The sequence below is a fragment of the Antechinus flavipes genome, chromosome 4 (genome assembly GCF_016432865.1).
Source record: "Antechinus flavipes isolate AdamAnt ecotype Samford, QLD, Australia chromosome 4, AdamAnt_v2, whole genome shotgun sequence".
Classification (NCBI taxonomy): Eukaryota; Metazoa; Chordata; class Mammalia; order Dasyuromorphia; family Dasyuridae; genus Antechinus; species Antechinus flavipes.
The window spans coordinates 119,749,356-119,813,096 of NC_067401.1; the positions used below are offsets into that span (position 1 = coordinate 119,749,356).

The 63,741-nt window shown below is 38.1% G+C and overlaps 2 protein-coding genes and 2 long non-coding RNA genes across 7 annotated transcripts; all 4 read left to right on the forward strand.

Annotated features, from left to right (window-relative positions):
* The first annotated feature begins 16,908 nt into the window (after positions 1-16,908).
* Positions 16,909-21,023, forward strand: SRSF1 (serine and arginine rich splicing factor 1). The gene is made up of 5 exons (XM_051994209.1): positions 16,909-17,263; positions 17,816-18,003; positions 18,497-18,669; positions 18,889-19,572; positions 20,504-21,023. The coding sequence occupies exons 1-4, from the start codon at positions 17,070-17,072 to the stop codon at positions 19,081-19,083; spliced, it is 750 nt and encodes a 249-aa protein (XP_051850169.1). The 5' UTR covers positions 16,909-17,069; the 3' UTR covers positions 19,084-19,572; positions 20,504-21,023.
* A 1,748-nt stretch (positions 21,024-22,771) lies between these two features.
* Positions 22,772-27,285, forward strand: LOC127559999 (uncharacterized). Its single transcript, XR_007953245.1, has 2 exons — positions 22,772-23,454; positions 24,359-27,285. It is a non-coding gene; the product is annotated as an uncharacterized LOC127559999 (long non-coding RNA).
* Positions 27,286-30,433: 3,148 nt separating this feature from the next.
* LOC127560007 (uncharacterized) lies at positions 30,434-39,992 on the forward strand. Its single transcript, XR_007953248.1, has 3 exons — positions 30,434-31,287; positions 31,527-31,579; positions 39,474-39,992. It is a non-coding gene; the product is annotated as an uncharacterized LOC127560007 (long non-coding RNA).
* Positions 39,993-41,212: 1,220 nt separating this feature from the next.
* Positions 41,213-56,942, forward strand: VEZF1 (vascular endothelial zinc finger 1). 4 transcript variants are annotated; one of them, XM_051994210.1, is made up of 7 exons: positions 41,213-41,360; positions 46,325-47,019; positions 47,785-47,848; positions 48,682-48,883; positions 50,476-50,601; positions 52,863-52,907; positions 53,466-56,942. In XM_051994210.1, the coding sequence occupies exons 1-7, from the start codon at positions 41,328-41,330 to the stop codon at positions 53,891-53,893; spliced, it is 1,593 nt and encodes a 530-aa protein (XP_051850170.1). In that variant the 5' UTR covers positions 41,213-41,327; the 3' UTR covers positions 53,894-56,942. The 4 variants fall into 4 exon arrangements, with proteins under 4 accessions (XP_051850170.1, XP_051850171.1, XP_051850173.1 ...); XM_051994211.1 differs by having other exon boundaries at positions 41,214-41,360; positions 48,700-48,883; XM_051994213.1 differs by lacking the exon at positions 52,863-52,907 and having other exon boundaries at positions 41,215-41,360.
* Positions 56,943-63,741: the final 6,799 nt, after the last annotated feature.

The following is a 63,741-nucleotide window of genomic DNA, read 5'->3' on the forward strand; positions in this document are numbered from 1 at the left end:
CTTGGTGAAGGAGCAGGGTTTAGTGCTCAACTCTGCTTAATTTTGAAAGTGCTTGCCCAAGTACCTAGACTAAGAGTTTGGGGAAAAGCGTCCAATCACTTAGACTGGCCTAGATTGCATTCTGCAATTAAAAACCAAGTCCATGCTCCCAGGAGAAGCTGAGCTTCACTTCAATCCGATGAGTGAAACTCCTGAGAGTTTGGGGCCTGAGGAAGCTCCCTTCACCTTTCCTTGCCTTTTTTGGGAGTTTGGCTTGCTGTGTATGCAGGGCCTGAGTCACACTTTCTCCTTTCCATATACCTTACTTGCTCTCCTTGATGACTACTGAGCTTTACTTTAAGGAGAATTACTCCTTCCCCTAAGGAAAGAGAAGAAAGAGAAGCTGCTCCTGAAGACAGATGATGTACCATGGTACCCACCTCCTAATTGAGGGATGTGGTGGTAGTTGATAATTACCGAGGAAATAACCTAAACTATAGGATTTATTGGCAAAACAGGCATAAAAAAAAAAAAAAAAAAAAAAGAATCGATGGACTCCTTAGTCAATTCAATGTGAGATAGATTTTTTATATATTAAAAATAATTATTCAAATAAAACCACTTAATTAAAAGAAAATAACAGGAATATAAAATTATATGATTTGATTTCTAATTGGAGGAAAGATTAGGGACTTTCCAAGTTGGGAGGGGGAGAGCAAACAGGTGCAATTCTCTGAAATCAGAAAAAGAAGTGTTCCACTTCCTTCCCTCCTCCCTCTACCCCACCCCTCTTTATTCAATCAAAGAAACGTGGAAACAATAACTGACTAATTTAGGATCATTTTCAGAGAATATATGGTCTGTTTGAGATGCATAATTGTGATAATACTCTTTGCATAAATCTTTGTATCTAACTGAATTTCTGATCAGTATAACTTAGGTTCTTAGTTAAGAGTCATTAAGCAACAGGTAGAGATGGTCCCATCCACAAAGAGCTAGATTCAAATAACAATAAAGTTTTCTCACAATTCCCATAATTGAATAAAATTTTCTCACAAGGAAGAAATTAGATTAGATCTATAATTGAATAGAAAGGGAAGTGAACTAGAATCAGAATTAAGTCACAAATTGAAATCAGTGTGGTTCACTCAGTTTCTACAGGGTCAATAGACTCGAAGTGCAAAAGAGACCTAGATTTTTGGTCATGGCCATCTGTAAATTTACTTTAACTATAAATCTTTTTAAAATTCCATTATACAACTTTTTTTCTCTATTTTATTAGAAAAAAAATTTTACATATCGCTAAATAAAACAATTTCTCATTGTTTTGATACTGATCATTTTTAAAAAGTGTACCTTATTCTACATTAGTTCATCATCCCTCAGCCAGGAGATGGGTAGCATGCATCATCACCAATCCTTTGAAATTATCAAAAAACATGGCTCAGAATTCTTAAATCTATCATTTCTTATTGGGAGGAATAATCCTATTGGAAGGATTCTGGGAAGATGATGGAGTAGGTTGCCAAATTTCAAGCTCTCCAAATTTTCTTCACAAATGAAATACCTATAAATCTCAGTGCAAACATGGGTGAAAAATTGAGAATATTTGGGGTGAAACAGGGGTCCCTCTGATACAACCTGAGAAGGTTTGAAGAAAGACCCCGGGCTGAGGATTAACCTGTCTGAAAGGCAAATACCTCTGGGCTAGCTTCCCAGAAACACCAAGTGGGAGCCCTGAGGCTAGTTGAATGTGCCAGGAGCTTCAGAAGGAACCCCAGAGACTTTCACACACACACCCCCAGACTGTTTGTTGAGTCTGGGTTTGAGTCCTGAGTGAACCTGGGCTGGTTGGGAACCCCAGCTGCGATGGTCCTGGGGAAGAAGGAACCAACACAGGATGAGTGCAGAAGCGGCAGGGAAGGGGCGCTGCTGGCTATGGGCACTTGCAGGAAGGTGAAGCTCTTGGTCTAGGGTTTCTGGTCAGAGTGGAGAGCTGAAGGGAAGCTTGAGACACCACCCCCTACCCCTCGATTAGAGCTGCACTAATACCTCTTATTAAAAAAAATAAACTCGCAAAGAAGAAAGAATCCCACCTTTGAAGCATACGGGAACAGGGAAGATCAGGGTTCATCTTCAGAAGAGGACACTTTAGCAAAATATCCCAAAATTGTACTCCCTGCCCAGGGAGAATTTATAGAACCTTCCCCAAAATTTAAAAATCAAATGAGAGACATTGAGGAAAAACTAAAAACAAAAACAAAACATTCAAAAACCCCAAAATTATTAGAAAAAAAATTAACTTAGTAGAAAAGGAGGTACAGCATATCAATGATGAAAATAATTCTTTGAAAATTAGTTTGGGCAAGGGGAAGTCAGTGAAACCACAAAGGATCAAGAAATAACAAAATAGATTATAAAAATGAGAAAATAGAACAGAATGTGCAACATCATAAGAAAAATGACAGATCTGGAAAACAGATCAAAAAGAGAAAATGTAATAATTGAGTTGCCAGAAAGTTGTGATCAAAAAGGGAACCTTGATACAATAATGCAGGAAATAATCTAAGAAAATTGTCCTGAAGTGATAGAACATGAGAGGAAAGTAGAAGTAAAAAAAAAGCCCACTGATGACCACTTTGAAGAGATATTTTTGTAGAAAACACACAGAAACCTCCAGATAAAAGAGAAAATTTTGCAAAAAATTAGAAAAAAAAACTGCTAATGCTACAATAATAATTGTACAAGACTTATTGCAGCTACAATAATAAACTGCAGGTCCTGGAATCATATCTACTGACAATCAAAAGAACTAGGCCTATGGCCAAAAATACCATATCTAGCAAAAGAGAAGAGGAAAAAAAACCATATGCATGAGTAATTTTTCAACATTAACCCTTGCAAAACTTTTATTTATAATTTTGAATAAGGAAAAAAATGCACATTCAATGAACTTGTGGATTTTCAGGACTTTCTATCAATCAAACTCAAACAACAGAAAATTTAACATATGAGAGCCAATATCAAACATCTTTTAAGGAACTCAAAATAGACAAACAGTTTAAACATGGACAAATTGTTTGTTTTTTTAACATGGGAAATGTATATTATATGTTTGAGATTCACATCAACAATTAGGTAGCTCAAAAGAAAGATTGTCAGTGTAAAGGTAAAAATAATAATCATGTTATGCAAATGAAGTACCGAGGAAGAATAGATACAGAGGCTTTAGAGGGGAGAGGAGGGCTTGTAGTTCTTAAAAGCTACTCACATCAGGAATGGGTTAAATAAGCAACATTAAATATATACCATGAAGAGTATACCACCTTCCAAATATTATAAAGAAACAAAGGGGAAAGGATGAGTGGATGGGGAAGCAAAGGATAAGGGAAGAAGATAGAAGAGGGATCCTTAGGTAGGAGGAGGTTAAGTAATAAGACAAATTATGGAGCAGAATTTAATTAAAGAATTAAAACACAATACCCTTTGATCCAGCAGTGTTTCTACTGGGATTATATCCCAAAGAGATCCTAACGGAGGGAAAGGGACCCATATGTGCAAAAATGTTTGTGGCAGCCCTTTCTATAGTGGCAAGAAACTGGAAACTGAGCAGATGCCCATCAGTTGGAGAATGGCTGAATAAATTATGGTATATAAATGTTATGGAATATTATTGTTCTGTAAGAAATTATTAGCAGGACGATTTCAGAGAGGCCTGGAGAGACCTACATGAACTGATGCTGAGTAAAATGAGCAGAACCAGGAGATCATTGGACATGGCAACAACAAAATTATACAATGATCAATTTTGATGAAGGTGACTCCAACAATGAGATGACTGATGTCAGTTCCAATGATCTTGTGATGAAGAGCACCATCTCCACCCAGAGAGAGGACTGTGTAAACTGAATGTGAATCACAAGATAACTTTCTCACTCTTTTTGTTGATGTTCGCTTGCATTTTTTCTTACTCATTTACTTTCCTTTTTGATCTGATTTTTCTTGTGCAGCAAGAGAATTGTATAAATATGTTTATACATATTGGATTTAACATATTTTAATATGTATAACATTTATTGGATTGCTTACCATCTAGAGGAGGGAAGGAGGGGAAAATCTGAAACACAAGGCTATGCAAGGGTCAGTGTTGAAAAATTATCTGTACATATGTTTTGAAAATAAAAAAGCCTTAAAAAAAAAAAAAAAGAATTAAAGCACAGATAGGAAAAATATGTGTATATGGGGGATGTGTGAGTGTGTATGTATGTAAGTATATATCTATATGTGTATACATAAATATATCTTCTTAATTGTAGCTTGCTTGGAGACAGTAGGGGGAATAAAAGGGGAAAAAAAGAATAAAGTAAAAAAGGTTTGCAGCAGAGAAGCAAAGAACAATTTACAAGGAAGTAAAAAATGGACATTCATGAATATAATTTTTTTTACTAATATATATACTTTCTTGATCTGGTAATTTATTGTTATATATTTTGAATCCTCTCTGATGTTCTGCTGGGCACATGACAATGTTCTCTTTTGTTTTGCTTGATTTCATTTTGTATTCCTTTTCTTTTTTTCTTACTGTTTTTTCAAATAAAGTAAGTTCTAAAAAAGTTTACCAAAACTTAATGTTAGAAATGATGAAAAATAAAATAAAATAATGCTGTTAATTTTCTCTGATTACAAGAGAACTGTTCGGTTCTGCAAACATATATTGTAGCTAGGATATACGGCAACATATCTAACATATATAGGACTGCTTGCCATCTAGGGGAGGGGGTGGAGGGAGGGAGGGGGAAAAATCGGAACAGAAACGAGTGCAAGGGATAATGTTGTCAAAAAAATTACCCTGGCATGGATTCTGTCAATATAATGTTATTATTAAATTAAAAAAAATAAATAAAATAAAATCACATGCAGAATTTTTTTTTTCTCTGATTAAGGTCTCATTTCTCAAATACATAGAAAACTGAACCAAATTTATAAAAATAAGAATCAACACCCAATTGATAAATGGTTAAAAAATATGAACATGAAGTTTTCAGAAGAAGAAATCAAAGCTATCTATGGTCATATAAAAATGCTCTAAATCACTAATAATTAGAAAAAATGCAAATTAATATAACTCTGAGGTACCATGTCACATCTGTCAGATTGAGTAAAATGACAGAAAAGGAAAAAGACAAATGTTAGAAGGGATGTGAAAAAACAGACACTAAAGTATATTGATGGAATTTGAACTAATCCAAGTGATCTGGAGAACAATTTGAAACTTTTTCCAAAAGATTATAAAATGTTCATACCTTTTAATCCAGCAATACCACTGCTAGGTCTATATCTCAAAGATATTAAATATAAAAGAAAAGGGCCCACATATTACATATAGGACCTTATCTTTCTCCTTTGATCTCTGAGGTAGAAGCCTAAAAATAGTGCAATTGGATTAAAGATTATATACATTTTAGTAATTTGGGGATCATAGCCTCAAATTGATTTTCAGAATGGTTGGACTAATTTATAGCTCCACCAAACAATGTACTTGTATCCCCTAAACTCCTCCAACATTTGTCTTCCCTTCTAGTCAACTTTACCAAACTGATGAGTATGAGATCGAACCTCAGAGTTGTTTTAATTTGTATTTCTCTAATTATTGGTGACTGAGAACACTTTTTTTCATATAGCCATAGTAGCTTGAATTTCTTGAGAACTGTGTGTTTTTGTATCCCCTTGACCTATGTTTATTTGTTATAAGAATTTCTTGGGTTTGTTTGCTTGTTTGTTTCAATTGAGGATGAGGATAGTTTAAGAGGGAAAGGCATCAGTTATAGAACTGCCAAAAAAGAAAATAGTGTTTTTTTCAAAGCATTTAAAAGGAATTACACAAAAATTCTGAAAATATCTGAAATTTGTGGTTTTGGGGTCTCTCAAAGGGCCCTACTCTCTTCTTTTCACTTCCTCATTTCTCCTGCCAGAAGGAAGTTTAGAAAGAAACACAGAACAACTTTGAAAGTAATGTGTTGTATACACTTTTTAAAAGAAAAGCAAGCTGTATGTCATAAAGATTCATAGACAATCATCTTTTTCTTTTCTATTCTTTTTTCACGTATGAAAAATATTCTCTTTATGGGGTATTAAGTAAAAAAATTTAAAATATTAAATTAAAAATGAAAAACTTCTGGGGTTTAGTAGAGGCAAATCTCATCAAGTTATCTTGTTGAAATAACCAGGATGGAGCTAGGCTGAATCTGGACCAAGGTGGAAGAAAACAGAATAGGATGGAGATCACCTATGTATAGTTGAGTGAAAGGAAGAAAAGACCTCCATTTAGCACTAGTAAGCTAAAGCAGCAGTAGGATACAAGCCGGAGATCTTTAGAGTGAAATAGAGGTGAAATCAGAAGATCCTCATCCATTATGGTCTATTCACCAAGTGCCTGGTGGACAAATTGTTCAGAAGGTTGATGAGTGGACAAGAGATGCTTGGATTTTTTGTTTGTTTACTTATTTTTGCTGTTCATTTTATTGTTGTCATTAATAAAGTTGCTATTTTTTAAAATGCTTAAAAGCCTCAGGGTTGGCAAGAGAAACAAGGAAGTGAAAAGAACTGAGTAGAGCCCTTGGAGATACCCCAAAACCACAAATTTCAGATATTTTCAAGATTTGAACCACTGGATGATAAGCCATTCATGAATTTTTACAAAGTGGCCCCAAAAATCAAATAGTTCATGGACATTGGTAAATAATATGAGTCACTTGGACTTTGGGGAAAAGAGCATGAGTTGGCAGATTAAAATTCAAAACCATGCATCCCTGAACGTGGAAGATATCTGCATACTTAAATGTTCACAATTATACTGTAATTATAATTAACCAATCATAACCTGTTATTAACCTATAATTAACCAAGTGGCAAAATAGATTTTTTTTTTTTGAGAATACATTTCTCTTTTAAATTTCCTATAGTTTCATTGGTTCTTGACCAGGCTGGACTCAGGTTCAAGATTAGAAGGAAATGAGACAGACCAGACCATTCAACATTTAACAAAAGAAGGCTTACTTAACAATGTCATAGAAATTATATTCAAGATTATATTCTGGATTTTATTATCTTCTCCTTTAATACTGGTTTATTTGATCATTTTCTAAGTTCCAGTGGGGTCAGTTACTATCTCCATGTTGGTGATTCTGAGATCTGCTTATCTAGTTCCAACCTTTCAGCTGTTCTCCAGTGTCACATTGACAATTACTTATTATTCAATTTGAAATTTTAATGTCCCATAGACATCTTAAACTCAATGTCCCCCAAACTAAACTCATTATTTTCAGTCCCCAAACTCTCCCCATTCCCATCCCATTCTAAACTTCCTTATTATGGTCAGAATATTTATCCTTCCAGTTACTCAGGCTCACAATCTAGGTGTCAGCCTTAACTCTTTACTCTGTTAATCCATTCCCTCTTCTACCATATCCAATCTATTGTCAAGGCCTGTTAATTTTACCTTTACAATAATCTTTCAGTATCTCTCAATTTGTAGTGCACATTAACCTTAAGAAGCTCTAAACATATCTTTTGTACTTAGGAATACAAGAAATTACAATATTTCAAGCCATATGGACCAATTAATTTGGTCAATAATAGTTTCATTGCCTTTTAGGGAAAAATTAATGTAGCCTATATATCAGGGATCTTAGTAGGAGTAGTTCCCATCATAATCTCACAAGACATTTGACAGTTCTCTATGTTAAGGGGAATATTTAACATTTAACAAATAATTGTTGATTAAATATTCTGTTATGAAATTGTCCTGTGTTCACCCAAGGCACTTTATCATCACTCACCGGCTTTGACTGGCTGGTTGTTAATTTGTCAATTGAATTTAATTAATCCTATAGAAAACTAAGTATTTTTTTCCCTTAGTCCTAACTTATGATTTCATCCATCTGGAGAAAATATGGAATGATATTGCCAATCTTCAGTAACTTATGGTCTTGAGAGGATTATTTGAGGGCCCTGGAATATGAAGTGAATTGTCTAAAGTAGTATGTATCAGAGTGTAGAGGGCTAGAATTCTGGAAAAAGTATACTTGAAACAAGGTGTTAACCGGAATTGATGAGCTAATGGTTCACTAGATCTCATATATACTTAGTACTTAGTATGATGATGTAATAGTTCTCTAGTTCACACATATTCGGTATACTCTAATGATATAATTGTAATAGGGTGTATAAGGGCTAAGAAGGACTGGAAAAGAGACATTCTATCTTTGACCAGACTCATGGTGGCTCTCATGCCTCCTGCACAAGATCAAGACTGGGCCAGAATAAAGAATCTAGACTCTAGGCTTGACCATTCTTGTGGTGTCTATCCTGCTGAGACCAAGGCCCTTCTGGAGGACCTCCAGAAAGCTAGCTGGGACATTATGTCAGAAGAAGGACTTGAACCCAGCTCTTTCTTATTTCAAAATCTGCCTTTATCTACTATTGTGAAGTCCAGGTTAGTACCCTGGAGGCCCCAGAATCAGCCAGAGTCAGGATAAGCAAAAGTCTTTGGTCTTTAGTGGGAGAAGTGAAGAGGATTGACAAACTGCCACACACTTTCCACCGATTGACCTCCCTTCTCGTTGTCCTCCTCCAAAGTGACTCTGGCTTGTCTTATTCCACCCCCTAATCCCTCCTACAATTCCCTGTATACACCAAAAGATCGAGCCAGCACAGAATAGTGAGAAGGGCCATTTTCCAAGCATATGCTAATAGAGTATTGGCCAATTGGTAATTAGTCTTAAGTGCTTGGTTGCACCTATTCAGAGTTTCAGCCCTTTACATCTCCCACTTTCTTTTGTTTTAGAACACAGGTGGTCACGTCATCCCTCCACTTCTCAGGATGAGAGATGAAAAGCACCAAAGGGAAGTGGGGAGTCAAGCCAGATATTGCTAGCGGGTTTCTGGGCTGAAGGGTCTTACTAGAAACAGGTATGCACAAACCCATCAGCATAGGGGGTATTACACAAGCACACAGCAATAACGCACAGCCTATTAGTGATGACTCTCCCCACAACCAGTGCAGGCTCAATGTGGTGCAACAAACATGAATTGTACATGCAAGTAGTGATATAACAAATGATATAAATCAACATGATGGTGTAAAAGATTTTCAGAAGTCCTAGAAAGAGGGTATATAAACAACAGTCACACATATGCCTCCTTCATATTATCTTCTAAAAAAGCTTATGTATTAGAATTTAGATACTTTTATATCTTTGAATAAGATAATGCTTTTTAATTTAGTTTAATAAAATAACACTTTTAATAAGCACTCAAGTTTAACCATTTCTCACTTGGTTGCACTTCTTTGGATAACTCCAACATGCTCCTGAGCAAGGTACCTTCTATTCCTACTCAACTATGTCCCTGTGCACCTTCCTTCAGTGTAATAATGTCTTCCAAGCATTAGATTCTAAAAGCCTTGAAGGTAAGAAATAGATTTCCCTCTCCCCACCCCCATATGTGTTGCCAGTACTTACAGAATTTGGCATATAGTAGGCACTTAAAATAAATGTTTGACTGGCTAGAATTGACACAAAACAGATACAGGGCTTTTTCCTTGACTCCTTTATAGTTTCAACAAAAATCTCATCTTCCACAGGAAACTTTTCCTAATTCCTCTTAATTCTAGTGTCTTTCCTCTGTTATTTCCAATTATTCTGTACACAACTTGCTTTGTTCATATTTTGTTCATATTTATTTGCATATTGTCTCTCCTATGAAACTATTAATTCCTCTAGGACATGGACATTTACTTCTTTTTGTCTTAGTGCCTGGCACAGAGTAGGTGCTTACTAAGTGCTTATTGATTAATTGGCTGAATTGAAATCAAAGTATCTAGAAAGTTTCTTCTTCTGAATGAAACTAGTCTGTAAGTAATATCAATTTCTTCATAATATATTCACCTAACTACTTGAATTTAAAGACAAAAGTAAATCTAATTGATGTTTTATTCACTCTAAAAAAACCTACCTTGCCTTCCTCTGAATAGCAATTAAAATCAGAAAATAAATTGTGATTACATCAAATTACAGTACCATGAATAAATCCAAGCAAATACTTGATTATTTTATTGGTCCTGAATGAAAATGTGCTGAAATTAAAATTACTTATGTTTAAATTACTTTAATAATCCTTGATGCAATCAACATAAGTTGTACCAGAATAGGAAAATAATTTTTGAAATAGTAAAGGATGAAGGTCATGACTTAGGAAAATGATCAAAGAAACAAGGCATCTTTTAGGTATGGAGGATTTATCTGTGGTATGGTTTAAATTTGTTAGTGATTTTTAAATCACATATGAGTAATATTAGACCTTGTTAAATATATAGCAGATGTTCAATAAATGTTAGTTTAAAGAAATCAATCATTTGATAGATATATGTTAAGCGCTGTGTACTAGACATGGGTTTTTCTTTCCTTCCTTTTTTTGGGAGAGTGGAGTGGGGGAAACAATTGGGATTAAGTGACTTGACTAGAGTCACAAATCTAGGAAGTGTTAAGCATCTGAGGTCAAATTTGAACTCAGACATCCTGACTTCAGGGCTGATACTCTATCCACTATGCCATCTAGCTGCCTCTATACATGGGTTTTTGGCAGCTAGGTAGCACAGTGGATAGAGCATAGTCCTTCAAATCAGGAAATCTTATCCTCATGAGTTCAAATTTAGTCTCAGACACTAACTGAGTGACCCTGGGCAAGCCATTTAACCCTGTGTGCCTCCGTTTCTTCAACTGTAAAATGAGCTGGAAAGGAAAATGGCAAACCACTCCAGTATCTTTACCAAGAAATTCTAAGAGTCTAAAACCACTCAACAAAATGTACAGATGCTATACATGTACACAGAGAATACAAAGAAAAGGGGGAAAATAGCTCCTGCTCTCAAGGAGCTTACAGTCTAATGGAGGAGACAACATGTATATTTATTAGGTACATAAAATCTACATACAGACTAGACAGAAGGTAATCATAAAGGGGGAAGAAAGACCCTTGAAAGGCTGCAAGATACAAGAGATAAATTGGTCAGCCTTGAAGTTAGAAAAATCCAGGTTTAAGTCCTAACTCTGACACATAAAAGCCTCATTATAACTCACTTAGTCTATCAATATCCCTAGGCAAATGCTTAACATAGTGTCTAACACACAATAGGTGCTGCATAAATGCTGACTGAGTTTTATGTATTCCATTTTCACTGTTGATCCCTTTTTCTCCTATAGCCTCACAATTAAACTCCCCATCCCTCTCCCCATCATTTCCTCTCTAATGATGTACACACCTCACCTCATCTTTCCCAGTTCTCCACATCTCCTCCCCGCCATGGAACCTTGGACTCTATTCATGGTTTTTGGGCTGTCACTATTTCTCACCCTCTCCCTCTCAATCAATCAATCAATCAATCTGTTACCAAAGCTGGTAGATTTCACCTTTGTAGCATCTCTTCTCAGATATTGCCATTACTCTAGCACAGGCCCTCGTTTGACAACTGAACTATTTGAACAGCCTGCTAGTGGGTCAGCCTGCCTCCAGTATCTCTGTCCACAGACCATTCATTCTCCATTCTGCCTAAAACACAGACAGGTCTGACCATGTCATCCCTCCAATCAATAAACTCCAGTGGTTCCTTATCACTTCCAGCATCAAGTACAAAATGCTATGTGCATTCAAAGCCCTTCATAGCCTAGCCCCCTCTTACCCTTCCAGAATTCTTGTACCTTACTGATAAGTCCCCTTATTCTTTGATTCAGTGATATAGGTTTCCTTGCCCTTTCCAGACAAGACACTCCATCTTAATCCCAGGAAGTCTCTCTGCCTGTCCCTCATGAAAGGAATGCTTTCCCAGATCCTCTCTATTACTTCCCTGGCTTCCTTAAAGTTCCTACTAAAATTCCATTTTCTACAGGAAGCTTTACCCAACCTCTCTTAATTCCAGGACCTTCCCTCTGTTTATTATTTCCTATTTATCCTATATATAGCAGGCTTTGTATATATGTCTGCATGTTGTCTTCCTCATTAGATTATAAATGTCTTGAGGACAGGATCTGTCTTTTGTTTCTTTTTATATTCCCATCACTTAGCCCAGAGTCTGGCACATTCAATGTTTTTGGATTGTCAAATTATCTTCCTATCTCTCCTCTCTTTCACAGGCAAATTTATAGAAAAAGTGGTCTACACTCATTGCTCTCATTTCTCACTTCCCTGAAGTTTGGCTTCATTCATCATTCAAATGAAACTTTGTTCTCTAGTTACCTATCATGTCTTAACTGCCTACTCAAGTGACTTTTTTTTTTTAAGTCATCATCATTCTTAATTTTTCTTTTTATTAGTCCAACTTTTCCTCTTGGACACTGTTTTGTCTATGGGTGTATCTCCATTTTCTTTTTACTTGTTAGATCCTTCTCCACTCTCCTTTGAATGATCATCATCCACATCACAAGATTATAGATATAAAGGCTGGAAGAGACCTAAGAGGATATTGACTCCAACCCCCTCATTTTACAGGTGAGAAAACCAAGTTTGAGAAATAATAATAATATTAATAAGTAACATTACATAGTGTTTTAATGTTTGCAAAGTACTTCACAAATATTATATCTTGTTTATCCCCACAACAACAGGTTAAGTACTATTATTATTCCTGTATTTCAGATGAAGAAACTGAGGCACATAGAAGTTTAGTGTATTGTCCAGGGTCACAGTGCTAGGAAGACCAATCATATTTGAAGTCTGGGCTTCCCAATTCATGATCTAGTGCTCTAGACACTGTGCCACCTAAGTGCCCAAAGCTAAATAATTTATCCACAGTTACACAGCTAGTAAGTGTGTGGAATTAAGATTTGAATTCAGGTCTTAGTAACTCCAAACTCAGTTCTCCGGTATACTATACCTTAAGGCTTTGTTCTGGGTCTTCACTGTTTCTCTTGCCATACACTTTTGGTTATCTCATTAAGCTTTCACAAGTTTAATTAAGATAATAGCTTTAAAGATAACCCTGGGCCAAGTCTTTTATTACTACTTGCTCCATACCTCCAGTAGATGCTTTACAGACTTTTCAAAAGCATGTCTAAAACAAAATCCATTTTTCTCTCCAAATCTACCCTTCTTCCAATTTTCCCTCTTTCTTTAAAGCGACTTACATCGTTCTCTCTTCTCTCTCACCTGGATTATTCAAACAGCTGCCAAAGCTTCTTGTCTCCAAAACATCTTCCACATCACTTTTTTCTTCATTCCCATGGCCACCACCTCTTGCCTGGACTACTGTAGTAGCTTCCTAATTGTTCTGTCTCAAATCTCTAAACGATCCATTCTCCACAGAACTACCCAACTGACATTCGTAATGCACAGGTCAACTCATATCACCCCCAACCTCTATAAAAAGCTCCAGCATCTCTTCATTACCTCTAGGATAAAATATAAAGCCCCCCCTTTTTTTATTTGGTGTTTTAAACCCTTTACCATCTACCTCAGGCAGCAAAATGAATAGATCACTCATTGGGTTTAGAATCAGGAAGACACATCTTTGAGTTCAAACACTTATACCTGTGTGACACTGGACATGTTACTTCACCCTATGTGCCTCAGTTTCCTCATCTGTGAAATGAGCTGGAAAAGGAAATGGCCAACAGCTCTGGAATCTTTGCCAACAAAACCCCAAATGAGTTTGAAACACTTAACAACAAAACCATCTAATTCCAGCCAAATTTTCCAGATTCATTACATCGCACAATCTGTACTCCTGTCAGTCTACTTGCTCTTTCTCATTTGTGTTAATCTATTTTCCATCTTTGTGATTTTGTGCAGGTTCTTCTCTGTGCCTAGAAAGCTATTTTTTTGTCATCTCTACCTCTAAGAAGCCCTGTTTCCTTTAAAGCACAGTCCAAATGTCTCCTTCAAAAGGAGGGTTTTTTAAAATCCAGTATCTCACCCTGCTGCTGCTTATTGGGGCTTTTCTGAAATTATTTTGTAATTACCATACATATGCACACACACACACACACACACACACACACACACACACACACTCACACCCTTTGTGTTTACTAATTTGTGCATGCTTTTTCTTCTTAGACGTTAAGGTCCTTGAGTGTGGTTATCTTGTTCTTCTTTTAAAATAAGTAAAATAGTTCTCTCTGGGGGAGAAGGTAGGTTCCTCGGGGAGGTTTTCTTGGAGGCAGTCTTAGTATCAGTTCAGATCAATAATTACCCCAAATGCAGCCAGCTGGTAAAAATACAAACGTTTATTTTCTCCTTCCAAAGTAACCTGGTTAGTTGAGGCCTCTCTCTCTGCTTGGTTCTAAGAGCTCCTCCGAATGTCTCCAAATCCAAAGGTTTGTCCTTCAGCCTCTGCCTCTACTTTCTTCAGCCTCCAGCCAGCTCCACTCTTCATGTAATTCCACTGAAATCTGTCCGAGAGCCTCTGTCTGTTTCTTTTATACGAGAGAGAGGAATTATGGATTTCTTCCCAGAGTGCTCTCTGGCCCTAAGAGCTTCAAGGGAAGTGTGAATTCACAAAGTTACAAAGTTTACTTTGTGAATCTGGCATACTTGTGAACTCTGACGAGTAAAGGTGTGAACACAAGCATTGTATCAATTAGTTCTACTTAGTACCTTGTTTCAGGTTCTGGCCCAAAACATCAACTCTAATGAGTTAGCAGTTTGTAAAGATTCCAACACTTGAGGTCCAGAACTGGTATGTTTTTGGTTGTCTATTTCTCCGTCATTCATTTACAATTCGTTTGGGACCATATTTAGGGGTTTATTTTGGCAGATATAATGCTGCAGTTAGCCAGCCCTTCCCTTCTACAACTCATTTTATAGATAAGGAAAGTGAAGCACACTGGGTTAAGTGACTTGCTCTGAGTCCGGTAGCTGGTAAATATCCGAAGCTAAATTTGAACTCAGGAAGATGAGTATTTTTGACTTCAGGCTCAGCACTCTTCTCAGGAACCTAGCTGATCTCCTTATATCTCCAACATCTAGCCAAATACCTGGCATGTTAGTTACTGCTTAAAAATTGCTTGCAAGATTGTTGAGTTGCCAAAATGCTGTAGGTTGTCTTCTCACTGGTAATTACCTATAGGGATTATATTATATAAAGAAAAATGTCCCAACAGAGTAGTAATTTTTCCCATTTAGAAATAACTTTTAAGAGGAAAGAATAGTAATGCAAGAGTAGTGTCTTCTCTCTAAGTTAATTCCAATTAAACTATGTATATTGAGTTTGTACATAGTCATTTACAAATTGTTGCCTGCCCATTAGATTGTAAACTACCCAAGGGAAAGGTCTAATTTTGTCTTTCTTTGTATCATAGTACTTAATACTTAGTACTTAATCAGTTAACATATTGATACTTTGGCTGTTAATTAACTTCTCTGAGCTTGTTCCAGTTTCTGTAATTGGGGTTTGTACTAGATTGACATCTACGGTTCTGTCCAAGCCTCATATCTTTTGTTCTAAATTTGGGAAGAAAAGTTAGAAAGGTCTAAGATGAATTTCAGTCACCAGGATAGGAAAGATGATGTGTTTCACAAATGTAAAGTCATTGCACCACCCCATTTTACAGATGGAGAAATTGAGGTCAGAGGATGGAGAGATAAAGCAACTTCAATGTTTGAATTCTTTGCACTCTAAAATCTAGTACTCTTTCTGAAAAATTTAAAGTGCTTGCTCTGTACCCAGCAGGGGGACACAAAGATGAAATACTGAATTCTACCTGGTTCCAAATCACAACCCTTTATACTGAAAGGTTTAATAGCTTTTTTTAAAATTTCTTAATTATAAATGTTTTCTAATCATAGGTGCCTTGTCACAAGCATAAGAAAATAAATGGCAATCCATTGTCAAATTAAAGATTGTTATAGCAACATATTTTCATTAGAAAGTTCTGCCACAACTAAAATCAGATAAAAATCATTTTTTATTTCTTCCATTCAATTATGTAAGATCTTTTTTACTGAAGGTCTTTGCTACTTAATCTACCTGAGTTTACTTTTTCTCAATGACATGTTAAAAATAAACTTAACTTTTTAAAAAACATTTTGAGTCACAAATTCTCTTTTCCTCCCCTCCTTTAGGAAGGCAATTTGCTATAGATCATATAGCTGCAGTCACACAAACTTGTTGATTTTTCTTGATTTAGTTCACAGAAAATAGGAAAAATAAGAGTTGATCATTGCTCTGTCTTCAAGAAACGTATGTTCGTCATCCCTTTATAGCTGGGGGAATCAACTCATTTGCGCACGTGAGTGGGGTGAGTGCAGTGCAGAGCTTGGTGGGCTCATTCAAGACCTCTCGTTGCGTACTGACATCTGCGCGAACTACGCAGAGAGATCGCAGCAAAGCCCCCTTGCTTGCTAGGGAACTGCCACGCGGCCTCCATTAAGGGCTCTATACACGCCTACGCGCGTGCAGCTTCGCCGCCTCCGCTTCCAGACTGCCGCGCCGATTTTCCAAGATCCAATCCCCGCCCCCCAGCCGCTATACTCTATTCTTGTCCCCGCCCCTCAGCATTTTCCCGCCAAAGGCCGTTACTGTCGTGCGGAATTATGGGCCGAATTGCCGGCTGCCGGGCCTATTTCAGCCCTCCCCCGAGGCGCCAAACCGCCCACGAGACGTGACTTCCTCTTTCTTAAGAGAAATGGCCTGGCCTGACGGAAACTAGTAGTCTCCAATAAATACAACTCCTTTCAGAGTTTTGATTCTATCATTGGGTTTTGTCACGCAGAAGTTCGACGACTCGATATATAATACCGGCGCGGGACTCTTTTTTAAGTTCTTCTGTCACCGCGGAGGGTGACGCCGAGCGCGCGTGCGCAACGAACCCATAGAGGCGCCCGTTACGTTCTTGCGCGTGCGCAGCGTGACCGCGAATCTACTTCAGCTTCCCCTCCCCCGTATCCGTGCGCGGAGCAGGCAGATAAGGGCGCCATTTTGGAGCAGCCGCGGGAGACGTGGTGTAGCTTGCAGGTTTCCTCCGCTGTGTGTTTGGAGGGTGGGGGAGGGAAATCCGGCTCTCTAGTCCGCGCCTCTCTTCGTCGTCGCTACCGCCATGTCGGGAGGAGGAGTGATCCGAGGCCCGGCCGGGAACAATGATTGCCGCATCTATGTGGGGAATCTACCCCCAGACATCCGCACCAAGGACATAGAGGACGTATTTTACAAGTACGGCGCCATCCGCGACATAGATCTCAAGAACCGCCGCGGAGGGCCCCCTTTCGCCTTTGTGGAGTTCGAAGATCCGCGGTGAGGAGGAGGCCCGGGACAGAGCTGGCTGGGGAGGGATGAGATGGAAGGCGGAGGAGGGCGCAGGCCCGCCCTGCAGCCTGTGAAGAGGGGGAGCCGGGGCCTGCACTGAGGAAACAAACGCATGGCTTCAGACAGGGTGAGGGGAGCAGTCGGAAAGCCCTGGGGAGAGCCGGGAGCCATGACTACTCTTGGCCGGCTTCCCTGTGTCCCCTGCGCTGGGGCCACGTGGACGCCGACGGGGTACCCGGGCTTGTAGCCCTAGGGCGGGAAGCCGAGATCACAACGGGGTGGGAAGACTCGTGGGGCAGCTTGAAGGGACGCGCCCGCGTGCAGCATGCCCGGGTGGGGGAGGGGCCACCGCGGCCGGTCCTTTTATGCGGAGCCCGTGGGTTGCTGCTCCCGAACCCCTCCTCCTAAACTCCCCCCTCGCGTATTATATTATATGCGCATGTGCGAAGCTTGGGCCGCCGCTTCTTTGAGAGGTCCCTCCGCTTGGACTCCCCAGATTTGCTCAAGTCTCTTGTATGCGCTCTATTTTCTCCAATTCAGGGACGCGGAAGATGCTGTGTACGGGCGTGACGGTTATGATTACGATGGATATCGGCTCCGTGTGGAGTTTCCCCGAAGTGGCCGGGGTACTGGCCGAGGGGGTGGCGGCGGCGGGGGCGGCGGTGGAGCCCCTCGAGGCCGCTATGGCCCCCCGTCCAGGCGATCAGAATACAGAGTGGTCGTTTCTGGTGAGTTGTAATTTTATTTTGCATCCTAAGAGGAAGAGGAGAATTTATCAGGACGATTTCCCATCTCTGTTTTCGTGCTCGGTTTTATTTAGGTGCTGAATTAGGCAGTGTCTCTATATCAAAGAAATCTCTACCAGTCCTCCTTGATAAATATGTACTGGCTCTGTTGTCCCAGTTAACTCATTACTCTGCGCCTAAGCAAGGCCGAGATGTTAGAAGAACGTCTAAATAGGGAGCACCTTACATCAATGAGAAATCTTAATGCCTGCCTCTAAATTGTTAATTGGAATGTTAGTCTGAACCAGGCTTCCTGATAGGAACATACTTAGTTTTGCAAATAATCTGATATATTTTTTTTTTTTTTACCAAGTATTTAGTTACTTTAAGTGTACATTTGTGTTTGTCACTATAGTTTAAATGGATGCTTTGTAACTGGATGGTTTAAAAGAAAAAACAAATATTTGATATTAACAGTTTTAATTCTTTGATTCAGGGCTGCCTCCAAGTGGAAGTTGGCAGGATTTAAAGGATCACATGCGTGAAGCAGGTGATGTATGTTATGCTGATGTTTACCGAGATGGAACTGGTGTCGTGGAGTTTGTTCGGAAGGAAGATATGACCTACGCAGTTCGAAAACTGGATAACACTAAGTTTAGATCTCATGAGGTAGGTTATACACTTTCTCTTTTTTTGGGCCTGAGTTGGATACAAGGGGCTTAACAATGGGACTTGAAAGGTAAGGACCCAGGCAAAAATGTTCTGTGTTTTTTATGGTTCGAGACAAATAACATTCCTGGTTCTGTCTTGATATTTTATGGCACTGTATTCAGTCAGCATGCCTTGAAGACATAGATCTTTCAATCGAAAGTTCTGTCTATTCAATAGGGAGAAACTGCCTACATCCGTGTTAAAGTTGATGGGCCAAGAAGTCCAAGTTATGGAAGATCTCGATCTCGAAGCCGTAGTCGTAGCAGAAGCCGTAGTCGAAGCAACAGCAGGAGTCGAAGTTATTCCCCAAGAAGAAGCAGAGGATCTCCACGCTACTCCCCCCGTCATAGTAGATCTCGTTCTCGCACATAAAGATCATTGGTGACACTTTTTGTAGAACCCCATGTTGTATACAGTTTTCCTTTACTCAGTACAATCTTTCATTTTTTAATTCAAACTGTTTTATTCAAAATGGGCTGGTGTTGAATTGCATTCTTGTGTAATATCCCTTTGCTCCTAACATCAACATTCCCCTCATGTCTTTGGTAAATTGTATTTTAAGTGATGTCGTAGGCAGGATTGTTTAAATTTAATTACCCATGCTCTTCAGACTGTGATATTGCTGTGTAAATGTCTGTTCCTATGGTGTGTATGAACTGGGATGTTGGGAATGTTTGGTTATCTTGTCTTATCTGGGGGAATTCTTATGTTTTATCTTGCCTTTTCATGTGTCTTTCTGTAGACATATCTGAAGAGATGGATTAAGAATGCTTTGGATTAAGGATTGTGGAGCACATTTCAATCATTTTAGGATTGTCAAAAGGAGGATTGAGGAGGATCAGATCAATAATGGAGGCAATGGTATGACTCCAAGTGCTATTGTCACAGATGAAATTGGCAGTATTGACCTTATACTAGAAGACAGTGGTTAAAACTTGAGTATTTACATCTACCATAAGACATCTGCAAACGTTTTATATTGTAGTTACCTTGAGCTACAATTGCTCTGCTCCTTAAAACCTTGGCAATTGTGGCAAAGATTACATTGCCCATTTATAGCAATTTTGACTCGTTTTGCTCCCCCCCTTTTTTGTTTTTTTTGTTTTTAGTAGGGACTAATGTGGGAAGGACCGACTAATTTGTCACTATGCTTAGTTACAACTGTTAATGTAACCTGCTGTTGGTGTACATGTGGGTACAGGGTATCTTAATTCCAAACAGATAGAGTATAATATCAATACTGCTAAATCTGCATGTCCTCTGTGTGACTGATATAGCGTTGCTATTTCATTTTTAAGCATCGAAATGAAAGCAAATATAGAACTCCGAAATGTTGGTGTAGATAACTAGTTGGGAATAATATCTTAAGTCTCACCTCACCCTTCCCCAGATATGTTTTAAAACAGAGAATTTATTTTAATTTACAGATTAAATTGCAGATGGGAGCATAGCTTTAGTTTAGAACTAGGTGGGTAGTTATAGCAGTAAACTTTTTCAACTACATAACTTTTTGCAACCACAAAACCTGTAATACACTGTACAGTAACAAATGTTGGCATTATCAGTTGACCTGTAAATATACAATGCTTCTTCCAATTAGTCTCTATGATAATTAAGTTTCTAAAATTTATCTGAACTTCACCATTCAAAAGCTTGTTTTGGGGAATTGATAGTTATTGATGTACATCTATTAAATTGATGACAGACATAACTCATCATTCCCCAGAAACCTTTTTTTGATTACAGTATCTAACATTTTGCCTCCTCTTTTTTGGTTTTGCTGGTTATAAAGGTTTGGATTGGAGAGGGCTCACTGGATCCCAATCCTTGGAGCTGGATCATTGGATTCAAATCATAATGTGGATAGGATAGGGAGGATGAATTACAAGGATTCATGGAGCGGGATCAGATTACCAGGAACATAGGAGTGGATTCCTGCCCCAACCAAACCGCATTCGTGTGGATTTTTTTTATTCAACTTAATTGGCTATTCCAAAGGTTTTTTTCCTATTTTTGACGATTGGAGCCCTTAAGATGCACGATGGAATTGTGTTTTGCATTTTTTGGTAAAAGGAGCAAAGCGAGGACCTGGAGAGGTACGCTGGAGCAATCTCCTTGGAAGGATTCAGCACGAGTAGATGGTAAACATATAAAGGGGAAAAGGGGGGGTTTGTTTAAAGTAAAATAGTAAATCAGTAAGTCACTTCTCTAAATTTAAAAAAAAAAAACAAATTCGGAGTTGAAGAATAAGTAGGTTTCCAATTGGCTATTGCCATTTTTCTTTGAAAAATAAAACATTTTTTAAAAAACTATGCATGGTTGTCCTTTTTCATCTTGATGTTGAGACAGCAATTTTTTCAGTAAACTGGTGATAAGTCTGATTTCTTAATTTAAATTGACCAGATATTAATGGGTTTCAATATTTTTTTCTTCACAATTCAGCAGTTTCAGACCCTTTTAAAAAAAAAATTAGTATTTGCTCTGCCTACTTTGGTAACACTGAAATGGCTATATAGAAGCCTACCAAATGGTGGAAAATTACAGGATGTGACTAATGAGAAGCCCTAGTGAGATAATCTCATATTAGTTTAGAAGTGATAATTAAGTAAATTAAGGTAATGTGGTATAAAATGGTGATTGTAATTGAATCAAACATTTGTTTACCTGGGACTTGCAGTTTACTAGGAGACTGCTTTATATAAAATACTGGTTTCATTATATTATCCTGGTCTTTTAAAACAACACTAAGTATTGGTTTCATTTGGAAAATCAGTTGAAAATGCAGAATTTTGTTGAAAGTTATACTTTTCATAAAATATGACCAGCCTTGGCAGATAATTTGGACATAGGCTGCCAGTTTTTTGGGTTTTTTGTTTTTTTTTTTTTGGTTTTTTTTTGGTGGTTAGAACTGTTACTGAAATCTACCTGATTGTAAGGACAAATTCAGCATCTGTTAATAGTTGTCAGTAATGGAATTAGAAAGACCTGGGTTTAAAATAATAAAGGATGATATTTATTGAATCAACTAATGGCAATTGGTATTAAATACATGTCCCAGGCAAATTCTCAAAGACTTAAGTTAATATGAAATTTCATGTCTCCTTCCCCCAAAACAAAACTAAATGGTAAATGGGTTGACTAATTTTCTCTTGAGATTCAGTCAATTTTAAGGGTTCATAAATCCCAGTGGTACCCATCACACCTTTAAAACTTCAGAATCACAGGTTAGTTTATTATCACAATAATAACTGTCATCTTTCCTTAACATGTTCATCATTTAAAAATGATCTCTGTAAATGGCTAGAAATAGCCTTTTAAAGTTATCCAACATAACCTGCCTGAAATCACACAAATAGTAAGTAGAAGAGCCAAGATTCCATCCTAAGATCTGGGTCTAAATGGTTGACTTTTCTGTTGTGCTATCATGTTGCCTTCTAAGTTTGAAATAGCACTTTTGAAAGGAAACAAGTACAGTGTACAAGGAGTTGGTGAGCACCTATTAACTTCTTGCCAAGCTGAACCGAAGTAGAAAGCATTGTCAAGTTACTATTTGGAGAGAATGTTGGTGGAAATTTATGTAAACAACCAGGGGAACAAAGTGCTCATTTCTTTTTGCTAACAAAATAGACCCAAGAATTCTATTCTCAAATAGTGATATATCTCCCATTCTAAATCTCTTTGAATACCATAACAGGTTGAGGTCAGTTCAAAGCAGGGACTTCAAGTTAAAGGTAAGAAGCTTAGTAGTTATGTGTTTAGAGCAGTCAGAAAATCAAAGCTTAATCTGAGGAAAATCTAATGGAATGGGGTAAAGAGTACAAGGGGAATAAAATGAAAACACTTCTATCAAACTAGATTAATAAAAGATTATTTTTGGCCTCTTAAATAAACTACCTGGGTTATTGAGGGGGAGGGGGGGAGAGGCGGGGGGAAGGAGGTTATAATTAGTCCCAACATTTCTAACCTAGGAGAAATTTCTTTTAAGAAGCATTTTATTTTTCACATCTGACTGAGAGCAGCCCACCCTGCTACAGCCCATCTGGAAATCTAAAAGGTAAGTTTTGACTATAGTCCACATTTTATTTTGTACTTATATGTATGTGTTGCTAATTTCAAATGAATTAATTTCTTGATGAGTTTTTAAACCATACTTGAGCCATACTAAGAGACTAGCTATATTAAAGATTGTAGATTTGGTTGGTATACTGAAGTCATAGCCTTTCAGTGTTCCATCATTTTCTTTTCATTACCATTTGTAATGTCCATTTTTGATACTTAACATATTTTATGTAAACATTGAATGCTTATGACTTTTGACGCATTTTCCTGCCAGAGTTCATACTGTAATTAGCACCAGTTTTAAAGTTCTGGGAACATAACTCATTTTTATTATATTAATTTAAATAGCCTTTGTTATGCCATCTTTATTGTTAATTAGTCAAAATACCAATCTGTACTCTGGTTTGCCTGGCATTCTTGTATTACATCAACCAAACTTTAAGCTTAGAGAGCAGAATTCTAATCTTAAATGTGAATACAACCCCTCATTGAAAAAATTCAAGCAATATCAAATTTTAGTATTTCTGAGGTGGGATTAGACTAGTGCTGTTTGTGGAAAAAAACCTTTCTTTATAGTACTTTCTAATCTATTTAAGCATAAAATTTGTTTTATGGTTAGGCCCAAGAAATTTCAACATACTGAAGCCAGCATATTTGTTCCAGTTAATATAAGCAACTTTGAAGGTACTTCTTGCCAGCTATGAAAGCTGTCTTGACAGAATACATAGTCTTTGAAGAGGAAGTATTTTTGTATCCAATCCATAGTGACAAAATATAAGTAGATATTTGCCCATAGTGAGGTGCTAGGTATTATGGAACACACTGTTTGCCTCTTATGTAGCTTGAAAGAGGTGTGACATCTTTACTACATTGTACCCCCTACTTAGTTGGTTCTAGGGAAAATAATAAAGCATGAGATTCCAGTAACTGATTAGGTAGAGTGAAGAACCCATGATTTTATGTACTTATAATATGCTTCTTTGAGTACATTACAAAGAGAACTCTGTTATAATCTAGAATATAAAAATTAGTTTTGAGAGTAAAAATTTCCAAATAAGGTCTTATTTGTACTTCCACACTTAGGTCTCTGTATTCAATGCATTTCCATTATATCTGTCATGCAAAGCATGAAATCACAGTGTGTGTGCATCTTAGTCACCTTTGTTACTGTTAAAATGTTTTGTTTTCTATTTCAAACTAACACCATAACCAATTTGTCAGAATTTGAGTCATCTGAACCATGGATATAGTAGGACTTTTCATATCTGGTTATGTGTTACCCAGTAATTTTCACTTGTATCAAGGAGTAGTTTGAAATTCACTTTACCTTGAAATGTTAGATTTAAAAAAGTTTGGCATTACTTCAGGACGATTTCGGTGGAAATTTCCACTCCAAGCCACAAGAGGGAGCCAGTACTTCCTATAAAACCTCCCTACTAAGAAGTAAAGTTGATTTCCCTTCATGTTGCTTAATGAATAGAAACAAAGGGAATGGTTTTTGCTACAATTTTCCCTTTTAAATCCCATATTTTATTTGCATTTGAACTCTCAATACTAGTTCTGAGTCAACTCTTCTACTTCAATTTAGGTTTGAATGGGTAGCTTTCATCGAAACTTCATGAGATATGGCATTTGAGGGCCTAAATACAATTGGACTTGGTGCAATGAGTGACTGCATTTGGAGGGATGGGTACAAGACTTAACAGTGCCATGAAGAAGGAATTTAGGAGCCATTAGCCTTGTTCTGACAATTAAACTTTTTTTTGAAGACCTTTTGTAAATACTTGTTTCTGTAATTTGAAGTTGGGGACAGGAGCCTCTTATGGACCATTGGGATACTTGGTTAGTCAGTGACTAGCCTTCAGGTAAGTACTTAGCTTCTTCACCAGATACAGTCACAGAGGCTGAGGCTTGCAGGCCTAATACACTGGTTTTTTGTGATCTATTTATTTTTTGAAGGTCATTCAGTTGATCTAATCCATTGAACATTCTCTTAAGAATTTCTTCTCAGAACAAAGCCCTAAACCACACACTTAAGTAAATCATTGAATTACATATAATTTTAGGTAAGGCCTAAATAAATATAAAATGTTTTGTTAAAGGAATATATTATTGAAGGAAATGGAAAAAGGGGACATCTAAAAGCAAAAGGTCAACTCTTAAAGGTATTTAAGAAACTTCAGCAATTAGAATTGTAATAAAATTTTGAGTGTAAAGTTGATGGGAATAAATCACTTTAAAAAATGGTTGGATTTGGGATAGTTAAAGAACTACTTGAGTTGTGTACCAGTTGACTTTGGAGTTAGGAACATAAACATTTGATTACAAAACAAATCCAAATGTTCAACCCGAGTCATAAATTTCAATTATTCAACGAACAGAAATAACCACATTTTGTCAGATAAACACTGGGTACTACATACTTTAAAGAGGACATGTGTTTTTTTACATAAGTATATATATATAAAACATTTTAATGGAAAGATAGGGTAAGCTTATGGTGAGAGTAGCTGGTTTCTATTTACATAAAAGTTTAAGCTTTTTCCCCTGTTGTAACCAGGGCTCTCAAACAGGTAGACTTGTGGATGTCAGTATTAGCAGGAAGAATCCATCTAGGCTAATGCTATATGTAATAGTTGAGGATAAAGGTCCCTAAAGCTAGGGACTTGTATATACAAGGCTTGCTAATTGCCTAGTGTGTGATCCTGGGATCAGCTGATTTACTAATAAGCATCCATATTTTAGAGCATTTTTCCTGACAGTTCAAAAGCTGAAATGTGAGCTACTGCTCACGTAGATTTTGGCTATACTATGCTAAACTTGTGACTTACTTTCCTTAATGGGGGGGGGGGGGGGGGTCTAAGGTCATAACTGTAGATAGGAGGGTTCTAATTTATATCCCTATCTCCAGTACCTTGCACTTTAGTAGTAGAGATTTAACAAATACTTTTTAAAAGTAGAGATAAAGACAAGTATTTTGAGAAAAAATGGGGAAGAAGGGTTATGAATGAAAAGCCATGGGAGTAGCAGTACTTGAAAACTTGAAGAAAAGGCAAGATTTTAAAAATGAGATGGGGTAGGTGAATAATGAGATGACAGTTGAAATGTGAACCTGCTCTCAAGTAGTGGAAGGACATTAGAAAAAAACCTAAGTTTCATTGAAACCTTGGGAGAAGATAAATTAATCATATGGTTTAGTATCCACTAAGTGATAAGAAATCTAAAAGAGGCTGGTCATTGTTGATCTTGGAAAAATAAAATGGAAACCAGATTACATCATTTACAAGTGGATGGGATGTTAATGAAATATATTTTTATTAGCTTTGTTCTAATATGGCCAGTTTGTCCTTTAGTTCTTTGTCCCAGAGAGCATCCTTACAGGATTTTTCAGAAAGAACAAAATAGGGGGCGGGGGGAACATACTATGGAACTCTTAACTGTAAGAGTAGAAAGAAATATATGTATAATTTTCACAATGTTCAGCTTTCATATGAGTGCATATCTTCCCTTCCAATTGTATATGTGTTTTCTGGCTCTACCTACTTTTCACTTGTTCATATGCATCTCTTTAGTCAACATGTTGTAGCATGATATTTTCACGTACCATGGTTTTTGTTTTTGTTTTTTTTTTAGTATTTTGGCATTTCCCAATTAGTACCTAATTCCTAATTCTTCTGTAGAAAATGGTGCTATAAATACTTTGGGGTATATGCCTAGCAAAAGAATTTTGAGTCAATATTGACATTGTTTCCTTAATTCCAGATTGCTTGCTGGAGTAGTTGCATGAATTACATTTTTAGCCCAGTCCTATAATTTTTAAGAGATTTATCTGAAGTTAACTCTGTTGGGTTCCATACCTTTCCATATCCTTTAGGACCTTGCCTCCACAAGTATCTCTGTAAAATCTCAAAAAGAACTTGTTTTCAGCATTTAACTGCAACTTGAAAAAACTGGTTTTTTAATTTCTCCTTGTTTTTAAATACTACAAAAAGTTCTCTAACTGGTTTCTCTGTCTACTGAATCCTAAAGCAGTATGTCCTTACTGACCAATTCTTCCAACCTCTCTAGCTTAGGTCTACCAAAATGCTATTTTCACTCTTTTTCTATTTAAACTTTATAGCTTCTGCTACCAATGGATCCTCTACCCATATTTCTATTACAGTTTGGCTTTGTAAAATGCACTGTGTGTTTTAAGACCAGACTTATCTGTTTTGTTTATCCCCTAACTATTCACCTTTCCTGTTTCTTTAGCCTTTTTTGAAATTGTTACATCTATGGTCAGTGCTAGTATAACTTGTTTCAATTTTTTTGTAAACATTACTCACTAAAAATCTTAAGCTTCTTAAAGCTAAGGGTTTACATTTTAACCCTTTTGTAATCTACAAAACATCAAGCACATTGCCTAGGAGTATACTAGTTGCTTAATTCTCTGTTAAAAATGTTTGAACAGTTTAAATTTTGTCTTCAGTTCTGAATCTGGGCCACCATTAAATCACAAACTTCTCATTCAAACAAGTTTCTGCTTCCTTCTTTACAGTTTTTCTTTTTGTCTCCCAGATGTTTTCTCCACCTTTATTTAAAACCTATGCCATGTAAAAATTGGGGGAAAAAAAGTTGAAGAAAGTTTTTAAAAAGTTATATGAAGTTAAACATCTTGTCTCTACAAAGAGAAGAGAATCTTTTGGGGAGAAAAAGGGAGTTTGGTATTTAAAACTGTCTGGTCTTCAATTTTCTCTTATTCCATTTTTCTTCCTGGTTCTTATCAAAACCCCAAACTTCATTATTGCAGTTATTATATTCATATGCCATAGTTTTAGCCATTCCCCCAACTGATGAACAAAAAGTTTTTTGCTATGATTACTTTGATAATATATGGGACCTCTTTAAAAAGCTTCCTAGAAAAGCTTTTTTATATCCTTGGTTCACTAATCCCTTTCTTCCTGATGACTAAAAATTAATTTAACTACTCATCCCTTTTTAATAGATTTTTATCCTACATCAATTTTTGCAGGAACTACCTACTTAGAATATTCTAGCTGCTTCTGTAGGTGTATTTTCAGGAAGTCCTTTTTAATCTTTAGCCTAAGACAATGAGATTCCTTTTCAAAGTACAGAAGATAGTAAGTATATTGTTTAGGGATCTAGGAAAAAAGATCTTGGCAGAAATATTGAGATATCCCTGTATTGGCCTTTTATCTTGATAGCAAACCATCCAAAAGCCAAGAGATCCAATTCTGTCCTATTCCTGTTTCAATAAGTAGGATGTTTTGCTTGTCTTGAAGCTTCTGAGAAGCCTTTCTTGATAACTTCATAATATTATTCTTAGTTTGCTTTATGTAGAGACCATATGTTTATTTAGAATAGAAAACTAGACTTGGTGAAACTGCTGGGGTAAGATCTAGTTCTGACAGTATGAACCTGGATAAGTAATATTTCTCTGAAACAGTTGTCCAAAAAATGGGAATAGCATATCTACCTGCTTTATTAGATTGTAAAAAGTACTTTGTAAACCATTATATAAATGGAGCTTATTAGTATGTGCCTTGACAAGATGTTGTGAAACAAGATGTTTCTAAAATGTTTGGCAAACTTTAAAATGCTAATATCTCAGGTGTTTGCTTTGTTTTCATCTGTTTGCAGAATTATGAAATGTTTTGTTATATAGTAGCAACTAGTATTTATGGTCTTAGTTGCTTCAGGCTTCAAGAGTATTAATGACTTGTTCATGGTGATGTCGTTAATATGTATCAGTCGTTATCCAGTCTTCATGACCGCAAGGATGGTGTTTTTTGGTATTGATTTATAATTTTATTTCCTACATAGATATTTTGCTTCCCTGTTGTCTTGCCCTACATTTCAGGCAAAAATTATATCTATCCTTTTTCTGTAGTTCTCCATTTAGGATGTTCTTGTTAGTTGAGATGTCGGGCAGATAGTACCTAAATGCAGACCTAGTATGCAAAGACTTGAGCTAATAATCTGATGTCCTCCAAAATGTGAAAGTCTTATTGACCTCTACTTAATAGTAAGTTATAGGGATAGCTCATTTGCTATGCTTTAGTAAGCTTGTCTCCCCTTCTCCCATTCAGGTAAGTCAAAAGAGAGGGGAGTACTGTAGCACCCACTTGTCATGCTTCTTGGATCAAGGCAGGCCTCTGAGTTGCTTTTTAGAATACTGGCAATATCTGCATGATGCCACCAGGGTGTCTCATGGTGCTGTTTCTAATCTGTTTCCACCCATCAGAACAAGGAACTAAGCAGGAAGGGATTCAATCTCTGTAGGGTGGGGATGACTGGAGTCCAGTAAGAGAAGAAATCTTTAGCTCTGGATATCCTCTGATCATGCACAGCCAGTTCTCTGTTCTTAATAGAGCTCTTTTATGACTGGTCAAACTAATCTCAGGGAAGACCATCAGACAAGACCTGGAACAGCCTGACCACACATGCCAACCCTAGTTAAAAACCCCAGCAGGTGGCAGCAGTAAGAGATCTGGGTACATTTCTGTGTACATGTAAGATCTACGTGGTCAAACAGTGATAGCTTTGAGACAGTTGAGAAGAGTCACAAATGTGTGATATCTTCCTAATGTAAAATGAAAAATCTTTGTCACCCATCCTGACCCTACACCTTATTTTTTGTTAACTCAAGTGCTAATCTTGTTCCTCAATCTGCCTCCTGATGAAATTGAACCCTTTTTGCAATTAAGATACACATAAGAATATTTTGTCATTTTTCAAATGAATTGGGAAAAGGATTAAGACTAATTTCCCTTTGTTGAAAATCTGTTCTTGACTTTCCTGTCTACTTTTATAATACATTCCAATCTGGAATTATTTTTAAAAATTTCTTTTTCAAGTACGTTTTCTCCTTCCTACTTCCCTTCCCCCAAAAAGAAAAATTTTGAAAATCCATTTTAATGAGAACAATTTCTCACAACTCATTCTGGATGTATAGTTCACCACTATTAGAAAGCAAATATTCTTCAGTGGTCCTCTGGAATCTTGCATGGTTAATCAGTTCTTAATTCAAGTTAATTTTTACAATGTTTTAGTTGTAATATAAATTTTTCTGGTTCTTACATCATTCTGTATCAGTTCATGTAAGTCTTAAGGAATTTTCTGAAATTGCTCATTTCACAATTTCTTACATCATAAGAGTTATAGTTTTATATTACCTTACTTTATTCAGCCATTCCTCCACTGATAAGCAACCCTTCTAGCTTCCAGGTCCTTTCCTTTTCTTTGATCTATTTGAAAGAGAATCACTGTTGAGAAACTGATAGATTAGGCTGAAATTTTTAACACAGGAAACTCCTAGACAACTTGAGAGTGTGATCCATGTGTCACCACCAGACATTTTGGATGTTTCTTCAGGGATCGTATCCCAGAAAATAAGTTTACTAAGCCAGGATCAAGAAAAAATATTCTTGTTCTCTGCATATCAGGATAGTTTCCATCCTGAATGTCCCAAGCCATGATCTTGGGGAGAAATTTCTTCATTGGGCAAATTATAACTCTGGATCTCTGAGACCCAGACTGATCTGTATAGCACTACAGATATTTGTGTGCAGGATGGAGTTAATTTGTTTTTCATAGGAAAAATAAAAAGCTTCTAAATCTGTAATAAGGAAATGTTTTAAATTTGCATGCATTAATACATTACTTTGTGAAGTTCATGTTTATATAGCTGTGGTATTTTATCCACATGTATTTTGCACACATTGTCTAGTTTGATCTTCGCAGATTTGGAATGTAAGCAGCACAAATACATTTGGGTTTTGTTTTGTTTTTAATAGCTGAAGAAATTGAAGCTTTTGAGTGATGAAGTGATAAGGTCACAGCTATGATGTGTTCTGGAGCCAATACTCAAACCAGGTTGTCTGCCTCCAACTGTTTTCTACTATACTGCTCCGTCTTTGTGAGAAGTTTTGTTGTATTCTGGGTGTGTTGTCTTGCCAATTAGTGTGTAAGCATTGCAAAGGTAGGGTTTCTAGTGCTATCCTTGCCTCCATATTGGCTGGGTAAAATACACAATGCTGCATTCAGTAGGTATTCAAATGTTTGGCTGACTGGATTGACTCTTTACCCTCTGTTCTAAGCATTCAGCATCTGGTTCCAGACAGAAGATATGTGTTGGAATAAGAATCTATAAGATTAGTTTTTGTCTACTGCCATGGAGGTGAATGAGTTTGGCAATAAGCATTGCATTGCTATCTTGGCCTACCTGGATAAAGAGGAAAAAGAAAGTTGTTCCTTTGTTCCCAAAGAGGACCGATGACAACAAGAGGGTGATGTTTTGACTTACAAGTGAATTAATTGTATTTTAAGTGAGACCAAGCTGTGCAATCAAAAGCCCTACTCTCTAATATTGGAGTCCAGTCAGGACAACTGGCAGTGGTGCAAGATGCAAGGAGGAAAAGAAGAACGAGAAGGGGGAAAAAAAGATGTATAAAATGAAAAGGAGAACATAAAGATGAATGGAAAGAGAAGAAAAAACCCCAGCTGGGAGCAATGAGTGTGAGAGAAAACCCTATCCTTCATTCTTACTTTTTGGCAGAGCCAAGTTTGATTTATGTTAAAAAGCCCTCAGATGCTAAAATCCCCACTGATCTATGTTCCTTTCCAAACCACTTAAGTATTTGGAGTTGGCTGGCTCAATCTCCCTTGCTGTGGTAGTCCCTTTGCTGTGGTCCACTTTAAATTTCTTTATTCCTTCCTTCCATCTCAGGCCTAAACAGGATTTTATCTTCCAACAGGACAGAAGAGCTTGCCTGAAGCTATAGAGGGAGTGCCTACTTCATAACTACAGGTAGCTTTGATCTTTCCTTTAGAGTGGAGCTATGACCTCTAAGAATAGTTGACATGGGTGTGGCCATGTAGAATTTTTAACAGCCTATCTGTCCCACTCCCATCAAAAGCATGGCCTTTAGATAGTTTCTACTATAAAGATCCCCTTTTAACCCCAAAATCTCTAAACCCAGATTTTAACATAAATAAGGTTTGTGGGCACTGTACTTCAATAATCTTAATACTGATACAAATCCATGGAGACTCGGCGAAAGTCTCTTGACCCAATACCCACAGAACTGAGGGAGATAACTTGGTATCCAAAAGGATTATTAAATTGATGTCTATAATTTAGCTCTTTCACTCACACTTGTAGAAAGGAATTTTCTGGCCTCACTTCCCTAAGAATGGTCTACAATGTCTCTCCTTAAAGGTTTCTGAAGTAAAAGTTTAACATATCTCTTTACTCCCATCAGCTAAAGTCTCTACTGACTCCACCACAGTTAGGTGCCAGGGACAAGCACCCAGTTCCATTTAGTGATTAAATATCAATTAGCTTTTACAAAAGAGGTTTAACGTTATAACAAATAACAAAGTTACAATATAGACATTTCCCCTCAATGTATGAGGTAAGTATGATCCTCTATCCCACTTAGGTTTCTAAAGAATAAGCTCATACTTGGTTTTTTTACATAGCATTGGTTCTACCGAATTCACGAAATCTCAGCTATAACGGGGCCTAGTTCTAAAGGTTACTACTAGCCTGAGCACCAATGCTGAGTTTGCTGTAAAATTCAGACCCTTAAAATAACAGGACTGTGTACCTCAGGCTATCCACTCTAATCTCTCACCTAAAATGGGAAGAAAAAAACAAGGATCAAGGCTTGTTTTATGAGGTCACATGACCACATATAAGAGAGAGCCCAAGATCTTTAACCTTAAAAGCATTCTCACCAGCTACCCTTGGTAAAGGAGTGAAGCTGTTAGAGTGTAATTCAGGAGAATGTACTTAGGCCAACCAAGATACTGAAAACAATCCCAGTTCATGGATACACAGCTAATCAAAAAATGGTTTCTAAGCATGTGATTTGCAAGCCAGAGCCAAGAAATCTACCCTTGTTCTGAGGTCACTTCAAAGTACTTTTTTTCCATACATCATCTCAGCTTTACTAGAAGTAGGCTCTCTGACCTGCCTTTGGAGAAATAAAAAGAGGTAATCCCTATCTGTGCCAGAATCCAGTGAAATACTCGAGACAATTCTAAGTTATTAGCAGGTAATAGTGTTCTGCTCTTTGTATATGCCATCGTGTACTTTGAGACATAAATGAGAAAACCACTCAGTTTATATACTAATGGAGTAGACCATGTACATTTAATCACAGAATATAGGCAAAATAAATAAAAATCAATAGTACTGATAGGGCAGTCACTAAGCTATGGACATAAGGAAAGGTCTTATTTAAAAGGTGATTTGAACTCAGTTGAAAACCAAGGATTCTAAGAGGCAAACTGGGTATGGGGAAACAATCTGCAAAGGTAGATCTACATGAAAGGTAGCAAGTAGACTAGTGTAACAACCCCAGGGAGTATATAAAAGAGAATGTGTAAGAATGGGAAAGATACTAGGTTGTGAAGTGAATTTAATGGAAGTAATAAACTTTGGGAGTGTTTTTTTTTTTTTTTTTTCCCTTCCTAGGAGAGGTGGGAGAGTGACAAGGTTAGACACTTTGGTAACTGAATAGGTTAGTGTGGGAAGATACTTAAGGTAGGGAGGCCAAACAGGAGGCTATTAAAATAATCCAAGTGAGTCTGAAGTAGGTTATGGCTATGGAGCAAGAGGCAGGCAAGAGATATTTGACAAGATAAGGCAACTAATTGGCTAAGTAAGGTGTCCAGAATGAGAGATTGTAAACCTGAGTGACTAGAAGGATGAACATAGGATAGACAAATTTTGATTTGGATGTGAGTCTTGCCTGAAAGACATAAACAGTTGGTGATATATAGGACTAGAGTTCAGAACACACATGGGCTAAATATATAGATCTGGGAGTCATTTACATAAATACAATAAACCCATGGAAGTTGATTAGTATCTCAATAACTAGAGGAGAGGGCCAGTCAGTGGATATGACATGATTCTTCAGAAAATGAAGTCAGAGTCCTCAGGAGAACTTGTAAAAAGTTGTGACAAAAAAGTAACCAATACCTAAGTATTTAGAGAAGGATGAATTTTTAAAATGCTACCAAGAAGTCTAGGAGGAAGAAGAGAGACTATTAGATTTGATTGATAACTTCAGAGAGCAATTTCAACTGAATGTTATTTGGAGGCCAGATTATAAAAATGTAAAAAGGATTAAAGGAAGCAAGAGATACAGAGTTCAGTCAAGAAGTTTGCCTGAGAAAGGGTAGAGAGATATTAGAGATGGCTAGTGGTAATGTTCGGAGCTATTGATCTGTGCAGAGATTGAGTTTACAATCTTGACCTCTTTAGTGCTTAAACTGAATTTTACTCTACTTGGGAAACATTTCCCAAACCTTCTGTTCCAGGCTTAAGCTATTTGCTGTGGTGAGAAATAGGTATACAAAGGATGATATTTTACCTTTAGGGCATGTTTTTGGTCATGTTAAATTTCTTGGTATTTTTTTTTTTAACTTTGTTTTAGGCTTGGGCTAAATTTTGCCTAATATTGCATTTCCCTCCCTAGTTACCCACTCAGAAATATAGAATTGGGATAGTGACCTCATTAATGCACTTCATTCAGTTAGAATACCAATACAATATCCTAATAGGAAATTAACTTCAATGTTACTAGGACATGCTGATGCCACATTCAGCACAAGGCACATAGACACTCAAACATTGATCATGTGTTAATACCCAGGGAAGTCTAGTAGTTCTTCTTGATCCTCTGTAGATAAGGAATGCTAATTTATCATCATACTTAATAATTTGATACTATTTTAAAAGTCCCCTTTACCTTTTGAACCTGATAAGGAGTCTGATTAGATTTCAGTGGACTTCGTCACAAGTTGAAATAATTTACCATATTTAATGGCTCCATGCTATCAATTGTCAGAAGCAGAATTGGTTGGAGAGAGTTAATTAGTCTCCACAGGTAAATTGATTAATACAGGCATCTTAAACTTTTTATACAACCCCAGGTACATAGATATATGTTAGGTATACAAATCAAATATTGATTATCATTATCTCATTCAATTATTTGCCCCATATGGAATTGCAACCAAAACTTTGGATTAGTATAATCAATTTCCTATGAATTGCCTATTGAAGGGGGTTTTGAGAAGACATATGGTCATGACAGGTAACAAGTATGACAGGTAATAAGTATTTTATATATTTCCTTGTACTGACAGCTATGGAAAATAGCCAAAAAAGACTGGGAACTCCTTGTTGGAGAGGGAGGGTAGGAGAATCATGGTTTTCATTACAATGGAGTTTTGTTTTTTTGTTTTTTAAACAACACTTATTTCCCTTGTTCTTTTTCATTCCAGAGAACCATATAACAGTGTTGGGGGTTTTGTGACAAGAAAAAATGTATATTTAAATACATTGAATTTAATAATTTGGGGAAAACGTGACTTTTTGGTGGTTCCAGTGTTCTATACCCAGAGACCACTCCTCTACATATGCACACCTCTGCAAAGAATGGAAGGGATGTCATTTTTGGGGGGGGGGGGGAGAGAAGGGGGCAATCTATACTTTGTGATTTTGCAACATTCACCAACTTATAGTAGTTCTTTCAATTTTCATTGCTATAGTCATTATGTGTAATGTTTGAGCTAACTTTCTGGAGGTTCTTCAGATGGACCTTGATCTTAATGGAGGAGTGCAGGAGGTAGGAGAGTTTGACCAGGAGGATGGTCAAAAATGAAATGTCCCATTTCCAATCCTCAGCCCTTTAATGCCTTGGTATGATTACATCATTACAGCACACTGTATATGTGTGAATTAGAGAACCATTATATCACCATGCTAAGTACTAAGTATATGTATACTAAAGAACCATCATCTCATCAATTCCACTAAGTTAACACCTTGTTATAAGTATCCTTGTTTCAAGTATACTTCTTCCAAAAGTTCATACAATTGTATGTTATTTTCCTGGTTCTGCTAATACCATTTTGAGTCAGTTCATGTCTCCATCCTTTTCTCTTCATAAAATTCATTGTTTCCTACAGAAGAATCATTACTTCAGTTACCACAATTTGTTTAGCCATTGACTATCAAACATCTTTTGTTTTCTTTACTACAACACCAACAACAAAAAAAAGTGTTATAAATATTTCAGTATATGTATAACCTTTTTGGTCATTGATCTCCTTGGAGTATACACCTGACTGAGATCTGAATTAAAGGGTATGGATATTTTGGTCACTTTCTTTAAATAATTCCAAATTAATTTCCAGAATGCCTATACCATTTTTTTTTTTTTTTGGGGGGTTAGTGATTTGGAGCATTCTTTTATATATAGTTTGTGATTCTTTTGAAACTTGTTCAATCCTTTGATCACTTTTCTATTGGGGAATAGTTAATAGATTTGAATGGGAAAACATGGTCCGAGTTCTTAAGTCTTACATTTTGAAAGCTCCAGAGGATAAGGTTTCTAGCTGCTGAGAAGTCTAGTGATGGATAGATATATATAGTTTTCAAGGAGTTTACAGGCTGAATGTGCTCAAGAAAAATTAACCTGGCTTTCTCCCAGAGATATAACTTTTCCCATTTTTTACTTTACCTATTAAAAGAAGTTGATGACACCCCAGGCAGTAGAATTGAAAAGAAGCAAGGCTTCTGCCAGTGATTACTACAAAGAAGCAGCCCTGGGGCTGGCTGTAGTGACTGTGCCCATAGTGGGGTTTGCTTCTGCTTTTCTCACTGGATGAGGTGTTTCTTGGTCTAATGAGAGCATGAAAAACTAGCTTCCTTTTCTGTTCTTATTCTTGTGTAATTTAGGCAGAAGTTGAAGGGTCATATTGTTGACTGATCCTTTTTGATCTTGCCATTCAACATAGACTTTTAGAATTTCTTCTTAACAGTGGCTCGTCTGTCACAGCTGCAGGTTTTCTGCGTCTGTAATCCAAATACTTAGTGCATTTAGTGTCTCAAAAATTCTTTCCTGAATAGAAAACTAGCATGTTTTCCAATGTTTCTTAATAGTGTCTTTAGAAAAAATATGGGAGCCTGAGTGAGACATCCCCTTTCTAATATATCATTAGCCATTAATATCTAGGTTATACCTAGGGGTTTAGACAGGGATATATACTTGTTATTTAGTCATATAAAGTGGGGATATTGTGCCAATAATGAATGATTAAATGGAAAGTTTGAAAGGAAATTGGGAAGACATCTATGAATTGATATAGAATGAAGTGAGAAACATTATAAAGTATAATTTGAAATATTTGAGAACTTTGCTCAATACCATAACATCTTCCCCTCCAAAGGACTAAAGTTGAAGCGTACCATCCATATCTTATGAAAATTAAAATTCAGAATGAAGTATATATATATGTAAATATATATATAATACATTTTAAATAACCAATATGTCATATGGGTTTTATTTTTAAATTGTCTTGGGGGCAACAGGAGGGAGAGATAATAGAAGTAAAATAAAGTAAAATATATGACTATCCCCAAAACTCACTGAGAACTGAAATTCACCAACTTCAAATGCAATAATTTGTCCAGAGGAAGTGATTACATGCCTCTTTTTACTATGGGTTATGATCACAGAATAAAGATCATAAGTAAATAGATTTAAAAGTGTAAGGCACTTTAAAGGCAACAAATATTTGTTCCATTTTAATTAAGTGCCTGGTAAGTATAGAGATTGGGAGTGCATTTGATTAGACAATCCTTACCTTAAGAAGATTACAGTTTGATAATGAGGATAAGACAACAGCACAGATAGCTGTCATACACAATGTTATATTTACTGAGATTTCAAAACCACGTTATTGAAATTACAAAGCAAAAAGTGTGAAAAGGTTATTAATTGGGGGTTAAAATGTTTCATGAGAAAAGGGGGACATTTGCAATAAGCATTAAAGTATAGGTGGAATCTCAGTAGATAAAGGGGTGTAGAGAGGATTTCGATGTAGGGGACCATCTGAGCAAAGGCATGGGGTCATAAAAATGATGCCTTTTGTTAGAAAATTTGGTTTCAGTGAAGCATTGAATGTAATTTTATGACAAAAAGTAGCGACTCCAAGTTCTTGAGAGATTTGAATATCAAGAGGAGGAAAGCTTGAAAGACAAGATGTCATTGAAGTTCTATGGGGAAGAAAGAAAATTCTGACAATGTGAAGGATGAAGTTGTGGAGAAAATAGAGAAACTTGGATTAATAGGGGAGGGTGGGTAATGAGGATCTGTACAAAGATTATGGCAATGGGAATAGGAAGGCATAGATGATACAAGAACTATTTTGAAAGTGGAAGAAATAGCACCCACTGTAACTGATGAGATGATGGAGGGCCAAGTTGTACAATAGTTCATATTTATGAACAAAGATGAAGACTGTCTCAGCGCTGGGAAAGTGGGTTTTATTCTGATAGCCAAAAAGCATCGTCACCAAGACCTGATGCTTCCTACATAGATCCCTTTTATAGAAAGCCCAACAATAAGTGGTCTTGTCAGTGAGTAGATCTGGTTAGAACAGTGGGCATGGAAAGACTTTAGGACTAAGGATTATCATGGCAGGGAAGTAGGGATTTGTGGAAGGAAAAAATTTCAAGGATTTTTACCTGGATACTTAACATTTCTAAATTGTCATATTTGAAAGATGGCACCAGTAGGGCATGGTATATCAAAGTTATATTTTCATTAGTAGATTTGGATTTGATGTGCTAAGCCATTCATATACTCTTGCCTGGAACAGCTGGCTTGGGTTGGGTATTGCCGTCTGCAGCTATGGAAAAGAGCAAAGCTAGCTGACTCTTCTGGGAATGGAGCTCATGACCTGGTTTCAGTATATATTTCTAGTGGCAGCTGTAGCTGCGGGGGTTGGTTGCTTTTGGCTCTTGTTTGCAAGGCTGACGTTTTGGAATTTTTCCTTTCTCTTTCTGGAATCATGATTTCTAAAGCATCACCTGATTATGGAAAGTGGTTTGGTTTCTTTGGAGGTAGGGTAAACGTGGGGAGGATTTCAGGAGTGAGATTCCATGGCTCTGCTTTGAATGAAGGGTAGAACTAGCTACTTTATCAGAGGATAAGGAGTCAAAAGTTCTTGCTTCTGAATCCCGGCTCTGAGGTAATGAGAACTCGACTATTTTCACTTAACCTCCGTTTCCTGCTTGTGGGGGAAACCCCTCCCCAGAGGTGCAGTGAGAATGTCGAGGAAGGTTTAGAGATCCTGTGATAAGAAATTCTGGAGAGCCTAAATAGATTCCGAAGAGTCTCCGTTATCACCAGGATAATGGCCATCATTAAGTGCTAATTTTCATATCTTGAAGGTTCAATTTCACCCCTGGCTGAAGGAATGAAAGAAGTAAAGGAGAACATAGCTCTAAGGAGAGGACTTGGAGGTAGAGAGAACTTAGAGGTGTAATAGAGAGGAGCCTTGCAGCACAACAATGGGAGGGAAAAAAGACGATCACTTAACGTTCACGATTTGAACAAGAATTTCAAATGTCTTTACGGTGGAGCTATTTTAATTCCTCTTGCTTGTACCTTGGTTCTTCCGTTTTACTCTTGTGTACAAGCGCCTCTGTTTCCTGAACATCTTTAGGAATGCGGGAGGGAGAGAGAGGGAAAAGTCATTCTCTTAAGTGTGAGACCCTTGGGATAGTGCGCAGGGGCCATGGGGGGGCCAGTTAGGGAATTCGGCTGAGGGAACCGTTGGAATCCCTACCTCATAGCTCATTGTTCTCTGTCCCCTCTTGTCTCTGGCAGGCCTGCCCTTGTGTATTACCTGCAGCGCCCAGTGAAACTAGCTGCGGTCTATTTTCTCAGCCAAAGCTACTCATCTATCCCCAAGAGCTGCAGGCAGTGCCTAATGGGGAATCTCCTCCATGAGAAACTAGATCAGCATTTTCCTGCCTCCTTTCTCCGGTGACTGAGGGAAGGAGAAAGAAGGTTGTACCTGTGTGGTAGATGAAGTGGAAGAACAGACTGTCAAATTGTTACTCTCTTTAATTTCCCGGCATTTCTAAAAGCAATATTCTGCTACTGTATTTAATCCTCCAACAGCGAGTGTGTAGGGGGGGGCGGGGGGAAGGATGGAGTTGGAGCCTGGGGTAATGTATCCAGAAGTAATAGATATGAAGAAGGCAATTAGTATGAAAGATGTAGGTCTTGCAATAACGTAGCCATTTGAAAATTGTATTTTCCTTTAATTAGTTTATTAAAACATCATCGAAGCACCTGCCCTTTCGTCTCTCCCCAGGAGCTTCGAGACATTTTTCAATAATACCTTGCCTCTAATCTCAGTTTTGTCGCCAGATAATTGAAAGAGAAAGTGCTGAGAATGATCCTCAAAAATACTCCCCTTCTTGGGCAGAGGCGAGTCTTAATTTAAGAAGTCCAAGCTCCAACTTGGGCCTCTTTATATGCGGGCTCGAGAGACGGCACAGCTTGGAGTACCCACACACCCAGTGCTTAAAGACCTGAAGGTCCTGACCAGGGTCAGTGATATGGCATGAAAGGGCGAGCTAGCCGAGGCTAGGCCCAGGGCACTCTGAGGCTCACTCTTCCCTATTCTACCTTCTCACACTTTTATTTTTATTTTTGGAGGAGTGGTGGTGCCGATTGTAGAATGTCACCTCCAGGATGGGATGAGTGGGCATAAAAGTTCAGGAATGATTTCTGCAGCCAACTCGGGGGTGGCGTAAGAGTGGCGGGCCCTGATCCCTGTGCCCTAAGTGTAGCCTTTGCTCCCAAAGTGGAGGGAAGCCGGGGGCGCGGGAAGCCCAGCATCTTTCCCCAACTCGGAGAGGCTCCGCGCAGAACCGCGCGCCGCTTAGCCTCCCCCACCCAGGCCTCGGGCAGCTTAGGCTGCGGCTTCAGCCTCGGGCGCGCGGGCGTGTCTGCGCGTGTCAGCGCTCCCGGACGGCTGGGGCCCCGGGCGCCCCCAGGGCCAGGGGGTTTCCTCAGTTGGGGGCGGGGGTGAGGGCGGGCGGGAGCGCCTCCGGGCTGAGTCGCCGCCGGCGCCGGGGGCCCGAACTCCGCTTCCGCCGAGGGTTAGGGCGGAGGGGGGCGCGGCGCGGGGAGGGAAAGCGCTGCGCGCAGAGTCTGCGGCTGGGAACCGGCGGCCGTCTGGCCTGCGCCCCGCGGGGCAGCGCCAGACCCTGGCGTCCTCCATCTTCTCTCCTGAGCCTCCCCCTGCTCCAGCTGCCTGAGCCGCGGACCGCAGCATCCCACACCCCCGCGGGGGGGGACGCCGCGGCGCCTCCCCGCCCCCGGCCCCACCCCAGCCCCCCCGCCGAGGGCCCGACCCCCCAACCGGCAGCCCTCGAGGGCGCCCCTCTCGGGCGTGCGGGCGGCGGGGGGGCGCGGGCAGGGCAGCGGGGGCCGGGGGCGGCGGCGGCCCCGCCGGGGCTCCCCTCCCGCCCGCGCTCGCCGCCGCGGTGGTGCGTCCCGGAGGTTACCGGAAGTGGCCGCGCTCGGCGCTGCCATGTTGAGGAGCCGCCGCCGCTGCCGCCGCCGCCGCCGCCGCCGCCGCTTTGTTGTCGCCTCCTCCGGCTGAGGAGGCTCCCCGAGCGGGGGGAGCGGGGAGGAGGGGGCTCGGCCGCCGCCGCCGCTGCCGCCATGGAGGCCAACTGGACCGCGTTCCTGTTCCAGGTACTGGGGGCCCCCCCGGGGGGCGGGGGGGGCGCAGGGGGGCCGGGCCCCGGGCGGGCGGCGGGCGGGCGCTCCTCCTCCCCTCCTCCCCGCCCGCCCGCCCGCTTGCCTGCCTGCCTGCCTGCTTGCCTGCCTGCCGGCTCCGCGCCCCAGCCCCAGTCGGGCCGAGCCCCGGCCTCCCTAATCCCCCTTTGTTTTTCCGCCAGCCCGCCCCAGAGCCGCGGGGCGACCGAGGTGTGAAGAGGCGGCCTCCTGGGGTGCGAGGGTGTGTGTGCGTGTGCCCGGACTGGGAGGGGGCCCCCCGCGGCCTGGGGGTGACCCCCGGGCCTCCCGCGGGCACTCACCCCCTTCCCCTCCCGCTCGGAAGGGGAAGGGAGGAGGTCGGCCCGCTGTCACCCGTCCGCCAGCCCGGCGGCTGCCTTAGAGAAGGGGAGGGCGCGCGATCATAGCGCCCCAGGACCCGGGGGGAGTGTGGACTGAGTGCCCCCCCCAGTCCCTCATCCCGCTCAAGTTTCTCGGCCCCTCTTTTTTCTTCCCCCCTCTTTTGCTTGCTCTCCTTTCCCTTTTTTCTGTGCTCCCTCTTTTTGTTGCTACCCCCCTCGCCGCAGGCCATCCCCGAGTGTGCAGGGAGTGTTCCCGGGCCCCCTGGCACCCCCTGTTCTCTTCCCTCCTGGGACTTGTCCAGTTGGAGGGGTTTGCTTTGGTCAGTGTCTGTGTCTCTGAACTTATCGACTGGATTTGAAATTGTCCTTTTACAAAAGCCTTTGCGCTGGGACTTCACCGCAGCTGTCACCCCTTCCTCTCCTGCATCCTTATCAGCCCCCCAATTCAGTCTGGAGAATCCCCCCCCCCGGGAAATGAAGGAGGGGGGCCAGGGTCCTGGATGAAAGCTACCTCTCCACTCGTACTGGAGCCCTTGTCTCTGACCGCGCACATTTCCTTTGACCCGGGGTAGCGCCAGAGAAAGAAAGGGAAGGAGACTGGGAAAGATCCCGCTTGCAAAGCCCCCAGATGAGTCACCCCTTGGGGTGTTTTTCTTCTCTTTCTTTCCCGAAGCCACCCGCTTTCCGCAAGAAACCGTGAAAGTCATTTGTATGGCCGATTTATTAACTGGGTTTACTTTGGTGGAGGGGGGGGAGGGGAGAGAGGGAGGAATGATGCTTTTCGTTGGGGACCCGAGATGATGACCCCGTTTATATGCCCTGGGATGGATTTTTATTTATTTACTTTTCTGTTTCATTCCAATTCACAAACGAAGCGTTTAGTGGGCAGTTCTGATGAGCTCACTGGGAAACTTCGGAACAGAAAGAGGGCAGGAAACTCATCACTTTAAAGTGCGTTCCTCCCACTTCTCTGTTATTTTCCTTCTTTGAATAACTTCGTGAAACCCCAGACTCCTGAAGCTCTTGAGCCCTTTTATTGGAGTTAACCAGGAACGGATATAGAATTTTTAATAAATGTATTCTTTAAACTATTTTACCTATTCCAGTGGTCTTGATTTGAGAGCTGGAGAATCCAACACATTTACCCAGTCTCTCTCTTTTTTTTTTTTTTTTTTTTTTTTTTAAAGTATTTGATACCTGCAAAGCTGTGTTTTGGGATTGGGGTTTTGTTTGTTCTTGGCCTTTATAAACACAGACTTCTTGAAATTGAAGTTTTCAAAATTATGGGGCTCCTGAAATTCTTTGTCTCCCCAATCTGAAGTTTTTATTTTATTACATTTTGGTGAGTTTGGTAGTTATTATGTGTTATATACATTTTTAAAATATATAAGGAGTGTTTGTTAGAGAAGAAATAATATGTAACTGTTTAATGTCCAGGTGATAATAAAAATGACAGATATCTTCTCTAGAAAAACCTTTTAGACATTCATTAAAATGTTTTTAATAGGCCTCTGGAGTAATTTTGATATGATAAATGATGGAGATTACCACATAAACCTAGAGATGGGGAGGAGTACTTTGTATTTTAAGGGAAAATAATTAATTATTAATACTTAAGTTTAATCGCTACATAGCACTTTTAAATTTCACTGTCCTTGGATAAGTTTCATGTAAGATATCATTGATTAACTGTATTGATAGATTTTTTTGTGATTTTTTTTTTTAAAGCAAATTGTTCCATCTGCCTTATAGACAGATGTGAGAAGTAAAACTTTGGTCCAAAAGTTGGCTGTTCATATAGTTTTCATTAAATTATGAGAAAACTGATTTTATGTAGATTTGGAGAGAAATTATTGACTGAAGATAAAAAAACATTCCAGGAATTTCTATTGAAAGATATTGAATAGGTCTACTCTGTTTATATTTTAAATGATTTCCATTGAGGAAATGAAAGAGTAATTACATTGTTTCCATTAGCATCTTATCGCATTTATATTTTAAAACAATTTAACACCTGCTTACTTTCCAGATACAAAGTAGAAAGTGAAAGCCATGGTTGTTAAAATGTTTGATGGATGATTCTCCTAACAGGACATTCAAGATATGACTCACTGATGCTAATTTGTTTCTGTACAAAATCTTTTACCCTCTGGCACTAGAGATTTCATGGTGCCGTATCCTACCACCCTGAGTGATGAAATAACATTTTTGTTTTGTTTCTTGCCAACTGGAGACAAGGAAAGCTCAAGCAGGGGTTAAAAACACCACAGTTGAATGGGATAGAAAAAAATTAAAACTTTGATTTGATGATGATCCTAATCAAATAAAAACCTAAAACTTTGATTTGATGATGATCCCTAATCAAATAAAAACCTAAAACTTTGATTTGATGATGATCCTAATAAAATAAAAACCTACTCTGCAGATGGATTTTTAAAAGTGTACCATACCAGAATCAGGCAGCAATTGTTGATTTAATCTGTCCCTATTTCTCATATAGGTATTTGGGGAGGAACTAGTTCTTTCTTGGGAATCAAAGAGTGATTTCTTCAATAGTGGGGATATTCGTGATAATTTCATCTAAGAAATGTGGATCTAAGGGAACTATTAGGACCCTTGTGAAAGTGAGCTTCAGCAGTTCTGTGAAAATATTTACGTGGCTATCTATATTAATGAAATAGTACTAATTGTTTTTAGTGCTTAGCCATCTTAATGGTTATTTAGTATTGAAAAATGCCTTTAAACTGTCTGAACCTTGTCCAAAATATTTGCATTCTCTACTATCTGATCTGTCACAGATGGCTTTGAAATTGTGTATCTTGACCAATCTTCAAATATTAACTATTTGTATACTGTACATAAATTTGGGAATATTAGAATCTGATTGGGAAAAGCGTAGGATTAGACAACAGATCTCTTTAGGCTTCAGTGTCACCCAATGAGATTCTTAAATCTCATATAGAGACCAAGAGAAACTCCATAAAAAAAGTACGCTGTGACTCAGTACGAACACTTAAGTCCAGAGATGCCCTGAACTGAAGTACATACAAAATTTCTGAGAGCTTCCCAGGACTCAGAGGGAGGTGAAGTCAAAGGTACTAAACCTGCTAATTGAAATTAAATCTGTGGATAATCACACTGTGTGGTCACAGGGGACACTGATTTTAAGTTTAGCTTTGGCACTCATCAAATAAACTGGGAGAATAGGTATTCTTATCCGTTGGGGAGAAATTGTATGCATGCATATGAATGTGTGATTACATGTCTTTGTTTTTCTATCCTGAAGGAGGCTAGCTAAATGATTGCAGGATTTGTGATTGTAGTGTGAGAGAAGGATAAATAAGCTTCTAAAGTCAAGCTGTGTGAAAAGGCCTAGAATACTTCACTTAAACTTTTTAGGGTTTTTAACTCTGGTTGCTTATGTCCTCCTAGAAATGTGAAAAACTAAATTTTGGGGTTTGGGGCCATTGACCCAGCCTCAGATAATTTTTGATAAAAAAATTATTGGAAAACTTTCAGGAAGTAGGCCATCAAACCTTAAAGTATTTGTTATCATGGAGATAATATGAATCTTGGGAGAATCAAAACCAGGTGATAACACAAATATCAACAAGCTGATGTAAAGGAGAAAATTGGGTTTTATAACTGATGGAAATTTCTAGGCAGCCTATTAATAATTCCTCAGTTTTTATGGAAGGTTGTTTTTTGGGATAATGGGATGGGGAGAAATACACATTAGAACAAAGCACCTGTCTGATATTTTAACAAAAACAAGAACTTCTGGAGAAATACAGACTTAAAGGGGAAATTTAAAATTTTTAGGGTATTTTCTTTAAGCTGTCTTTGACAATGCAGTGGCTTAGAGACAACCAGTTTTGGGAAATGGACTTATCTAGCATCAGATGAATTATATAATAGTTAGAAGTACTTTGCTGTGGAATCTCCTGACAGATACTCCACAGGTTGTACAAAAACAGTTTAATTTCAACACAGTCTCTGGTAGGGTTAAGGGCAAATTTAAAAAGTAACCTTAAAGCTAATATACTGCTTAGAACACTAGATTCCATTTATCAATTAGCAGTAATATCCTTTTTGCTTAATCACTAAATATTTTCTGGTGAGAAAGGAGAAGATATGAGTCTTTCCCCTCCTATTTAATTCACAAGTGTATATACTTTTGCTGTGTTTTATATTTCAGTAAGGAGCTAAGTACATATCTGTAGTGTAATTTTTTGGATAAGTTATATAACTATGACTTTTTAGTACTGATATAATAATGCAAAGGGACTTTATCAGCTAGTGCATCCCTTCTGAATTAAGGTAGTCTCATAGTTGAATCAGCTGTTTAAAAGTGAGAGCAACTTTATTGAAGGAGTGGCAAAAGTCTGTGTACTGTTTGGTTATTTGAATGTTATGTGCTGGGGGTTTTTGAGTTACTCAGGTTTGTTTAACCCCTGTTACAGCAAGTATGTTTTCAAGGTCTTCCATTTGTTTCCTTGGGTTTGTGTTGTCTGGAGCATGTTGAATTTTGAAGGCTGTTGTGAGTGGTTGTGTTTCTTAAGTGTAAATGTTTGGTTTTAGGCCCATGAAGCCTCCCATCACCAACAGCAGGCAGCACAGAACAGCTTGCTGCCCCTCCTGAGCTCTGCTGTGGAGCCCCCTGATCAGAAGCCGTTGCTTCCATTACCAATAACTCAGAAACCTCAGGCACCACCAGAAACATTAAAGGATGCCATTGGGATTAAAAAAGAAAAACCTAAAACCTCCTTTGTGTGCACTTACTGCAGTAAAGCTTTCAGGGACAGCTACCACCTGAGACGCCATGAATCCTGCCACACTGGGATAAAGTTAGTGTCACGGTCAAAGAAAACCCCTACCACAGTGGTACCCCTTATCTCCACTATCGCCGGAGACAACAGCCGAACTTCGTTGGTCTCAACCATTGCAGGCATCTTGTCAACAGTTACTACATCTTCCTCTGGCACTAACCCTAGCAGCAGTGCCAGTTCCACTGTTATGCCAGTGACACAGACAGTCAAGAAGCCCAGTAAGCCAGTCAAGAAGAACCATGCTTGTGAGATGTGTGGGAAGGCCTTCCGAGATGTCTACCACCTTAACCGGCACAAGCTGTCTCATTCAGATGAGAAGCCTTTTGAATGTCCTATTTGCAATCAGCGCTTCAAGAGGAAGGATCGGATGACTTACCATGTGAGGTCTCATGAAGGAGGCATCACCAAACCATATACTTGCAGTGTTTGTGGGAAAGGCTTCTCGAGGTACTGGGTTTTTTTTCCTTTTTAAACCTATGTTCTCAGTGAACTTCATTTTTGTCTCCTTGAAGATAGGGGAGGAGGTGGTTGGGCAAAACTTGGATTACCACATGAAACTGGTAATAGGTACTGATGCTAACTGGTTCCAATTTAGTTCAGTTGAATGGTGGTCAATACCTTACTTTGTTTAGGAAATGCCCTCGTAGATTCAGTCCGGGATTTAGTATAAAAGGTATATATTGCCATGACAATTGAATGTCTTGGTATAGGAGTTACAGACTGTACAGATTAAGGAAGAATTCCTCCAAAGGAGGGGTAGCTTTTCTAACTTACAATAAGGTACTTGGGAAAATATTTCTTTTCTCCTGTCTGAGTGCTGAGACTTTCCTTAGCTTTTCTTGGATAAGATGAACTCTTAAGGCCCCATTCCAATTCTAAATCCTATGGTCCTCCTTTTAAAAAATCTTTAAAATTAGTATAGCTATATCCTTCCAATCACAGGTTATTAGGTTTATAATTCTGGCCATATTTTAACTATATGGGTTAAGATTTAGAGTAATTTGGTGTTGGAGAGGAGATAGTCTTCACAGGTAAATAGGGAAAGTTTTTATTTTATTTGTGAAAGGAAAAGGGTCGTTAATGCTATGAACTTTCTTTTAACTACAGATACCACTCTTCTTCCCTCTCCTCTACAAAGGCAAAAGGAATATAAATATCATGATGGATGCTATCTATGTGTTCCATTACATTTTGTATCTTTCTTTTTCACAGGCCGGACCACTTAAGCTGTCACGTAAAACATGTCCATTCAACAGAGAGACCCTTCAAATGCCAAGTAAGAGTTAAAATGACTTATCCTTAATATATCACTAAATTCACATGATTTAGAAAGTATAAGCTAATCACATTTCTCAGATGCTGAATGATCTGGAAATTACCAACTTAGAGATAATGTGGTCCATTTAAATGCTAGTTTAACTTTTAAAAAATGATAGTTTCTATTTCTGTGATGCAAGACCTTTTAAAAATGGAAATATTTTACCTTTGTCAAGTAGTTGTCCCTCTACTTTGAAAATACCATTTTTATTAGTAGAAAAATTCCTTATTCTTACAAAGATCAGTTTGTATTTGGATAAGAAGGATGAAAGAAGGATTTAAAATAAATTTCTAGATTGGTAAATAAGATTTGTGAGGAAATAACTTAAATTTTCTCCAGATTTTTGTCATTAACTCTTACCAGGTTTTAAAACAAATTCCTTTAGACTGTTAGAAGAGGTTGATGATAGTTAGCAAATGATTTTTGGTAACATAAAAAAATTATAACAAAGAAAATTAAATACTGAAAGCTAAAACAAAGGACTTTTAAAGCATTAGTTATTCTAGTTTGTTGCTAAAAGTCTTTAACTTAATGTGATTGACTAGTCAAATTGATTAGTCACTACAAACAGGTTGGAAAAAGTACAAATTACATGAATTCAAAGAAAAATCCAAAAGAATAAATTTTTCCTCAAAATAGAAGGGACTGACATTCATGAAAGATTACAAATCACCATTTTAAGACACAAATAGGCAAACTTAATAATTCTAAGTAATGTTGGCATAGTGACACATAGATAGTACAGCGTGCTTCAAAATGAGTGGAACAGGATAGTCTATATTTAAAAAAAGTTTTCCTCCCTCATGCAGACATGCACTGCTGCCTTTGCCACCAAAGACAGACTGCGGACACATATGGTTCGCCATGAAGGAAAGGTATCTTGTAATATCTGTGGTAAACTTCTGAGTGCAGCGTATATCACCAGCCACTTAAAGACACATGGGCAGAGCCAAAGTATCAACTGTAATACATGTAAACAAGGCATCAATAAAAGTAGGTGAAACTTTTTTATGCTATATATATATATATATATTTTAAAACTGCTTTAAAAAAAAAATGTACCAAAGATGTTCATATCATGCTTTGAGTTCCATATTTTTGGTCAACTTTGGTATTTTTGCTTTATACTGAAACTTCCCAGGGTGCCTCAGAAGAAGATCATAATAGTGTTAGATGTTTCCAACCTATACACAAACACTAGTTCAGGAGCTCCATTATTTTCAGATCTGATGTTTGTCCACATTGATTTGCAAGCTTCATTTGCTATGTATGCCCATGTTAGAAATAACATAATTGTCTGACCATTCTTTTCCAATGAATAATTTTTCCTAGAAATTGGAATGAAACTTATAATGTTTTAAAATTCAGGGAACAGAAAATGACTGTTGTTTTGCTGCTTATTCTTATTAGTGATGACTGTTTTAGAGTAAAAGAATTTCCAATATACTATTGATCACTAATTTCATTAAGGTCACATTCTTAAAAATAATCTTAAGAGTAAACTAAGTTTTTTGGAGGTGTACTTTTTTTTCTTTGTTAAAATAATGTTTTCTCATTGAACTCAAAAATTTTATCTCCCTGAAGAACTGAAAGTCAGTCTGTTGCGCTCTCTCTCTCTCTCTCTCTCTCTCTCTCTCTCTGTCTCTGTCTCTGTCTCTGTCTCTCTCTCTCTTCTCTCCTTTTTCCTTTCCCTATAGTGCATGTGGGCAGGCAAGCAGAGCTGGATTACCAGGAGAGATTGTAATAGGAACTGAACTCTCATACTTCTAGATCAAGTTTGGCAGAGTTGAAAAGTTATGACAAAACCATTTTCAGTCTCAAACCAATAAAGAAATGGAATTTCTTACTCAGCTGAAGAAAAATGAAACTAATTTACTTGTGAGGTCTAAAGTTGGGTATTGACTGTTTCCCATGCACCAGTTATTGATGATGTTGCTTGCTGCTACTGCTACTAAATAATTTTGCATTTATACAGGTTTTTTTTTTTTTTAAGATCTCTTTAGTCATTTGAAATAGAACTTTCTTGATTTTGCTTATATTTGAGATACAGAAACAACAAATCCTCAAAAGATAGATGACTAAAAATGAATGAAATACTTCACCTGTATTAAATTTGACTAACAACTTATTTTTAAATATAAACAGAATGAATTAATCCAACTAAATATTTTTAATTTCATTGGGGACATTTTAAAGTTTAATTTTTAATGTGCTTCATTGTGGTCAAGAAAAGCATAGTTAACCATTTTGATAAACAGATTGATTACTCCCAACAATTGTACATTAGATTCCCTTTAAAAGACATTAATCAGTATTAGAAATAGTGAAGAGCTTTTTAGGATTATTTGGTCTGGGTTTCTTCAGTGCCCCTACTCCTTTGTTTTGTGCATTTCTTATCTTTTAACTGATGTAGTCATTAGGCATGAAAGAGATGAGCTTTGGAGGAAGCTAGATGAACAAACTGCAAATATCAAGAAGAGTAATATAAGTGGTGATCAGTATCCAAGAGTATCTTGAAATTTTGAAGCAAAGCAAAGCTTTTCAAGGTGAATTTTATGTTTTGTATTTGTATTTGATTGGAGTAGCATGCATGAATGAAGAGACCAGCAACCAGAAGCAGCAGCAGCAGCAGCAGCATGTGACCAGCTGGCCAGGAAAGCAGGTAGAGACACTGAGATTGTGGGAAGAAGCTGTCAAGGCAAGGAAGAAAGGTAAGAGGAGGTTTATGGCATTTTATATGTACACAGAGAAATGTTTTAATTTAGTATGTAAAAAAATCAATGTAAGAGACTATTAGAGTGAAGGGTATTAAATGTGTGGATTGTAAAACATCATATGCAGAAAAAAATCTGGTATAGTTTTATTTTTGACAATGAGGTATCTGAATAACTTTTTTTCTTATTGGAAAATTGGAGTCTCTGTATATTTCCTGAGTGTTTTTGATCTGTATTTATCATATATTTGGAGACAAATTTGTTTCTTAGATAACAACAAAGGAAGATTAATGGCATCCATCTAACAACTGAATTTGCCATTGACATCCTTGCATTTTTGTCTACCTTTTTCTTTCAAAAAAAAATTCTCATTTTTAGTGTTGGATGACACATCACTTTTGTGCCTTTATCAGTTGTTGGATAATTTCCTTTATGTCCCATCTTTTCATTACATCCCTTCCTGTTCTGGCCTCTCTGCATCTCTTCTCCTCTTCCCCCTATCAACCACAGTGCTGATTTCTTTCCTCTTCATGGTTTTGACTTAAATATCATTATTCAGTGAAATATAGGATCAGCATAAAGTATCCCTCAGTTCAAAAGTTTATTGTTATTGATGAAAAATTGAGAATCATTTGCTTTTACTTTTGTGTATATCATGTTAAAGAATCACTTAATACCAATTGCTCATTTATAGTTGTTCCACTCACTGACTACAGCTTTGACTTCTGGTCTGTCATGGTGCTACTTTAGATAAGCATATTTGTTAGCATAGGTCCAGTTTCTGATATATTTCCCCTCACCCTGTGGATTTATAAATTCTTCTTACTGCCTTTCCTTAAGTCCCTATTATTTTTAATTTGTTAGAAATCTCCTGCATATGTTGTTCTATTGCAATGTCTTATGTCCTATAGTTTCTTCCATCCTTTGCTTTTGTGGAGGGTGGCTGCTCTCCCTTCCCTCAGATCCCTTCTAAATATCTATTGATTTTACTAAAGATAATGGGAATAGCATCCTTTTTCATACATCCAATAGCAATTGGAGAAAAGAATGCAGCATTCCAGACAGGCCTTCCTCAAGAGCTGCTTGTTCCTGTCTTGCAAATGTAATTATTTGTCATTGTTTTGACAAATTGCTAGTGATAGTGAATAGGTGAGTTGGGGAAGGGGAGGCATATTTACTATGATAATTAATACAAGTAATTTAAAGCATATTGAAATGATATTTTATTTAGAGGTCAAGGGGTCATAAGTGCTAATCAAGTCATATTAAAGGAACATTGTCAGGCTTAAGAAATAAAGACCCTAAAAAGTAGACGGCAATATCAGAGAATACATCCTAATTAGGCATGTTACTACTACATCTTCTGTTAGATATTGTATTTCACTTTGCTTGGATAATAACTGTTTAGGCTCATCCTTTGACCCTCATGAAACAAAATGTTTCTGTGTTCCCTTTCATTGCACACTGCCATTAGATATCAGAAACTCTGTATCCATGTTCAATTTTGTAACATTTGAGAGAGTAGGGAAACCTTGATTAGTTTAGGGCTTAAACTAAATTTCTGATGTCCCTTTAAATGCTGGGGCTAATGTTAAAGCAAAGAATTTAGTAACGTTTTTAAGAGCATTTGTGCAGCCGGATTGAACTAACCAGGGAATGGCTGCTTATTAACTCTTTCATGGATGAAGCATTTACACTGAATGCCAGGGCCCACTTGTAGAAACAATTGTGCAGACATCAAATTTAGTCTCAAATTCATTTTAGCTTCAATCTATTCCTTTTCATTTCCTTAATCACATCACTGGTAGCCCACCCATATCCCTCTTAAGAGGTCTGTACCCTGGCTAACCAGCAGGTGGTGCTGATTTTTATGAGGGTGGGGGTTGGGCTAAGGGAAATTTTCTCTAAGAGGGATGAGGGAAGGACCAGGAGTAAGGATCCTCACTGGATGGTCTCCTTGTCTGGGCCATTGATTAACCCTTTTCTGTATGCTTGATGGTTCATGTAATGTGTACAAGTATTTTGTGTAAGGATTAATTTATTAAGTTAATATATAAATAAGTTAGGCAATGGGAGTGGGATGGGAAAGGGGGCGGGGCATAGATGTAATGGTGAAGTGTTTTGTTTTAACATACTTAAGAAACTTGCAATCAAATTTATTTAGCAGAAATGATTTTTCTAAGACTGAAATAAGCAGATAATTACTGAAACAGCTTTGCTTATCAGTCTCTAATAATGCCTTTTTAAAACCTTCACAGAATGTCAGTTCACCTTTGAGAAGGCTATAGAGTACGTACCATTCGGTATGTACACACTCTCTCCACTACTTACAATGTGCCTCATGAGAGGATTTTTCTGATTGTACGATACGATACTGTGTAACCAACGGCCCAGCTCTCTGTAAACCAGCCCCTCTCGCCTGCTGGTGGTTGGCTCTTCCCAGGAAAGCGTTTAGAATTCAGACGAACTGCATGAAGTAATAGTGAGAATACTTAGCCCTACTGCGGTACCTCTGCCCCCCAGAGTGCCATGCAGAAGTTAACTCATCCTCACACCACCACTGTGAGGTAGGTAAGTTTGACTCCCCCCTTGTGGGGGGAAACCTAGACTGAGAGACTGAGCAACTTGCCTAAGTCCTAAAGGAAGTTAGTATCAGAGACAAGATTAGTACTCTGGCGTTCCTGCCTTACCCTGTGCTCAGAAGACACCTCTGTCATATTGACTTCTTGGTTGACACAATGTTAATATTAATATATTAAATACTTGTGACTTTTAACTTTTTAAAATTGATTCAGAAGATTTTTTTTTAATTTCATTTATGGTTTTGAGAATCTAAAGGCCTTTTTGTCTTCTCATTTTAGAAGCTGCTAACCTGTGCCAAACCTCCACGGCTGCTACGACACCTGTGACTCTTACTACTCCATTCAATATAACTTCCTCTGTGTCTTCTGGGACGATGTCAAACCCAGTCACAGTAGCAGCTGCAATGAGCATGAGAAGTCCAGTAAATGTTTCAAGTGCAGTTAATATAACAAGCCCAATGAATATAGGGCACCCTGTAACTATAACCAGTCCACTATCCATGACCTCTCCACTAACACTTACCACCCCAGTCAACCTCCCCACCCCAGTCACTGCCCCAGTGAATATAGCACACCCAGTCACTATCACATCTCCAATGAACTTACCTACACCAATGACATTAGCTGCCCCATTGAATATAGCAATGAGACCTGTAGAGAGCATGCCTTTCTTACCCCAAGCTTTGCCCACATCACCTCCTTGGTAAACAGTGTTATTAAAAAAAAAAAAAAGTTAAAGTAAATATTTACCAGCAACATTTTTTTAGTTTATTAAAACAAAAGTCAAACCAAGAAATTGGGAGATCTTATTACACTAGTTAATAAAAGACTAAAGTAGCATTTTTCTCCAATTTGGGATTTTTCAAAGTAGGTTGGGTAAAGTGATCACTGGACCACTTCCTTTTAAACAGATTTTTCCTTTAGTTCACAGCAACCTTGAAAAGGGATAGTAGTTGATGAGATGAAATGCCACAAAGAAAACCAGATATATGAAATGAAACACATATGTGCAAAAAGTAGCATTACTATTTTTATCCCAGAGAATATTCTGATTAGGAAATCATTTTGCTTTAAACACTAGCAGAACTCTTCCTCTCCCAAATAGGGTGGACAGTTGATTTTTAACCTGCCACTTCTAAATCCACTTATTGAGAGCTAGTGTAGAATTATCTACGTTTAATGTTTTTATGAGTAAATGCATTACATTGTCATAATAAAATGCATTTCAGAGAATATGCATTTTACCTTTGGGAATATGTTAATTTCAGGCAGCATTCCCTATGGGAAAGGTGATACCAGCTCTGATATGCAAAGCATATGATAATTTATCATTCTAACTTCAACATATAATAGGGATTGTGACCTGATATTTGGAGATGTAAATATTGCTCAGCATATTAATCCTGATGGAGTATAGCATTGTAGTTGACTTTTTAAAAAAAAAAAAAAACAAAACAAAAAAAGATAAAAACAAAATTGTGTTTGGTAAGGAAAGGCTGCTCCTGACAGAGGAGGAGACAAAAGTATGTGGACAGGGAGGCTCCTGGCCTACCTACACCTCTGGGACTCTTATTTAAGAGCCAAGGAGTACTTTGAAATACTTAACAAATTATTGCTTTAAAATTGGAAGACGCTGGAGGCACTTAGATGTGATGTATATGCCCCTCTCTCTCCCAATCAGAACCTGTTGATATTGCAACAGGGACAGATGTGTTAGTTGCTCACTAGAAGTTTTGTCTTATATTAAATTGTATACAGTTTTTATTCTAACCACTAACTAGGTAGTATGCCCCTTCAGGACAAGCAGAGTGTGTATCTTTTTTTTTTTTTTTTTTTTTTTTTTTGAGTTTCTCTTTCCCTATTTTCTTAATCAAGTGTTGTGCAGATCTGTTGACTTTTGTAAATATTTACATCACCATCACTTTTTTCCTTAATTTTTTTTAATTAAAGAAAACACTTTTTATCAACTTTGGTGTTTTCAGGGAGGCAGCTGTCTGAGCTCCCTGCAGAAACCCTGCAATGATCATACACGTTGAGACATGTGCTTTTTGTTTCTTAGCAGAATGTTTTTTCTGTACATAAGGTAGAAACCAAAAGCTAGGAAAGCAGATACTCTTTAGACCATCATGCCACACATTAATGTTTTAAAAACATTTTTTAAAAGAAAATCCAAAACCAAGACTCTACACGATCTTTTTTTAAGTTGCAATTTGTGTGTGTTTTGTTTTTTATTTTTAATCTTGCAGTTGAGAGAAATGGAAATTAGTTGTGTTAATCTTGCAGAATGTTTGCAGGACTATCAAACTGGACGACTTCCGTTTGTACCCCTTTGTGTCAGTCCAAACATCAAAATACCTTGCTTTCTGAGGCAGACTTCCTACATCAGGGACAGGTATCTGTGTCATTATACAAAACAGTTCTAGGGGGTTAAACTACATAGTAAAAAAAAAAAATAAAATAAAATAAATAGAACTTAGTGTAAAATAATTTTATAAATGATCTTTTGTACTTTAGGACATTAAATTGTACAACTTTTGTATATATAAAAGCTTAGGAACTTTCTGTTTAGCAGGAAGGCAACACATTCCTACACTTTTAATGTATATGTTTGTTATAATGTCCATGTAAACATATGCCCTATGTTTGTGCCTTTTTAATTAGTTTGTCTCAATAAACAAAATGTAGAGAAAAATATGTAGCTATGGCTTTGTTACAACTGTTCTTATCCACAGTTCAAAGATCTGTTTGTTTTTAATATGTAGAGCATTATGTGTGGACTACTGGGAGGACTAGAGCAGGGAAGGCCCATGTCCAGCCCTGCTGAGGTCTGGAATGGGCTGCCCAATGGCCACACCTGGGGAAGAAGCTCAAGTCCCAGCATGCAGTCCAGCAGCTAGGTTCTGGCTCTGCTTGCTGGGATATGTCAACTTTATGGGCAGGTCTCCCCCAAGAAAAGAGGCTTGGGGAGGGAAGCTGGAAAAGCCTCTTAAAATTCATGAAGCCTTTGGCTTCCTTGAGAGTGGCCCCAGATAGCAGTCCTCAGTTGGGAAAGGGTTGGGCCCCCCCTGGGCTAGAATGTGGTCATTTGAACCCTAAGAGTATTAGTTCTTTAAAGTGAAGATATTTACTAGAAATGATTGTTTTATCAACTCATTGTATAATAAACAGGAGTGAGACTTCATTGTATGACTTCAGTTAAAATGCTATTTCGTATGCACTCTTTATTCACTTAAGAAGCTTGTCGGCAATAATAAAACCACATTGTGTCTTTTTGGGGGCGTGGGAGAGGCAAAGTTGGGGTAGGGTGGAGAACATGGAGAAGGGGGATGGATGCACAGAGAAGGGAACAGGCTGTGTGATGGAATTTGTCTCCATCTTGGCACCCCAGTTGAGTTTCTACTATTGAAGAACTGACTCAGCTGAGTAATGAAGGCCCGAGCAACAGTGTTCTATGAGAAGGTAGTGTGTGTTCTTCCTTTTGGGTTGTAACCTAGTTGAGCTCCCCTTTATCAGATTGGCAGCTAAACAGTTGTATTAGATAATCCTCAAATCTGACATCCAGCCTGTTACGCTCTAGGGCTCGCTGCTTGGCCTGAGATCGCTTTTTTTTGTGTATCCATTTCCCTCCTAAGGTGTGCTCCTAAATGAAGGTTTCTATGTACACAGATGATTTTACCTGTCAATACCAGCACTGTATTACTAACATGCAAAATATTGCAAATTTATTTTGACAAATTAAAGTTAACCAGTCACAAATGTCATGGATTGCTTAATACCTCAGAAGCTTCATTAATTTACTAGGATGGAGAGAGACTTTGAAGCATGACTTCTGGAGGCGTGAATGTATTCAAATTGGGAGGAGGAGGGAATAAAAGGAGTTTGTGTGGCCTGCCAACTCAGAATTGTTATGGTGTCCCAAAGGAAGGAGCATTGCTCTACAGACTAAGGAAAGGCCCTCTCCAAAGTAACCCCGGGCAAGTTTTCAAACCAATAGTTTTAGGGGTTTAGGCTAGTGCCTACCCACAGACCAATTGGCAAATAATCCACTCCCATGCCTATGCTTTATTTCTAAACTCTCTTGCCCTCAATTTTCTTTTATCTGAAGATGGTTTTGATCTGGGTTTACATGTTCCAATGATCCATCCCGTAAAAAAGATATAAAATAAAAATGGTTTTTACTCCAGAATTGACTGTAGAATAGGCAAATCCTTTTAAACAAAGTTTTCATCTTTTAAAATATATTTTTATTCCCTATTCATCAAATCATAAAAACTGGATTATGAAGATTTCTTTTGTGTTTTTGTTTTTGTTAGCAATTGGGGGTTCGCGTGGGTACCATTGCATAATAATCATCCCTGTAGTTTAGAGTATCTTTAGTGTCAGTGGAGCCCCAGCTATCCTTGGAGAGATTTGTCTGCTGACTGGGACAACTTGGCTGTTCTCAGGGTTCTCCAGGTACCTGGAATTGTGTAGTGATGTCCGGTTGTGGTATTTTACTTTGGAACCTTCAGAAGTCATTGTGGAAAAAACAAAGAAAAAGATTTTTAAATCTTTCGGTCTAAAATACACGGGAAGATGATTTTAAATTATTCTCCCTGATCCCCCTTTTTTTTTCTCATTTCCCCAATTTTTGTGTCATCAACCAGTACATTTGCCAAGTCTCCTAGATTCTTACCTCTTTTGAGTTTCACTTTGGAAGAAGGTTCCTCAAGAGTACTGGAAGATTTGGGGTCTAATCTGCCATCTCCTAGCTGTGTCACTCTAGCACTCATTTTCTTCATCTTAAAGATCAGACCAGATGTCTTCTAAGGTCCCTTATAGTTCTTATTCTTTGAACCTCTGATTGCCCACTTGGTTCTGTCATTTTTCCCCACAGTTGTCTAAATTCTGGAGAATAATTACCATTTCTTGCAAAAGCAAAGAACCCATAGGTCTCAGAGACTTCAGACCTGGTTCTCTAGTTTGTAGATTAGCTTGGTTTGTAGCACCCAGGTTTCTAGGTTCTTTGGGTTACACACTTTGGGACTATCTTTTTTGGGCATTCTTGGGAAAGGTTTGGGGGTGGAACAGGTTGGAAAGGAAGTTTCAGATTTTAATCTTCATTATTCAGAGACCCCTAGGTCCTACTACCCCCAATCAAAAGCTATTTGGATTAGTTTCACCTAAAAGAATATTTAGAATAGGTGTTGATTAATTGTGTGGTTTAGGAATACTTTTATATGATAATCATTTTAGAAAGGAGGTAGGGAAATCAATGTTCAAAATTTTGGATTCAAATTTGATTTTTCTCATTGACCTACATTATTCTAGAGATTATGTTTGTTACATTTTCCAGAAAATCCTTTGTGCTATGGTTGGTATGTTTAAAAGGACCAGGTTTTCAGATTTAGAATTTTTTAGAATAATTTTCTATATTAGATATATCGACCATATATAAATATCCATATCTATGCATCTCCATTTTTTGGAGAGGTCCATACCTATGATTTCATCGGTTTTGAAAACTACTAGTGAATACACACACACACACACATACACACACACACCCCCAATACAGACTAATGACTATTCTGTGATTTCCAGTTTTAGATGAGGACAATGTGAGTAATGCTGACTTTAATCCAATGTATTTCTTATAACTTGTTTTCTTATGATAGAATAAACTAAATCTAGAGGCCATATAGGCCTGAAGGTGACACACTGACAGCTCCTGTTTGTATTTTTTTTTTTTTTTAATTTTAGGGCACAATGGAGCCAGTGAAGCTTTAAATCGACCCAAAAGGCTTGCCTAAGGTCTTGCTCAAGGGCCAAACTTGTACATTGAATACCTAGTACCTTTGATAGGAAACAGGTGGGAGAAACCTACAAAGTCAATCAGGATAACTTTTCAATTGCAAATGATGAGGAAAGGAAGAAAGAAAAGCTTGTACCCTGATACTTGTGTTATAGGACAAGCAGAACATCTCTGCCATTCTGGATATGATAGCTGAAGCCCCCAAATACTGAGAGAGCTCATTAGTTCAGAATGACTGTGATCATTTCAACAGTCAATATTTAGAGCAGAAAAATCACTTCTCCCAAATGGAAAGAGGATAAAATCGGTAGTAGAACAGGCAGGTCAGCTTCAGATAATTAAGAGGGTATTCCCAACAGCAGGGATCATTAGAGGGACACTCTTCCCCCTTTAAGTCACCTGAGGTGCTCTCTCCCTGTTACTCCTACTCCCATTAAATCACTGTACTGCATAAAGACATTTATTTAAGCTGATCCCATAGCATTTAACACGAGAGATTTTGTCACTGCTCAGCTAAACTAAAACGTTCTAGGATTGGTCATAATTTCCTGCTAGGGAAGGGAGAATATTGGTGACTGATGACAGGAAATTCTGAGGGTTTCTCTGAAGCCCCCACTTTGCTTCCAATTTAATAGACATTCATTATCTATCATGTACCAGGCACTAGGAGTACAAAGACAAAAAGGACCCCCTGCCCTCAAAGTGTTTACATTTCTTTGAATTGATACAGCTTGTACATACAAGGTAATTTAGAAAAGGAGAGAACACTAATATCTAAGGGGATTGGGGTGAATGAATAATGGAAAGATTCACCAAAAAAGTGGCCTCTGGAGTGAATTGTGAGGAAAAATAAAGCAAGATTCCTAAGAATGGAAAGATCATCGGATCCCTGCAGGTCACCTAATGCAACCTTACCAATTTTACAGAAAAAAAATTAAGGTTCAAAATATATATTAATACTAATTCATAGTATAGATGGCATTCTAAAGTTCACAAATTGTCTTATATGCAATATCTTAGAGCTGGGACTCAAACTTAGATTCTCCGACTTCAAACTGATTTCTCTTTCCAATTTACCTCATCACACGTTTACTCTGGGGATGTGAATGCACAGAAGTTAGATATTAAATATCAAGCAGTACGATTTGACTGGACCATGGAAGACATGAAGAGGACATGAAGATTATGGAAAGTAGGCTAAGGATGCTCTTGTTGTCCTCACCATGGACAAGTTTACTTGGCATAGAGGGGAGGAACAAAGAAACATGATGAGGTAGGGGCTGACCAGAAAGTCTTCATGTTGAATTCCTAAAGAATGGGTAGCAACAGGAGCTTGGTTTTCTCAGGTTTCTGGATTGCACTGTTCAAAATGGGAAGGTTGATGAACCCACCTTCCTGCCTACCTTTTCTCCAATAGTTCCTCACCTAGGGTTCTGTCCTTCAAGAAAGCATAATTTATTCAAATAATTGTACTGGTATAGGAAAGGGGAAAAGGAAGAGCCCTGTTAGAAATAATGAAGGCACCTTATAGAATGTTTTTAAAGGTAGTTTTATTATTTTCTTCTTAAAGTAAGTTTATTATTGATATCTTTTTTTTTTTACTTCATCAAAATTTCCCTCAGCTGACTTCCTTTTTGCCCTCCCAGAGAGCCAATCCACATAACAATATTTTTAGAGATGAGAAAAGAGGGGAAAAAATCAGCAAAATTGATCAAAATATTGAAAAAGTCTGAAAACATGGAGACTTCCTAGGATTTCCCAAATAAACCATCTGATCACTAGCAAATGGGGATAGTTTAATCTCCTCTTTACCTACCTTAACACCTTTACTTTATTTTTCATATCATTTCTATTGCCAGAATTTTCAGAACTATGGCAAATAAAAGTGGGGAGAAGGGACATTCTTGAAAATATGGTATTTATGGCTTTCAAGAACATCTCATGTTAGGGGACCTTGTTTTGATCTTCATTAGACCCAAGGGAACTAGGTTAAAGGAGGTCATGGAATTTCCCTTCCTAGAGTTCTTTTAACAACCTATCTGGCCTTGAATGAATTGGGGGTGATCTTTGCCCAGAGTAGAATCGAAAAGATCACTTCTTTTCTGTGCAGCACTTTGGACTTTTAAATTTCATGATGTAATACCTGGCTCTTTTAGGGCTGGCTACTCTCTTTTCTCACGGAAGTCTGGGTCTATATGACTGTTCTGGGTTGAATAGTTGCAACTCAAGCATTAATAATAATATGTAAGGTTAAAAAAAAGAGATCATATTTAAATAGTTTTTACAAAAATTATTTTATGTCATCCTACCTATAACCCTCTAAGGTAAGTGCTATTATTAATTCATTTTTACTGAAGTACAGAGAAGTTAAATAATTTATTTAGACCCACAAAGCTAGTAAATATCCGAGACAATTCAAATCAGTTGCCAGAACTAAGTCTCTATGCATGGTCATGACTTAGTTCCATCCACGTATTGAGTGAGTCTCACTAAACTTTTGCATTTTGTTTCCTTTTTCTCACCAAGACTTCCGAATGCTCTGAAATCATTGAAATTCTTGTCTGGACCCTGAGTGAAGACCTTTATCAGGACCACCAAAAGGAATCTCCTTAGTGAAAGTGTTGTATTGCTATTAGGAGAGGGAGAGGAGAAAGTATTGGAAAATAAAAGAGTACCAGTGGTCTGAGCCCCCAGGCATTCTTTTCCATTTCTTACCATTGGAAGGATGGGCTCAGCTTCCTTTGGAGATGTGCTTCATTTGAATTCTTTTTTTCCTCTGTACTTCTGAACTGTTTCCATAGGAGATTTTATAGGCTTCTCTTTGACTTTCTTAATCCCAAGAGAAGTTTTTCCTTAGTCTAGCTGAAATCCATCTTCCTGCAATAGAAAAACAGTCATACACACTTTGAAGTCATCTTCTGCTTCATCTTCCTGGCAGGGCCATTCTCCCTTCTCAAAAGGGGAAAAAAAAAAAAAAAGTGAGACTGTGGCAAAGCTGGCCAAAAAAAAAAAAAATAATAAAAGTCAGGAAATCCTTCCCTACTCCCTACTGAGCTGGTCCACAAGTTCTGCCAAATCGAATCCCCAGCACTGTTTCCTAACTTCCTCTACTCCCTTCTCCAGGACTCATCAACTCCTCAGAAATTGAGGTAAGCACTTAGGGTATTGTCAGTGTGGCCATTAACACAGGATACATCAGTCAGTCAATCAAAAAAATCTGTTGTGGTTTTTGTTGTTGTTGTTGTTGTTTTTTAGTATGGGGATTTTAAGAAGTAAAAGTTTTACATATTAGTACAAGTTTGCCACATACTGAGTAGTCCTCAGATAGATGTTTGGGAAACATGAAACAAACTTATCAAATTATTTTCTTCCATGACTAGACAGACTGAGTCACAAAGAGCATCTAATAGATGGAGGAAACTGTTCTATAAAAGAGTAGTAGGGGATGGGAAAGGGGAGTAGGAGACAAGATTGCATTTTGTCACCTTTGTCATTTTGCCAGGGCATAGCCTTATTATTAAGTGATACCTAGTGACCTCTGAGGCTCCGATGAAAGTTGGGAGGCTGACAGATTTTGTCTCTGACTCAGAAATAACACTAGGCTCATTCCTGTTGGGAGAAGCGCCATTTTTTTTTTTTTTTTCACATAAGGAGAAGCAAGAAGAGGAAGAAAACTGCATTCCTGGGTTTTCCCACTGGGCTTGTAGGAAATAGGAGAGCTCAAGGAAAACAAACTATGAGCACATGGGCCTGTGTACTCTCCACTTTCTTTCAGGATAACAATATAGTGCCTGGTAACCAGCCGTTGTATAATTCAAGTGGAGACTTTCCATGAAAGAACATGATGTTTCAACATTTCCATTGGGTAGAGAGGGAGCCAGGCTTGCTGGGAGCACTGGCAAGAAGCCCCCTTTGGCTAGTAGACAGGAATAGAGCCCTAGGCTCCTTCTATTTCTCCCTTTCCCCCTTTTGGGCACCATATTCTCATCTCAGCATGTTTTCTCCTCAGTGTCTACAAGATAGGGACAATCTCTCTTCCTCTCCTCCTCCTTTTTTTTTTTTTTTTTTTTTTCTTTTTCTACTTTCTTCTCCTCTAACTTCCTCTTCTCCTTCCCCCTCCCTCCCTCCCCACTCCTTATCTTTTTTAATGGAATTCAGATAAAAATGATTTTGGGACAAATCACTATTGTCCTAACTTAAGATACACACACACACACACACACACACACACACACACACATGCACGCACACATATCTAAAATATGCTGCAGATTATTGCCCAGATGCATAAAACCAACTGCTTTTTGTAATTAAATATAAATATTGGGTTAAAAGCTTATCCTTATAGGTTCTTTAGGAAGACTCCAGGAGCAGCTGGGACAAGAGGACTGATACTTGTTTCATCCTGTTCCTATGTGAGTTGAATTTCTTCTACTAGATCTTATATTATGGAAAGATCTATTAAAAACACTATTTTAAACATTTTTCTGAATCAATATTTATCAGGGTGAGAGTAGGCAACACTTCTGTGTGATTAGTTGAATTTTCCAGGATATTCTAAGTCTTTGTTGGTAGTATAGAGATTTTCCTCTTAGTTTATGGAGCAGAGCTCATTCAGTTCTTGACACCAGGTTATGTCTTGCAGATATTTGTTGGGTCCTAAATTTTTTTAGTCTACAGTGATGTGTTACACAATTTTTACTAACTTTTTTTGCTAATTAAATTTGTATTGGTCGCTAAGTCCAGGCTTATTCCTTTGTT

What these genes read in the sequence shown, in the direction of transcription:
- SRSF1 (XM_051994209.1), top strand. Translation starts at nt 17,070, where the DNA reads ATGTCGGGAGGAGGAGTGATCCGAGGCCCGGCCGGGAACAATGATTGC. An exon ending in ATACAGAGTGGTCGTTTCTG is followed by an intron (nt 18,004 to 18,496) that starts GTGAGTTGTAAT and finishes TCTTTGATTCAG; the next exon opens with GGCTGCCTCCAAGTGGAAGT. An exon ending in CTAAGTTTAGATCTCATGAG is followed by an intron (nt 18,670 to 18,888) that starts GTAGGTTATACA and finishes TCTATTCAATAG; the next exon opens with GGAGAAACTGCCTACATCCG.
- VEZF1 (XM_051994210.1), top strand. Translation starts at nt 41,328, where the DNA reads ATGGAGGCCAACTGGACCGCGTTCCTGTTCCAG. An exon ending in TGTGGGAAAGGCTTCTCGAG is followed by an intron (nt 47,020 to 47,784) that starts GTACTGGGTTTT and finishes TCTTTTTCACAG; the next exon opens with GCCGGACCACTTAAGCTGTC. An exon ending in TAAACAAGGCATCAATAAAA is followed by an intron (nt 48,884 to 50,475) that starts GTAGGTGAAACT and finishes TGATTGGAGTAG; the next exon opens with CATGCATGAATGAAGAGACC.